Here is a 71,569-nt window from a genome sequence, read left to right as displayed (position 1 = left end):
TGAGCAGGGGGTTGGACTAGATGACCTCCTGAGCATAGGCGGCAGGTTCGTATAATTTTTGGTGGGGCCCAAAATGGTGGTTCCTTCTCCCCCCCCACCCACTCTCACCCTGTAAGCCGATATAAAATGAAGCTACAATGCGTCGGCACCACAAGATTACAAGGGTCAATTAAAAGTGGAAAGTCAGAAGCAGCACTTGCCTGCTTCAATATACAGTATTAAATTTTGTTGCACCTGTTGTGACAAAGTGGGAATGTTCTTAATGTTTTCTCTGAATACTGTGTGGGTGCCTCAGTTTCCCCTGCAAAGTGCCAACTGACGGTGTTGGGGACAAAGAGATCAGGTGGCCTCCTTGTCCGGAAGAGACACAAAGGCCAGATGAGGGAGTGTCAGTTTGGAGCTGGCTGGGGAAATCGGGAGAGGCCCAGAACTTGGTTCTGGGCTCCCCACCCCCCACGATGGACCTGACTGAGGGGTCCTGTTTTCTGTACCTACAAGCTCTGTTTTAGACTGTATCCCTGTCATCTAATAAACCTTCTGTTTTACTGTCTGGCTGAGAGTCACATCTGACTGCGGAGTTGGGGTGCACGGATCTCTGGTTGCCCCAGGACCTGCCTGGGCAGACTCGCTGCGGAAAGTGCATGGTGTGGAAGGGCATGCTGAATGCTCCGAGGTCAGACCCAGGAAGGTGTAAGCTTCTTGCCCTGGAGACAGTCTGCTCAGAGAGGAGGCTCCCCCAGAGTCCTGACTGGCTTTGTATGGAGTTGTTCCAAAGCATCCCAGCATCCCCTTCCACACCATGTGCTTCCCGGAAGTCTGCACAGGCACTGACACTCCCTCCTCTGGCCTTTGTCTCTTTTCCAGGAATTAGGAGGCCACCTGATCTCTTTGTTCTCCAACACCTTCAGTTGGCACCTTGCAGGGGGGTGGCCCAGGCCATCAGTTGCCTGGAGACAGGGTGTCGGCCATTCTCTGTGCAGACGGCATCACACTGGCCCTCTAGGGCTTTACAACAATCACACCCCCTTATCCCACCATCTAGAGCCTTAAGAAATGCATTGGGGAAACTGAGGCACACAGACAGTATTCAGAGAAAACACCTGTATACGACCAGTTACATACTTTGAAGGGTGTAAAATAATCAAATATTGTGCTAAATACAATGATACTCCAAACTGACCACCAAATTTAAGTTGCACGTTTTTTCCCCTCAGGTGAGGGTTCTGGGGTGGGGCTGGGGATGAGGGGTTCACAGTGCAGGAGCGTGCTCGGTGCTGGGGGTGCAGGCTTTGGGGTGAGGCAGGGCTGAGGATGAGGAACTTGGGGTGCAGACAGGCTGCCCCAGGGCTAGGGCCAGAGAGGACTCCCCATCACCACCACTGGCAGCAGCAAGCTCCAGGGGAGGGACCCCTCCTCTCCCCCCCTGCCCCTCAGAGCACACTCACTCTGCACCACAGTCACTGCACATGTTCCTAGGCCCCCTCTCAGGTCCAGAAAGCTCACTCACCTCCTCTATGATGGGTACTAGGGGGTGGGGGTTGCCATCACAGGTGGCCTTCCATGTTACTGCCCCTCACCATAACTTCACTGTGGATGGGGCTGCCCCTTGCCCAGCATGGGGCAGAAGTGGGGTCTGCACGGTGATGGCTATGGGGCAGGGGAGCAGGGTGTCATAAAATTCACCCAAGCCCCAGCTGCTCAGATAGGTCTATGAATCCCCTCCCCCATCTGCCCTGTGGTGGGTGGGTGCTGGAGGGGAGGGGCACTGCCTTCACATTGGGCTTCCTGCCTCCCTGACCCCTGCTGCCAGCTGCAGCCTGCTGCCCCTCACCGTAGCTTCACTGGGGGACGGTGGGAGGGGATGGCATGGGGCTGCCCCTTCCCCAGCATTGGGCAGGAGTGGGGGCTGGGGCTGGGGGCGGGAATCATAGGGTCAAACACTCACGGAAGCCCCAGCAGCTGCTCAGGTGAGTGAGGTCAGTCTCCGAGTCCTGGCCGGAAGTCCCCTTTGCCTCTCCTCCAGGTAGGGGGAGGGGAGGGCTGCCAAACATGGCACAGCCCCCTCCACTCTGCTCCCCTCCCCCGGCCGGTGCTCCAGCAAGCAACAGCAGCTTGCATTGCCTTAGGCAGCAGCCGGCAGCAGCAGAGGCAAGGGAGAGAGACACGCTGTCTGGTCTGTGTTCAGGCAGGGAAGCTCTGGGGCCAGGCGGCAGGGCCGGCTCTAGGTTTTTTTGCCGCCCCAAGCAAAACATTTTTTGGCTGCCCTCCCCCGCCCACCAGTGCCCCCCACTCACACCACCTGTTGCCCCAGCACTGGGCTCCCCCCCAAATGTGGGATCCGCTACCAGCACACTGCAGCCGAACCCTGGCCCAGCTGCGACTCTGTCCCCATGCGGGTGGAGCTGCTGGGCGGCGCGGAGCGGGAGTACTTCCAGGTGGTGGTGCGGCTACGGGGTGGCACAAAGAACACGGCCCCCTCCCTGGGCTTCGCAGCACTGCTGGTGGCCAAGGTGGATCAGTTCGCGCTCACCGCCCTCACCCTCGACATGCTGGCGGCCGAGGACCTGGAGAGCCCCCCGGACCTGCTGCTCTTCAGCCTCACGGTGCCCTGGCACAGCCCCGGCAGGAGGGAAGGCGAGGATCTCCGGCTGCGGGGCTACCTGCTCAGCACCGACGAACCCAGCCGGCCACTCACCTCCTCACACACTCCAGGAGCTCCTCGCCGCCATCGCAGCCCGGGCTCGGCTCCAGGGGACCCCGTTTCCGTCCCTCCCCAGCTCCTCAAACACACTGGGTAGGGCCGCCCAGAGGATTCAGGGGGCCTGGGGCAAAGCAATTTTGGGGGCCCCTTCCATAAAAAAAAGTTGCAATACTATAGTAACATGTATTTGGAAATGTAAAAAATAACTAGTGAAAATTAATTTGTAATAATTTGAAAATACACCAAATACATTATTTTAAAACATTAAATGCTTTACTGGTCTGTCTACATTTGCAATTACATAATGGGCTGTTGCTGGGTGATGGTTGGTGCCAATGGGCTGTCACTGCCTGGAGGTGGTGCTGCTGTTGCCCAGGGCTGGGTGGGGAGCTGGGCTCTGGGGGGTGCCCGGCTCACAGGGGCTGGGCTCAGGACTGTGGGGAGATGGGGTCGGAGGTTGTCTGGCTCAGAGGGGCTCACCTCAGAGCTGGGGGTCTGGGGTGGGGGGGGATGTGGTCGGGGGGTGCCCGGCTCAACGGGGGCTGGGCTCGGAGCTGGAGGTCTGGGGTGAGGGAGATGGTGTCGGGGAGTGCCCACCTCAGAGCAGCTGGGCTCAGAGCTGGGGGTCAGGGCTGTGGGGGATGGTGTCGGGCGTGCCCAGCTCAGAGGGGCTGGGCTCAGAGCTGGGGGTCAGGGCTGTGGGGGAAATGGGGTCAGGGGGGTGTCCAGCTCAGAGGGGCTGGGCTCAGAGCTGGGGGTCAGGGCTGTGGGGGGAATGGGTACAGGGGGGTGTCCGGATCAGAGGGGCTGGGCTCGGAGCTGGGGTCAGGGCTGTGGGGGGAATGGGGTCAGGGGGGTGTCCAGCTCAGAGGGGCTGGGCTCAGAGCTGGGGGTCAGGGCTGTGGGGCGAATGGGTACAGGGGGGTGTCCGGATCAGAGGGGCTGGACTCGGAGCTGGGGTCAGGGCTGGGCCTGGGGGTAATGGGGTCGGGGGGTGCCTGACAACCACCTCCCTGAGACCCCCCAATCCAACCCCCCTTCCCTGGCCCCTGACCGCCCCCTGCACAGAACCTGTGCCCCCTGAGTGTCCCCGGGACTCCCTGCCCCTTAGCCAACCCCCCGGCCCCGGCTGCTCACCCCCGGCTCACTGCGCGCCTCGAGAAGCGGCCCTGCCCAGCGAGGCAGCCGCATGGCTCTGGAGGGGGCTGAGCTCTTCCCCGCTCAGAGCCGCGTGGGGAGGGGGCGGGGCTCCGGCCTGAGCTCAGCTGCCCCCGCTCGGCATGGAGCTCGCAGCCCCGCCCCCTCCCCACACGGCTCTGAGCGGGGCGGAGCTCAGCCCCGCCCCCAGCCAAGCGGCTGCTGCTGCTGCCGGGCTGTTTAGGACCCGGGCGCGAACAAGCGGAGGAGGAGCGGCCCGTCCCCTGCAGCCAGGCGGGCCGCGCTACCGGTAAGGGGCCATCCCTCTCCCCCGAGCGGAGCCGGTAGCGCGGCCCTGCCCCGGCTGCAGGGGACGGGCCGCTCCTCGGCTCGCAGCGGCAGGATGAGCTGGGGCCCCAGCCTTTTGCTGCACCAGGCACCAGCTTGTTTTGCTGGTGCCTAGAGCCGCCCCTGCTGGGCGGGGAGGGGGGAAGCTCCAGCCCTGGTGGCGGCGGCGGCGCGCTCCAAGCAGGGGAGAAAACATTGGTGGAGCAGAGCCCCTGCTTGGGAATATTCCTGGGGCTAAAGCCCCAGGGAGCCCATATAAGTCGGCGCCTATGGTCACTGCAGCTGCCGGGCTCTGCTACTGGACTTATCTGCGCCTTATTATTGGTAAGCGCTGTCCCGCTCAGCACTTTGCTAGGTTCTGTGTCCTCCCCCCGCCCTCCCCCAGCCACGCTGTTTTATTGTAGAGGGAGGCTGCCTTGGAGCTGGGCACCCTGAATTTAGGGGGACGGGAGCCGCTTTTCATACGGTTATCGCTAAAGAGCCGGTCCTGTTCTGAGCATCCCTCCTACTTATTCCCTTGTTTTACAAATAAGGCTCCTTCCCTCCTCTCCAAACTGTCTCCCGGCCCCCCAGTTTATTTGCCCCGTTGACATGAGGCTGTCAAGTGACACTGTCCCCCTCTACTGCAGGGCAGTCGAATCAGTTTAGTTCTTCTTCGAGTGATTGCTCCTATGCATTCCAGTTAGGTGTGCGCGCCGTGCGTGCACGGCTCTTCGGAAGATTTTTACCCTAGCAACTCCGGCGGGCCGGCTGGCACCCCCTGGAGTGGCACCGCTATAGCGCAGGATATATACCCCAGCCGGCCTGTCCGCTCCTCAGTTCCTTCTTTCCGCCCGTGACGGCCGTTGGAACAGTGGAGCGCAGCTTAGCTGACCTCCACTTCCCTAGCTACTCGTAGTTTTCTCTCGTTCTGTTTATAGTTGTAGTTAACTCTGTTTGTTTGTAGTATAGTATAGTGTATTTATTTTACAGGGGTTCGGGGTTTATCCCCTTCCCCTCACCCAGTGCCGGGTCCGATGCCCGGTCCACAGGGTTTTCTAATGCTCGGCCGGCCACAAGCCGCTGCCGACAAGAGATCTTCTCCTAAGTGCCTCGAGGGATCTTACCTCACAGATAAGTGCCGCATTTGTGAGGCCTTTAATCCGTGAACAAAGGGGAGCGGGGCTTTCGTTTTAAACAGCTCCTGAGGGAGGCAGCTCTTGCTCCTCCGCTCTCGGCGCCGAGGGCTAGTTAGTTTTCAAGGCGCGCTCCCTCGGCACCGGATCGCTGGTACCGCCAAGGCCTCCTGGCACGACTGTCGCTGGCTCCGACGTACCCTCGGCATGGATCCCTCTCCTGGAGGATGAAGAGGCACAATATCCTTGCTGCGTCCGAGCCGCCGCCTCTGCAGCTGAGCGCTATGCTCAACCGGATCATCCGGCACTGGTGTCTGCCGCGGCACCGACAATACCCGCACCATTAACTCCGGCCAGGCAAGAGCTGTCGAGTCCGGTGATGGAAAGTTCCCCGGTACGCACCGTGGTCGAGCTCGCCCGGAAGCTGCGTCCGAGCCGCCTGCTCCGCAGCCGAGCGCGATGCTCAATCAGATCGCCCGGCACCGATGTCTGCCACGGCACCGACAGTATCCACACCGTTAACTCCGGCCAGGCAAGAGCCGTCGAATCCGGTGCTGGAAAGCTCCCCGGTACGGACCGGGGTCGAGCTCGCTAGGAAGCTGTGTCCGAGACGCCTGCTCCGCAGCCGAGCATTATGTTCAGTGGGATCGCCCAGCACCGATGTCTGCCGCGGCACCGACAAGAACCGCACCATTAACTCCGGTCAGGCAAGAGCCGTCGAGTCCGGTGCCGGAACACTCCCCGGCAGGGGCGGCTCTAGGCACCAGCAAAACAAGCTGGTGCCTAGGGCGGCAAAATCTAGGGGGCGTCCCCTGCTGCCGGGGGGGGGGCGGCAGGCTGGGCCGGCGGACCTGCCGCAGTCATGCCTGCGGGAGGTCCACCGGAGCCCCGGGACGAGCGGACCTGCCGCAGGCATGACTGCGGAGGGGGCGCTCGTCCCGCGGCTCGGCTGGACCTCCCGCAGGCATGACTGCGGCAGCTCAAGCGGAGCCGCCGGACCCGCGAGCCGTCCGCAGCCGCGGGAGGTCCAGCCGAGCCACGCGGGACCAGCGGTCCCTCTGCAGTCATGCCCGCGGGAGGTCCGCTGCTCCCGCGGCTCCGGGGCGCCTCCCGCGCATGACTGCTTGGGGCGGCCAAAAAGCTAGAGCCACCCCTGCTCCCCGGTACGGACCGTGGTCGAGCTCGCTATGAAGCTGCATCCGTGGTGCGAGCTATGGTCGAGCTCACTATTCCCTCCTCGCCGGAGACAGTGTCCACGGCGAGGGAGCTGATTGCAACGACAGCATCTGCGCTACCTCAACCCCCGGCACCGCCGGTGCGGGTTACATAGTCGATGGGCAAACCTGCCTTGATCATACCACCCTACGTCGGCACCGCAGAGCGGCACCGTTCAGGATCGCGGTCCTGCAGATGTTCTTGGTCCCGTCACCGATCTAGGTCTCGACGCCGCTCACAGTCTCGGCACCGTTCTCCATGTTGGTACCAGTAGTACTCGCGGCACCGGTCAGCATCCCGTTCACCGGTCCGGGACACTCAGCACTGATCCAGCTCCCAACACTGCCCCAGGCACCGGGACGCCCGTAGCCACTCCTGATCATCGAGCCTCGCACCCTCGGTCGACCGCCCGGCACAGCTTCGGTGGCAGGTCCCGTTCTCGGTACCGGTCTGTCTACCGGTACCGATCCCCGGTGCCGCATCGAGCGATGTCAGTTACAGACGGAGACTCTACCAAGAGCTTTTCAGCTCCTCCAGGGCCATCCAGCCACGCATCAGTGTCGTCCCGTGCGGACACTTCATATGCGTAGCACTCTGTTTTCCGATGTGCCCTCCAGAGTCTTCCAGGAGACCTATCAGTGGTCATTCTGGACGCCTTGGGTGTACTACCACACCAGAGGTGTACCGGTGATCCCATCTCGCTCCGTTCCCTCAGAGCTCTGGGTGCCAGAGGTGACAATTAGTCGTCCCCGTACGACCGGTACAGAGCAACCCCTGGTTCGGCACCGGGCTCCCAGATCCCACCGGATCAGGAGGTCGTCCAGGAGCTCGAGCCCACACAGGACCCGCTTGTCCCTGGCCTTTCTTCTTCCTCCTCCCCAGATGAGGCGGGGGCAGGAACATACCCCTCCGGCCCTCCTCTAATCGAAATGTGACCAGCCCCTAAATCCAAAGAGGCTGGGCGTGTGGTCTTACTGGGCCGTAAGATGTACCCGGAGGGGGCCCTGCAACTTCGTGCAGCGAACCAGCAAGCCCTGCTTAACTGCTACTGTGGGTGGCGGTGGGCAAATTTACAGAGTCGGTTCTTCAGAACTCCCGTCAAGAGTTCGATGCCCTCCTGCAGCAAAGGACGGAGCCGGAGAGAGCTTCCCTCCAGGCCTCGTTGGACGCAGCTGACTCCGCTGCCATGACTCTGGCCTCGGGTGTTGCCACGCGGCGCGTTTCATGGCTCCAGTTGTCGAGCCTTCCCTCGCAGCTGCGGCACGCTATACAGGACTTGCCCTTCAATGGCACAGGCCTGTTCTCTGAAAACACTGGCCCTAGGCTGCAGAACCTAAAGGGCAGCAGGGTCACTTTGCTCTCTCTCTCTCGGCATGCACACGCCGGTGATTCAGCACCAACGTTTCCGTCCCCAGCCTCCGCTCTTACCCTGCGCCTTGACAAAGTCAGGACTTGGCCAGCAGCCGTGGCTTACACAGCCGTGGGCGTCAATCCGGACCCCAAAGGAGCCGAAATTAGGGTCCTTCTGACCACCAATGGGGCAAAAGCCTACCCATCCTCGCCCCTCCTAAGGACCCCTCTCACGAGCGATTCCTCTGGCAAGAGGTGCGGAGGCTCCTCTTCATCGGAGCTATACAGGAGGTACCTAAGGGCGAAACCTAATCCCCTAGGCGAAGGGAGGTCTCAGACCTGTCCTAGACCTGCGGGAACTCAACAAGTCACGATGCAGATGAGTTCCGCATGGTACCCAGGGCGACCGTCATCCCATCCTGGGATCCCGGAGACTGGTACGCCGCCCTCGATATGAAGGGCGTGTGTTTGCACATCACCATTTCTCCTCCACACAGAAGGTACCCTCGGTTGGGGCCCGGCCTACCATCGTTATTCCCAGTATACGGCCCTCCCGGTTGGCCTCTATACAGCCCAGGGGTATTCAAAGTGCAGGGCTGTAGTCGCCGCCTTTCTTCGCCACCGTCGGATACACGTTCTCCGTATCTAGACGAGTGGCTCATTCGAAGAACCACCGGGCCCAAGTTACCACTCATGTGGGCATCGACACGGACCTATTCCTGTGTCTAGGCCTGATGATCAATAGTAAAATCCACTCTGATTCCCACACAGGGAAGGGAATTAATTGGGGCTGTCCTGGACTCCAGACTCGCCAGAGCCTGCTTACCTCAGCCTTGGTTTCAGGCAAGGGTAACAATTGTACAAGGTCTACGGACCTTCCCGCCAACTTGGGCTCGCACTTGCCTAGGTTTCCTGAGTCACATGGCTGTCTGCACGTTTGCAACCAAACATGCCAGGCTTCGCCTCCGTTCACTTCAATCGTGGCTCACCTGGGTGTGCCACCCGGGCAGAGATGGCATACTCGTGGTCGTCTTGTTCCCCCCGAGCAGCCTAGGCTCCCTCGACCGGGAGTCAGCGTCCTCCCTGGTGTATCCAGGGATGCTGTTTCATTCACCCCTCGGGGTCCCTCATGACAGACAGCCCATCTCTCGGCTGGGTGCGCACCTGGCGTAGTTTCGCACTCACGGCCTTCAGTCAGCGCAAGAGCTGGCCTTACACATCAATGTCCGAGAGCTGAGAGCAGTCTGCCTTGTGTACCAGGCAATTCAGCTGGCGGATCGTCTCAGCAGATCCTTCCTGTCTCACAAGTGGTAGTTTCCTCCGGTCTTTATCTATTCCGTTTTCCAGAAGTGGGTCTTTCCCCGCATAGCCCTCCTCGCTCTCGCGAGAACGGAAAGAGAGAGAAATTCTCCTCGTTCCAAGGCCTCTCCCCAGGCTCGGTCTTGGAGGATTTTCCTGAGGCCGTGGATCAGCCATCTGCCGTACGCTTTCCACTGTTCCTGCTGGTTCACAGGGTCCTGCTAAAACTCCGCAGGGACAGAGCGCCCCTGATCGTGATCGCTCCAGCGTAACCTGGGCAGCACTGGCACACCATGTTGCTACACCTGTCGGTAGCAACCCTCTTGGCACAGACCCCATGACGCGGGATCACGGCAACCTTCACCACCCGGTCTTGTAATCCCTGCACCTCACAGCAGGACTCCTGCGTGGCTAAACCGATCCGAGTTACGTTGTTCTGCCTCGGTTCTACAGGATTCTCTGGGGTGGTAGAAAATCTTCCATTCGGTTAAAGTATCTGGCCAAGTGGAAGCGTTTCTCCTGCTGCTCCGAAACGTGCAATGTTTCTCCCGCCAAGGTCCCACTCCATTCCATCTGGTTCCTCAGGGCTTGGAGCATTTATACCCCCCAGTGGGGCCCCGCCATAAACCTGGCTCTTCAATCTGGTTCTAACCAGTTTTATGACTGCCCTATTCGAGCCAATGTCAACATGCTCATTGATATACCTGTCCTGCAAGACAGTTTTCCTGTAGCCTTTCCTGCGGCCAGACGAGTCTCCGAGCTTCAGACTCTCACAATAGGCCCAAGGTATACTGTGTTCCTCAAGGACAAGGGCAGTTATTACCACGTCCGACCTGCCTCCCTAAGGAGGTGTCGGCCTTTTATATCTACCAGGATATCTTCCTTCCGGTCTTCTTTCCGAAGCCACTCTCTTTGCAAGGAGAGCAATGGTTGCCCTCCTTCGACATCCGTAGGGCGTCCGCAATCTATATCTAGCGGACAGAGCCCTCTCGTAACGCCCCCAAAACCTTCATCGTACCGGCATACCGGACGAAGGGCATACCTGTCTCCTCCTAGAGGATTTCATCTTCAATGACGTTGTGCATCCGCACCTCCTCTGTTTTGGCCCATGTTCCATAGAGCCACCTTGCTGCACATTCCGCCAGGGCTCACGCTTCTCAGCTGCCTTCCTGGCTCGCATACCCTTTAGGGGGATGTGTTGTGCACCTACCTGGTCCTCGGTCCACACCTTTGCCTCATTGGTCCAGGAGTCCAGAGCTGATGCAGCCTTTGGCTTAGCGGTTGCGTTCTGCAACATCTAACTCCGACCCCACCGCCTATGTAAGGCTTGGGAATCACCTAACTGGAATGCATAGGAGCAATCACTCAAAGAAGAAAAGACGGTTACTCACCGTAGTAACTGTTGTTCTTCGAGATGTGTTGCTCCTATCCATTCCAGACCCGCCCTCCTTCCCCACTGTCGGAGTAGCCGGCAAGAAGGAACTGAGGAGCGGACGGGCCGGCTGGGGTATATATCCTGCGCTATAGCGGCGCCACTCCAGGGGGCACCCAGCCGGCCCGCCGGAGTTGCTAGGGTAAAAATCTTCCGAAGAGCCGTGCACGCGCGGCGCGCACACCTAACTGGAATGGATAGGAGCAACACATCTCGAAGAACAACAGTTACTGCGGTGAGTAACCGTCTTTTTATAGAAGATGAGTGGCCCTACTGCGCTAGTCTAATGGCCCACCTAGTACAGCGGTTCTCAAACTTAATTGCACCATGACCCCCATCTGACAACAAAATTGCTACATGACCCAGGGGGAGCAGAGCCAGATCCCGAACCCCATCACCCTGAGTGAGGGTGGAGCTCGGGCTTCAGCTTCAGTCCTGCCTCCCAGCAAGTCTAATGGGGGCCCTATTGAAATGGGGTTGTGACTCATTTTTGGGTCCCAACCTAAAGTTTGAGAACTCCTGTTCTAGGGCCTGCTCTCAACCTCATCTAGATGATTCTGCTTGCCCTTATCCATGTGTGCAGAATGTCTAGTAAGTGGTCCTGTCCTGCACTTCTAGTGCTATCTCAAGCTCACTGGCTATCCTGCGTAGTAGCTCTTTAAACCGATGATAGTCATCAGGTGAGGTGAGAGGTGGTTGATGGCACAGCCAGGTCTAGGGCCAACAAAGGGAATCTCCCCAGGTCCATTGGCACTGCCTATCCCCGATTCCAAGTGTCTACTCGACGAAGGATTGGGTGGCGAAACAAGAGAGTCCTCCCGTGCCAAAATAGTGAGGCCATAAGCTCCAGTATGGCCATCTTGGTTGATCCCGTTGTGTCAGTGTCCAAGGAACTGGATACCAGTGGCTCCTTGGCTGAGATAAGAGGGAACTGCTACAGTGCCACCGGGACCCACTGGTAGTCATGTCTCCAGAACAGAAGTGGCAGACCATGTCAAACAGCCGAATCCTCAGACTCAGAAAAACTGGAATCTGCATGAACTGTGGTGCCGATGGAGCCGTCAGAAGGGGATGTATTAAAGGGCTATGGCCAACAGATAGTAGATCTAATGTGGGAGAGGGGGCCCTCCCAGCAGCTGGGAGCACCAGAACACACTGAGACCTCACTCTTTCCAGGGCAGTTTTGTGAGGTCCGGGAGCACTGTCGAGTCTTCCCAGAGTTAGTGATACCCAGTCTCTGGCTGGGACCAGAACTGGTAAAGGGATGTGTCTCTGGACCAACAATTCATAGGATGCCAGTGGAGGTGAAGCAGGATGGGTACATGGTTCCAGAACCAGGACTGGTGGACCCAGTGAACAGATAAGCAGCTGCTCTTGTAAGCCTTGGAATACATTGCTCCTCCGTGGCCAGAACTCATGGATGATGCTGCATTCTTCTTGGATTTGGAGGAAGACTTACTGTGGGGTCCATAGCACTGGTACCAACGGAGCTTGACAGAGGCTCCATGGTAGGGGGAGTGCTCTGAGATTGTTCAGGCCGACGTACAGGGTGTGTGTTCCCCTGCCAGGATCTGATTGCGGCACCACGGTAACCTCCATGAGGTGTTTTTTGAGGCGAAGAGCTCGGACTTCCCATGTAGGAGCAGGGAAGAAGAGGCAGATACTGCACCTGGATGCAGTGTGGGCTTCTCCTAAACAGTACAGTGCTGGAGCTTGTTGCTGATGGGAAACATGCAAGGGCAGGAAGCACAGACTTTGAATCCTGACATCTTTGGCATAATCTAGTACCCAGATCCTGGTGCTGGAAGGGGAGTGGGTGGGAGGGAATTGTTTGGCCCCAAAACTGCCAAAGCGGCATCCCAAATCAATCCTATAAAACTTCTAGGAACTAGAAAATTACTGTAAAAACAAAATCTTAACTATGAACGAGAGTAAAAGCAGTTTTTCTATAAAGTTTGGAAAATGCATCACCAAGGGCAAGAGGCCAGCAGAAGCTCTGACGCGGGCCATGTGGTGGTGAGAAGGAACTGGAGACATGGTCTTGTCTGCCCTGCTCTTTATCACCTTGGGCGAAACCACATGGCAGTGCAAGGGTGCATGCGCAGACTGACGAGCAATACTGCTTTGAAAAGCTCTGGCTCCGGGTGCATGTGCATATCCCTCAGTGGAATACTGTAGGGAACCTCACTCAAAAAAGAAAGGTGGATTCATACTGCTTGCCTAATTTCACACATTTGGATCCTTTATATGTGAGGCTTAAATAGCTAAAATTATGAAGAATTCTGCAGTATGTAAGAGTAACTACCGTGATCTGTATTTTGGGAAGGAGACAGATGTTTTTTTCCCAACAAACTGTGTGCTTAAATGCAGTTTAGTTGAGCAGAATAAACAGCAGGACAGACATGAGAGTCTGAAACTTAGCATCCAGTCTCCATCTAACATTTCAGAAATAATATTGCTTATCTAAAAAGGGAGCTATTTAACAGCCATTCTTCCCTTTATCTTCCAGATGGAGATGTATCAACACAAGCATTCCACATTGCACAGTATGAAACAAATGATTGCAGATGGGAGATACAAATGGGGATGGTTAGCTTAACTGCATTGTTTAATAAAGTGTTTTCATCAAATATATCATCAATAGAGAACATCTGATCATTATAGTTACACTGGTTATTACTGCAGAGACAATACTTTCCATCAAACGATTCACCTTGAGCAGAATATAGAAATCAGTGGTCAAACAGAAGCAGTATTTTGATTCGAAATACTGTTCAGTTTCTTTTGATTTGTTGTAAGAATATTTTCACTATTAGATGTTGAGTTTAGGTTCACAAAGCTCTGCAGGCCTAGACGTTATAGGACAAGCACTGCATGGATGTTTGCTTGTTTAGGATACCAATAGTCTTTGATTTTAGACTATGGGTTAGTCTGTGCAGTGAGAGACAGCCCGTGGTGGTGGTGAATCACAGACTCTGGGTCTACAGACTCAGGCTCACACAACAGTGTTAAAAATAGCTCTGTAAACATTCAGGCACAGACTCTGAAGCCAAGCGGTCTGCTTCTAGCTGTGTAGACATACCTTATGTTGTCCTAGAACCAAAGAAATTCAGAATTAAGGCTGAAACTGTCCATACCTCACCATTTCCCCTCCTTATTATATTAAGTGTGGAATATGAGATTGTTCCCCATTTGGTAAAACGTGTAATTTTTAAGCAAAATGGATTCTATAAACGGTATACTTTAAATGCCGGATTTCCTAGGTTGTGTGGGCTAAGTTATGCTCTTAGCTACTTTTCTTCAATTTCCTTTTCTTTTCTTTTTTTGGTACTGTTAATTTTCTTTGAAAGATGCTATGGGGGCTTAGATTTTGTACCCAAAAGTTGACAGCTGAAATTGTGGCAGCGTGTCTGACTGCTTCACACAGATAAGATGTTTGATTAATGACAATGAAATATCTTGAAAAAACTTCAGTTGAAACATAATTCTAAGTTGCAACTGGTAGCCATGCCTTAAGTGAAGAAGTCATTCACTTGGCAGTTTCTAATATAAAAATTTAGCTTGACTTCTGGCAAAAAATTTCATGGAAGTAGGAATTTGTATTCCCAGGAGTGGGAAAAAAAGTCACTAGTAATTTGTTTGACAGGGACATTGGTGCTAGCACTTCATCTCCTGCATGTTAAAAGGGCTCTGTATTCTCTTCTACTTCACTTAATCTAAGTGTAAAGGCACACACAGATTGTCCACCTGTGCGTGATATTCCCTGCTATTGCAGGTAGGGGAAATAATGTTTGTTTATGAACAACATCCAGCCCCCTTAGGAGACAATTACAAGGCAACTAAAAGTGTCGTATCTCTTCTTTTAAAATGAAGGCACGGACTTGCACATTCCAATCGACATTTTAAAAGGTAACCTGTAATTTGTTTTTGCTCCTCTCTTTTATAAAGAAGGGTCCCCCTCCCTCTACTTGTTTTGCCATCTTAGAAATATCAGCATGCCAACTCTGGTTTTGATGGAGGACTTGCTGGGATGGCCTCTATTAAGTCTGTCACATTGAGTCTTTAACAAAGACTTTCTTCAAATGCTAAGTAGGCAAAATCCGAAAATTTTAAAACTATTAAAAATTCTTTCCCCTTAATTGTAAAACAGTCTCTTGGCTCCTAAAATATTTGACTAGTTCACTAATCTTCATAGACCTCTACAACAGATTTTGCCTAAAATTTCTCTCCATTGCAGCTGTAATGGTGAGAGCTCTAGTGTAGGAGAGGTACTGGCAGCCACCGGTATTTATATCAGTGTGTCATACTGCACACAGATATTAATGAAAACAAATCAGCAAAACAACCTTTATGCAATCAATAGACTACTGCACATTCTGTCCAGTCTCCAGTTCTGCATGAGTGTATGTTTTCTCTTTCTCTATTCTCTAGAAAACACTCCTTTGGTCTCTCCAAAATGTAGCAAGGGATAACACACAGATGAGTTTGCTAACATGCAGGTGCCTTACTCAGTTCATGGACACTATACTACATGAGCTAGTCACCCTGTTTACAACTATCTGACAATAATGGAAAGTCAAGGAAAATATCTGTGCCATTGCTGGTTTTCCCCAATATCCTGAAAATGATTAAATGTTCTCATTGAAAAAAATAATGAGGAACTCCATTGGAACAGAAATCATTTTTGCAACATTTACATGTCTGAGATGCCAAGAATAGGACTACTAATGTGCATGTAAATAGCCTAGATGTATATAACATATTTCAGACACGAGTACTAACACAAATTTTGAAATCATGATTACTTTGCTGCAGATGGTGACAAAGTAATTATGTGCAAATTGGAGTCCTAAATGTTTTTTTTATTAATTAGAGCTCAATATCAAGTTTTGAAAATATTTAGCAACTATATTTCTTAATATTGGAAGTGATAATGATTGTAGCTGACATTGAGGAGCATATGTAATTTGCAATCCACAAGATCCAGCATAAAATATATATATTGTCATAGGTCTCACCCCCACTTAGAGCTGTTGGGTTCCAATATGGGGACCTGCATGAATTTATCTAAACTTAGATCCTAGTTTAGATCTGGTAAAAGCTGCCACTACCCAATAAGGTACGTGTATTGGGACACAGTCCTTCTCCAAAATCCTTGGGGAGCCCAAGACCCCCAAATCCATGGAGTTCTTACACCCAGGAGAAATAAACCATTCCCCCGGCTTCCTCCCCCCTCCCTTTTCCTAGGAGAGATACCGGGATCCAACTACAGAGGGATACCCCCCTCCTCTCCTTTCCCTGAGAATCCACCCAAGGAAAGACCAACCAAGTCCTTTACAGAAAAGATTTATTAAAGAATAAAAATAAAGTGACTGTCTCTGTAACCCAGATGGAACAATACACAGGGTCTAAACTTATCAATTTCTGGAGAGAATCCCCCCTCCTTTCTTTCTCAGTAAAAGCTATAACAGTACAGAATTAAAGAATTTCCTTCAGCAAACACACAATTGCAAATGTAGAAATCAAATTATAAGACTAATCCGCCTTTCTAATTAATACTCACTATTGAATAGTAGGAACTACTCCAGGAGAACTTGGAGACATGACTGGCCTCTCTTAGATACAAAAAGAGCACACAGAGCCAACAAAGAACACAGACAAAAGCTTCCCTCCACAGAGATTTGAAATTATCCTGTCTCTTGATTGGTCCTCTGGTCAGGTGTTTCTCAGGTTACTGAGCTTGTTAACCCTTTCCAGGTAAAAGAGACCTTAACTCTGATCTGTTTATGACATATATATATTCCACCTCATATTTTAATTGACAGGACTTATTGAGAACTTAAAGCGGTTCAATATGCCTACCTGTACAGCAGATGCACTACAGATTACTGTCTGGAAAGTCTACCATGTGTTTGAAGTTTTGCAAATTCTGCATAACATGCTGCACAAAAAAGATAGGCCCAGTTTCAGCACCAATGCAATGCCCAAAACTCCCACTGAATCATGTAATCACTTAAACTCACTTGGTGCATGAATTTTTGTAGTAAAAAGATTCCTTATGGTTCTGCCTGTGAAAATGCACACTACTGCCTCCCTCTAGGTGCTGTTACTTTATCTCCCAGCTAAACTCCAGAGTAACTCTCAAACAAGGGAAAGGTGGGTATGTGGCCACTGGAGTTGTGTGCAGGGCCTGATCAAGCAGGCATATTTAGAGGGTGTGTACTGGATCAGGACTCTCAAGTGAGTTCATACAAAGCAGCTGAGGAGGGAACCCCATAACTTTTAGTCCAGTTGCTAGGATACTCGTGGGATGTAGAAGATCCTCAGTTCAAGTCCCCCCTCCACCTGAGGGAGAGAATGGATCTGAATATGGATTAGCACCTCTCAGGTGAGTTCCCTAATCATAGAACTACGGGATATTCTGATCAGGGGGTGGGGGAAAGGAGGTTCCCTCAGTCTCTACTGCTGAAACTGTTGCACTCTGGAGAAATAATTTAGGCCAGAAAGAGAAAGAGAGAGATCACAAGAATGATTCTATAGCCTGGTGAGTAGAACACTCACTCAGCATGTGGGAGACCCAGGATCCTGTTCCAATGACTTTTTCATTATTTATCCACAGTGTAACAACTTCAACTGGAGAGACTGAGGGAGCCTCACATCAGAATATCTCTTTGCTCTGTGGCGCATGCACCTGAGAGGTGGCAAATCCCTGTTCAAAACCTTTTGTCCCTCAGGTGAAGGGAAGACTTGAAATGGGGGTCTCCTGTAGCCTAGCCACTGGGCTAAAAGTTGTGAGGGAAGTCCTTCTCTTTCTCCCCCACTCCCCAAGCTTCTTGCAAAAACAGCATACATACCTAACTCTAGGAGAAGATTCACAGCTAAGAATTGCTAAGAGAGATCAGAGCCTCAATTTGGGCACCTATCTCTATCAGAGGGGTGGGGCTTATGAAAAAGGATGGCTTGAGTCTTTTTGAAAAAAGGAAAGGAGTCAAAAAGTCTCATTCCCATTTTGTATCACTTAAACCTTATGGCTCTACCCTGAAATCTCTTGTATTTTGTTTGAGTGACATCAGGACTTCCGCAGTTACCTATTCAGTAGTTTGTACCAATAAACAACAAAAGCAAGTTCATTGTGAGCATTGTCATTGACTAAAATTAATCATTTATTGTATTTTGTTGTTTTGCAGCAATGTAATTCATTTGCTGAGGGTTAAGCTTTGTCTTTCTTAATGTACCTTCTGCTCTATGGGCCAAATTCTGATTGCTTAACTCTTGTAATAGGATTTTTTTTTTTGCACGAGGTAAGATTTCTGTGCATGTATTCTATTGCAAATTCTGTCTCTAGTTTGCTGCCTGAAGTTGTTGCAAGTGAGGGTCTGAAAAATGACTATCCAAAAATATCTTTCTATACAATCAATCTGCTTCTTTTGTGCATTTAGACACAGATCAGCCATCTTCAGTGTTGCGTCTCAGTGCCTCTCAGGCGGGCATGGACAGAACCCAACAATCAATGTGATTGGTAGCAAAGTCATTTATTTCTCTCCAGCATACTATTATATACAATTATGGCAAGCAATCAAGCAATTGCTAATTGGTTAATAAGATACACACAGGCACAGCTATAACTTCATTGGATAATTGTCATCCTGTACAACCTTCTGATTTATTATCCTGTTTACGGCCTACTGGCAGATGAGAACCAGCCCAAGGCCAGCATCTCACTACACAGCTCACAGCCTAATTAGCCCATCCTTGAAGCCTAAACACCTCAGCTTCTCACACTACCATCTGCCAAGTTAGCAAGATATTCCCACATCTCCCCCCTTTTCTCAAAGTAAAAAAAAAGGGGAAGGCATTAGCAAGATATTCCCAGCTCATAGCATCACATTACTACAATCTATTACAAACCAAAACTAAAAGGCAAATAAAAACACCAACTGCCTAACTAAACCGTAACAATATCTTCCGCAGTGCCCTGCTCTTACCTATACATCCCTCCTCCAGGTAACATAAGTGGCCCAGGGGGCCAGGAGGGTCCCGCCAAGGTGCGTGCCACACAACAGCAACGGCGGCCACACAAATAGCAAAAATACAAAAAGCAAGCAGCAAAAATACACAGCATCCCTAGCATTAAAACAAAACCAGAACCAAATAGTATTTCCTTATTCTATAGGGCTCACCTATAACCATGCAATTCTTAACACATAACACCAACAGCACCAAACAAAACAAACATAAAATAACAAGGGTAAAACAAATAGATGGTGTAAATTCTGCAGGGCTCCCCCATTCTCTATTGCTCACCAAACTGTGACAAATTTCTGTTACCAATTCATCCCTCATGTGTCAGGTGATCAAACTGACACTGAGGGGGGGGGGCGGTCCTAGAGAAAACACACCATGTAACCACATAAAAATCTTCCCTAAAACAACACAACAACAATTCTGGCCAGAAAACAAACACCACAAGACAGAACATAGAACACAAAACATAAATTTTAACTCTATTAGTAAATGCATGGTATATAAATACTGTGCAGCTGGCATTAATTTGCTTTAATTATCTAAAAAACAAAAACAGGTCTACCCCTACTGGGCAATCAATCATTACTTAAAATAGACAAATACCCTTATTGATTTCAGGCGAAACAGGGGAATTACTTCATCAGTTAAATCATTTACAGTAATACAGTTGCATCCTGGCTTGCTTCTAAATTCAAAGCTATTAACAGCTTAAAGTTTCTTACTTTTAACTTCTACTTTTAAACACTAAAGGAAAACATCACCACTTATATGCCCTTAAGCCTAATACAATATCAATTACATAGCACTATATACATTCTTCAGCTAATGCAACAAAATTGTTTATAGCCAAACAATTACAAACTAATTTCTTTGCCTAAATTTATTTACAAACATTTCAGAAACACCAAAAACTTTACTCTTTAGCATCTTTACAAAATTCAACTGCTGTTCCCTCTAGCAACCACAGAATTAACTTTTTACTCTCCTTAAAATTACTAGCTTGTCTTCCAACAGCCACTTACTAATCCAAATCACCATTCCAAATATTCTCCTGAATATTTGAAAGCCCCATGCTTGTGCTTAATTACCTATTCTATCCACTACACCCTCAAAGGTTTCCAACCAGTTTTCCAAGCTTGTTGTCTGTTGCCTGCCCGCCTGGGCCCGATCCTTTTTTCCTCGCAGAAACGTTCCGTCCATGGACACTAGCTTATTCCACAACCAATTTAGCTAGGAGGCTGTGCTTCTTAACTAGCCCCTACCCTTCTGGTATTCTGTGAACAGTCATCTGTACTTTCCCACCGTGGGGGCTACATTCTCATGCATATAACTTTAATTACAACATCTACTTTCAGCCTGTCTATTTTAATATAGGCTACATCTAGTATCAAGCAATCTTACAACTGCCAATAATCAGCACATAACACAAAATTTACAAAAATCTAATAAGGCTAACAAAAGCACTTTACATAAAGATACTTTGGGTCACATAGAACAAACCTTTTGGCTGAGTTTTCTCATACTCTAAAAACAGAAAACAATTAAGCTCTAGAAAACTGGGGTTAGTAATGGGGGGGGGGGTAGTATCATTTACAATCCAATTAATATCACATTTCTCAGCAGGAGTCCCAAATTTCTTCCTGCCAGTGTACAATCCTTTGTTTCTTCACCAGGGTCAGTTCTCAATGTCCTTTTAGTCAGGAATTTCTGGACTTTGGCAATATCAATGATGTGAGTGTCTTTTCTTCTTTTCCAGCACCGTCGTGGTTCAGCTTCTACGGGGGAAATTATCAGGACATTATTCTGTAGTGGTTTTGCTTCTTTCAAAAAAAAAAATCCAATAACACAATGGGGGCTGCAGCGGACAAGGGAGAGGTTAGCTAGCACGTCACTTTGTCCTTTTTTCCTGCTATTTAAAAGCACAATGGAGCTAATATATATATATATATATATAGGCCAATCATCAGTAGAAAAATTCTCTTGATGTGAAGTGGTCTTTTTGCAGTAAGAATCATGGGTCCAGGCAGTCAGTCTCCTGGTTCCAAGGAGTGGGGGGGGGGGCTGCTAGAATCTTTGGGCAGCTCTTCCATACCTGTGAGAAGAGACAGCTAACACATTCCGTTAGTGCCTGGCAGGGTTTTGCAGCTCTCATTAGCTTTTTTGGGCCCAATCAAGCCCCACATTGTCTAGGCTGTCCGCCAAGTCTTAGCTGTGAGCAATGTGTCCTTGACCAGGGCCAAAAAAGAATGAGCTTTCTTCGGCTAACTCATTCTGTTCTTTTTCCTTCCCTGCTTGGCTTCTTTTAATCTGTAAATCCTGTGTCAGAACACCCAGCTGTTGCCGCTCATACCGGAAAAGCATAATGGTTTTCTCGGCATTGTCCCAGGCTCAGACCAGCCAGCGTAGGACGCCTTCTCCAGGCTCCTGCCAAAACAACGTACTCGCTTGTAGGTCCAAACGACCTCCGGGGCCACGGCACGAGCCTCTGCCTGCGCCGTGCACTCCAACGTCTTCCCGTCCAGGGCTCGCTTCCAGCGGAGCACCTCCTCATCCTGTGCCCGAAGGGCGGTCAGGAGGAGCCTCTCCAGCTCCCCCTCTTTCCTTAATAAGTGAGGTAGTGCAGCAGGGGAGATTCTTTCCCCCTGTCGGTTCATAATGTGCAATAAAGGCTTCTGTGTTATCTTTTCTTCAGCTGATACAGCGGTACTCATAACTTAGCCGCTCACCTCTGAGCTCAGGTGCGCCTCTCCTTTCGGACGCCTGGGGGCTTCTCCAGCACTCCCCGCCGCAGCTCCTCCGCCTGGATCAGGCCACCGACACTAGGCCACCGACACTATCATCATTCGATTCGAATCACGTCGGGGTCACCATTTGTTGCGTCTCAGTGCCTCTCAGGCGGGCATGGACAGAACCCAACAATCAATGTGATTGGTAGCAAAGTCATTTATTTCTCTCCAGCATACTCTTATATACAGTTATGGCAAGCAATCAAGCAATTGCTAATTGGTTAATAAGATACACACAGGCACAGCTATAACTTCATTGGATAATTGTCATCCTGTACAACCTTCTGATTTATTATCCTGTTTACGGCCTACTGGCAGATGAGAACCAGCCCAAGGCCAGCATCTCACGACACAGCTCACAGCCTAATTAGCCCGTCCTTGAAGCCTAAACACCTCAGCTTCTCACACTACCATCTGCCAAGTTAGCAAGATATTCCCACACTTCAGAAACAAATATTATTTTTTTTTTTTTTAGTATAGTTGTAGCCATATCAGTCCCAAGGAAATTACGGAGACAAGGTGGGTGAGGTAATATCTTTATTGGACAAACTTATGTTGTTGAGCCAGATGAGCTTTTGAGCCACACAGAGCTCTTCTTTGGGAACGGAACTCCCAGCATCACAGCAAAATGCAAGCTCATTATCAGAAAGCAAGCTCCTCACTGACCAGGACACATCAACTCAAAGTGGCATCAGACCCTGCCAGAACAACAGATGCAAAACCTGCTAACATGTCTCCACTGCTACAAATGATCAACAGCCTCCGCAATACACCTTTCAAAATCGATGCGTCCTATACATGCCATTCACAACATGTGGTGTACCTCATCCAGTGCACTAAATGCCCCAATAAGTATTATGTGGGTGAAACCAGACATTCTCAAATGCACTTAGGGCTGGCTCCAGGCACCAGCACATCAAGCAAGTGCCTGGAGTGGCCAAGGGGAAGGGGCAGCATGTCCTGGTCTTTGGCAGCAATCAGAGGGGAGGACCTGCTGCCGAAGTGCCACCAAAGAAGAAAGTGGTGCGGTGGACCTGCAAAATAGCTTTAATCTAGCTAGCTCAGGTCCCAGAGCAATGAACCCGCAGCAGCATAAGCTTTAGGTGACTTCTACAAACCCACCCAGAATCCTGGGTAAGGACTCATGGGGCTAGCCCACACTGAAGCTTGCACTGCTGCAACTTCCTTTTTTCCAGAACCCATAATAGCTAGGTATGTCAGCTCAACCTGCAATTGCACCCAGTGATTGCCGTCTAGACATACCCACGATGAAATGCTGTAGATTCTACTCAATCTTACACATTATGAAAAGAACTTCTTCATGAATTTGCAGTAGGTTGAGCAAGTGCGGGCACATTGAAGGTTGCATATGTGTCACTGAGGACACAATTTGAAACCAATGAAGTTACCAGATGTGCCAAAAGGTCAACTTTGGCCTGCAGAACCTTTTATTATTAAATGGGGAGGGGGGGAGGAGCATGATTTTTAGAGCCGAGGTTATTTTGCACGGGATGTAGGGGGGGAAAATCCTTCCACTTGTAAACTGAACAAATCTGAGATTAAAATCACTGAGAGACTATGAACATATATGACATTCCACATTTCTGTATATGTTGTGGAAGATAATGGAAGAATTACATGTAAGGCTATGTATGTACTGAAAATGTAAAAAAATAGCAGTTGTTTCCTCATGACTTTTCCACCATATGCAATTTTGGTAGTTTGCAATGAGTTAAGCCCCATATAAGATATTGGCAGGTGCTTTTTTTTTAATGTTTTAGCACCAGAGCACACTATACTTACTTGGGTCACCTACCAAGAGTACTAAGAAAAGATAATAAAATCAATACTTTGGTATTGAGTTTCTAACTTTGAACTTCACATTGTAACAGGAGTTAAATATTTCTAATGGTCCTATATAGGCCCAGGGATTTAGTATGTCCTTCAGTAAAGGACTCTGATTTATGCAATTGGAATTTCTTGTTAAAATGAGTTAGTAGTAAACTATTAAAAGAGCAGTGCTGTTTCAGCATAAAGTTGCCTAAGGAAAACATGAAATGAGAGTTTACCCGCCACTTCTGATCAATAATATTTTCTTATTGAACATATTTAACAACAATGCAGTGAATCAGATTGTTGAGCAAAGCTGTTCAGTGGTCAAATGTATGTTGTTAGAGAGTTCATGAAAAAGTCATTAGCTTGCCTCCCCTTCTCTTTCACTGTCAGGCAGAATCATGTCATAAATATAGTCACTTCTCGAACAGGATATCAATCTATCCAGGTATCACCCACTTCCTGTCTCTGGTCATATGTTTCTGTTATTTATGTCAAGAAAATGACATTTACACAACCACTGCTAGTTGTTTACAGAAGTTTAACTCTTGTGATATAGTCCCATTTGTGTTGCATGCTTTTAGCCCATAGATAATACATGAGCTTCTACCTTTTAAAATATGCTACCACATGCATGACAGAATAAACAGAGAACTGAACTGACAGCACCATCTGCCAAACACAGTTGATGTCAGGGGAATGGTCTCTTCACATATTCTGCTTCTTCATCATGAGATTAGAATATTTTTATTAAGTTAGAACTATACTAAATTTTACTATTTTATAGATTAATCAAATTATTAACAATCATAGAAACTGGCAATAGTAAGAAACATTTTTATATATGGTGATGAAACTCTGGGCAGGAATATTTAAAATCTGATAATTCTCACATATATCACTTTTTGTCCCCACCTCTCTTTACATTCCTGTCTACATATTTACATCAGAAATAACCTGTAAGTAATCTATACAGTACACCTATGTTTTAAAAAATGGAAAATTCCTAACATTAATCTTTAAGTCTCAAGTCTGAAAATTTTGCGGAGCATTTTGTCTTTAGCTGCAGTGTTATTTGTACTGAGACACTAACAAACGTTTTAGAAAAGAAAAACAGACACACAATTCCTATTGAAATAAAGAGACAGGGAGCTAGCCAATAGATCTACACAGTCAACTTTTCCTCTAAGATACAGTCACCCCACACACAGCTATGCTCTGCAGCATGCTAGGGAGTAGGATCTAAGGCTGGCCAGAAAACAACAATTCCTTTTCACAAAAGAAATTGGGGGTTAGACATTTATTTTCATTTCACATCAGAATGAAAACTAGACCTTCTGAAAATTTTCATCAAAAACGTGAGCAAGAGTGAGCCCCTCAGAATAACCCAATGATTAGAGCCCTTGCCTGGGCTGTGGAAGACCCTCATTCAAGTCTCTGTTTCAGTCTCTCCTCTTAGAGCTGTGCCAGTTTTGTATAAATAATTAAATGTCATGTGAGCCAGTGAAAGCAATACTGAGTCTGTAGCTTGATGGTTCAAGTGCTTCCCTGATTTTGGGGGAAGCAGGGACTTGAACTTGCAGCTGTAACACCCCCATGTGAGTGCCCTAACCACTAGGGTGGGCCTCTTATTACAGCCAAAAATTTCATCCTGAGCCTGAGGAAGATTATCAATGAAAGCTTAATTAAAACTGACCTGTTTCCACAAAAAGTTTTCATCTCCATGAATCAACATTTTCTGATGGAAAAAACATTTTGTCAAAAAATTCCCAACCATACCTTGTACGGCTTCCCAAGATCCATCTTTACACTTTTCACCGTGAAATCACATTGGTTTCTGATACTGTTAAGGCCCTTGCTCTTGCTGCAGATGGTGGTTGGAGCAGGATTTATGCCTTACCATTTGATATAATATATAATGGTTTGAATATAATATTTCATTCAACGCTAAGCTTTATTTTCTATTTATTACTACATCAATAATTCTAATAAATCCTTTTGATATTAATGTAGATGATATATGCAACTCCCTAGCAATTCTACTGCAATTCACTATCATATTAAAGTGTTACTAATGAAATTAAAATACCTTCACAATTAAATAGGAAAATATACCCGGTACTATCCTCAGCCTAACACATTTTAAGATTTTCTTAATTTCATGTATAAGCTGATTTATAAAAATAAAGCTACACTGGCATGATTTGATATGAAGAGATATGAAATTGTAAAAACAGAAAAAGGTGAACAGAATAAAAGTACGTTATGTTTTGAAATATATTCCACTTATTAAATGTTGTAATAACTGTATTGAAGGATTTTATATCTTAATCATGCCATGTGTCATTTTTCCTGCAGCATTATCATGAATACTAGCTGCACCACTTTGTAATATGCATTTAAAGGCTATACAGTTGAATATAGATCAGATTCTTGGCTTGCCACTGAGACAAATCAGTCTGATTGCATGGGATAATATGGTGCATGACTTTTTAAATTAAATCGTTTCTTTACCATTCAAATAATGTCACCAAAAGAAGGAATTTTCATTTTTGCAATATTTGATAAACAATTACCTTTTATGATTAATCAATATTATTGTCTTTAGTTATGATACAACATTGGTCTAATAAGATTTCTGGTTTTGGACAACTGCAATGTGTTTACACTGTATAAAATATATTAACAAGCAGGACAAGCAGTATTTCATATCTGGTTTTCATCTTTTTCCTATCAACCTCATAAAACTATTTATTTCCATATTAGGCATATTATCTATATTTATTTCCCTGTAAGAAATACAACAAAATGAAAAAGCCTTGGGCTTGTATCTCTTGTGCATAACTTGGAAAAAAACGCGGCCAGTGACAGACACTTCAGGGGATGGTGCCAGGCTGCCCCCTAGTGGGATATGGTGGAATATCCCGCTCAGAGGGGAAGTGTCTTCCTAAACCCCTGAGTTACCGGGGTTGATCCATAGAAAGTGTAAAAAAATGGCCTCAGTTCACCCCAACGTCATCAACCTGGAGAGAATTCCTACTGGTGTGTCCCTGTGGGTCCCAGGGAACATCCTGTATAGCTGGGGGAGGTGGTGGGTGACATGGGAAACATGGGCGAGGTTGTTTCTAACTTAGTTTGAATGGGCCAGTAGGGTTTGTAAAGGCGTTTGAAGCTCCTACCTCCCCATTCGTTTCAGTGCGAGATTGGCAATTAAATTACGTTACAAATCTAGTCCTAATTGCATTCGATTCTACTTGTTTTGATTCCATATTGCTGACTTTCCTCCTATCAAGATAAGAATCACTTTAACTCTGCTATCCAAAACCATCCTTTTATTTTGATTATACCCTTTCCCCTAATCTTAACCATAACCATAACCTAACCCTACATTTTTTTCTAATCGTACCCCTAATGCTAGCACCGTTCTCTATCTCCAGCTCTACTCCCTGTTCTAAATTTGAATTAGGATCCTGAGCCCTCTCCAGAACCATAAAGATATATTTGTCCGCTAACCCAATCCGTCATTATTCTTTAACCTGACCTGAACTGTACCCTTAATCCCTTTCACTTAACACCTACAATATATTATTTCCCTATCTCTGGGTCTTCTCTCAAGTGCTCACCTAACGGACAACCAGGAGAGGAAAGAGAACCCCCAAGACTGTTCTCGTCCTGAGTGTTTGTTTATTAGGGATAAATGACCCCGGGACCCAGGAATCACCAATTCGGCCCCTGCACAGCTCGCTCTGGGTTGCTGCAATGCCCAGGACGGTGGGATTTTGTGCAGGAGGATAAATATGACGTCCGGTGCCTCCATTTTTGTGAGTGTCTCCCCCAGATTGTTGGTGCTTCGAGCTCTTTGATAATTCCTGTCCCACGTGTCCCTTTGGGACCCTCCCCTTGCATTAGCAGATAGAGCGACTCCACCCACAGCAAGTTGACTGAAGGACTGTCTGTGTCGTGCGTTTGCGGGCTGGACCTCTATTGTTAACGCAGTAGAGCAATCCTTGGTAGCCTGTGGAAATTACTGGCCTTGTTACCCACGTGAAGAATGGAGAGCATTAATTCGGAAATGTGTATTGCAGACATTTGGGTTCTTAAAAAAATCCATTCTTGGTGACAGCCAGTGTTGTAGATTTGAGTTGAAAAACATTTTGAAGTGTTAACCTAGTTGCACAAGAAATTCTGAGTTTTAAGCTTTTCTTTACTTTGAACCATTATGTGAAATGCTCAGTGATAGTTGGATGGTGAAATTTGTCATTGGGGGGGCATAGGGACCGGGGTCCTTGTGTGATGCTTGTTTACTGAACAGTTTCACCTTTTTACCGGACTGGGTTTGTTCCGGCAGGAAAATATCCGACCCGGTCAAGGCCTCCAGGACAGTGCATGTTGTGAGACAGTAGTAAACGCCCTGCATGGAAAGCTGCTCCCCGTTCGTTGTACCGGTCCCTGGCTGTGGGGCTCTCCGGGGCGCCAGTAACACGCGGTGGGTGTCTGCGGCTGTCAGCGAGTGGTCGCTTGCAGGGAGAACTGGTTCTTGGCGGTGTCTGCAGCGACGGTGACTCGGCACCTGGAGAGACGGGGCGCAGTGTGCGCTGCTGCTGCTATACGGATTCACGGGTACCCTCCACTCCAGCCCTTTCGGGGGGGGGGGGGGTGCCGGACCCAGTCCCTAGCTGGTAAGTCCCCATCAGTGATGGATTCCCCACGAAAACCAGCGCAGGTCAGCGTGAGGGTCTCCCCGGAGGGACAAGCTTGCACCTGACACAGGGACACCTGGGAAAAGAAAAATAGTGCAAGGGAGGGAATTGCCCAGCCCAAAGTAGTGTGTTAGTGCTGTGTGGGCTGTTGGTGTGTGTGTGTGAGTCGTTGTGTCCCTAATTTCCCCGCTGCCCCAGAGACGCTCGCTCCTGGGGGAGGAGAGCAGGAAAAGGAAATAAGCAGCCAGAGGATTTCATTCTCCCTTTCATGCAGTGAGGGAACCTCACCTGGGGGCAAGGGGACCGGGCTGTTCTGTATTGTACTGGGGAGGGGAATGAGGCTCCTAGAACCTGGGGTTTGTATCTAACAGGACCCCCCCGGGCAGGGATTTGCATGCGGGTCTCACCCAGCTGGGATAAACTACCCGGGGGAGGGACCGCTACGCAGGGGGGCTGTCCGGTGGATGGGAGAGTTAGACACTGCCCCCCCCCATGTCTGAGGTGAAAGCCCCTTGAAATTAATGCGTGTCTCTCCCTGCTCCAAAACGTGCCGGCCGCCTGCCATCGGCACAGACCATGCGCCGGAGAGGTCCCGAGCCGGGGGGCTCTCCCGGGAGGGTCAGATGAGGAAGGAGCCACTGCTGCAGGGGGAGGGAGGCTGGTTTCCCCGCAGAGACCGACAAACAGCTGTATGGCCGGGGAGGGAAGCAGCTTCCGGGCTGTGTCACAGCAAGGGCGGTGCTGGCGGGACACGGAGCAGCGGCTGCAGCCCAGGCTGGGGAGGAAACCGGCACCTCCTTCTCCGGCGCTTTTCCTACAGAGCAGCCGCGCCCGTGTGTGTGGGGCGGGGGGGCGGTGTCGGACTGCTGCTCCCTACCAGAGAGAATGGGATTTGCTCTCTCTCTCTGTATGGGCGTGTCGGACTGCTGCCCCCTACCGGAGAGAATGGGATTTGCTCGCTCTCTCTGTATGGGTGTGTGGGACTGCTGCCCCCTACCGGAGAGAATGGGATCTGCTCGCTCTCTCTGTATGGATGTGTGGGACTGCTGCCCCCTACCAGAGAGAATGGGATTTGCTCGCTCTCTCTCTCTCTCTCTGTATGGGCGTGTGGGACTGCTGCCCCCTACCGGAGAGAATGGGATTTGCTCTCTCTCTGTATGGGCGTGTGGGACTGCTGCCCCCTACCGGAGAGAATGGGATTTGCTCTCTCTCTCTCTCTCTGTATGGGCGTGTCGGACTGCTGCCCCCAACCGGAGAGACTGGGATTTGCTCGCTCTCTCTGTATGGGTGTGTGGGACTGCTGCCCCCTACTGGAGAGAATCAGACTTCTCCCTCCCTCCCTCTCTCTCTGTGAGTGTGGTGCCACCCGTCACTCTCTGCCGAGGGCAAAGACCGCGACCTTCCCGCTTCACACCTAACACGCACTGCGACACAGACACGCGGCGTGATTATTTTGTAGCTCTTAATTCCAGGATGCTTTCCCTGCCCGCTCCCATGGCCATTCGGAAGGAAGGAAACACCTGAGTTTTATCAGTGGGTTTCCCAGGATTTCTGTGGCAGCTCAAAGGCGAGGCGTGTCCAGAGAAACTGGGTAAATTCTGCAGCGTATAAAAAAAGATCCCAACGAATTGGCTGTATGTCGTGTGTGTCTCTTTCTCTGCAGGGCTCCACTGTCCCTGTAACTCCGGCCTCATTAGGCTATTTAGAAACCGCTTCCCCTTTTTGTGCCAGTCCCGCTTTGCTCTGAGTCACTGTGTCTCTGGCGCAGTAATAGGTGCCGGTGTCTGCAGCTGTCAGCGAGCGGAGCTGCAGGGAGAACTGGTTCTTGGCGGTGTCTGCAGAGATGGTGATTCGGCCCTGGAGAGACGGGGCGTAGCCTGTCTCCCCGCTACTATACGAGTACACATACCCCATCCACTCCAGCCCTTTCCCGGGGGGCTGCCAGATCCAGTTCCAGCTGTAATACCGAGTAGTGATGGAGAACCCGGAGACAGCGCACGTCAGTGCGAGGGTCTCTCCAGGCTTCGCCATTCCCGGTCCTGACTGGATCAGCTGCACCTGGGAGAGGACACTTGGGGAGAGAGAAACAAAGCAAGAAAGGCATTAGCCACAGAGACACGCCACGGACCTGTCCCCAATTCCCCCGCACTGCCCCATAGGCTGACACTCACTGATGGGGGCAGAGAACAGGAAAAGGAAAAGCAGCAGAAATTTCATTCTCGTTTTCATGCAAGGAGGGAAACTCCCCAGCAGGCAGGACTGGGCAGTTCTGTGTCTAGGGAGAGACTGAGGCTGCTGTAATCAGGGGTTTGTATTTAACCAGCAATCCTGTGGGGAGGGATTTGCATGCGGGTTGCACCCAGAGGGTATAAGGCGACAGGGAGCCGTGTAGGTAGGGGGTATTGGCTGGTGGAGTGGACAGAAACAGATCTCCATCAGGTCTGGGCTGGGATGCGGAGGTCACTGGACCTTATGACGCACTTTCCACTCAGTGTAATGTGTCTTAGGAAAGAGGTTAACTGGCTCGGTGAATCACATCCTCTAACAGGGGCTGCTAAGAAATGCAGTGGGCATCTCCGAGAAGCATAAACAGTCCACAGAAGCAGTCAATAGAAATGAGCTGTCAGGGAGGATGAGCAAAGGGGAAGGTGATTCCTCTGTGTAATATGGGTTAGTTAATAACTGACATTGCAGATATATCCAACGGGGAAAGTGGTGCAGGTGTGCAGAGATAAAGGGTTAAAATCCATGTGCAGTTTAGGTAATAACTTGGTATATGGATTGTGCCAGCTCTTTTCCAGGGCCAAAGTCCAGCGTTTGGTCAAGAGACCAGCGGCCTAGCGAATAGTGATTAGCCAAGAGAAAGCAGACTAACCAAAAGATCACCTTGCCTTTGCTAAGATAAGGCTGGTCAGCAAAACTGCCAGATGTTGGAGCAATAACTGAACAATTGTGTCTTATTCAGAGTTGCAAATCGAAGAAAGAAGCCCTGTTTCTGTTGTTTCAGAGCAGCAGCCGTGTTAGTCTGTATCTGCAAAAAGAACAGGAGCACTTGTGGCACCTTAGAGACACCCTGTCTCCTGGCAACTAATGACCTGCGCCCCTCCTCTACAAAGGTGCCAGCTGAAGGTGTTAGAGAACAAAGAGGTCAGGTGACCCCCTGGCCCGGGAAAGGGAGAAAGGGCAGAGGAGGAGGGGCTGGAGAGTTTAATTTTGATGCTGGCTGGGGACGAGGAGTGAAGTGCAGACGTGGGGGTCTGGCTCACTGCCCCCCAGAATGGACCTGGCCGAGGGTCCCGTTCTCTGTACCTACAAGCTCTGTTTTAGACCGTGTTCCTGTCATCTAATAAACCTCTGTGTTACTCACAGAGAGGAGACTTCACCAGGGTCCTGACTGGCTTTGTAGGGAGCAGTTCCAGAGCATCTCCTGGGGACTCTGTGACAACCTGGACACTGGGCTAGATGGACCTTTGGTCTGACCCACTCTGGCTGTTCTTATGTAATAGTGTGTGGGGTGGGGACACTGCTCCTGGCAGGGTGGGATGAGACCCCCGGTGATGTTTGGGGCCCCCGGGGGGGAAGGAAAAGGACAGGGAGTTCCTGGTGGGAGTTGGAGGCAGGCAGGGAAACGTTCAGCAGAGAAGCAGCAGTTTGGGTGATGGGGAGAGATTGAGGCACCAGAATCTGTGGCTTTCCGCTGGGCTTCCTTGTGCTGTGCTGAGAGTGGGAGGGGGTCTGGGCTATGGGGAGACGCTGCAGGGTCTGGGCTTTGTCAGAACAGGGGCTGCGCTGGCTGGGACAGGGGGGAGAGTCTGTACTAAGCCCTGGATAGAAATGCAGCAGCTGATGGTCAGGTACTTTCCATATGGAAAAGGGGTGTGTGTGTGTGTGTGTGTGTTGGGGCTCAGGTTTGTGCTGGGAAAAGACCTTTGTGCACACAAACATGCAGAGACCCTCACAGGCAAACAGCTGGACACCTCCACCGGTCCCTGTCTGCGCCCAACTCTGTACATCCCTGAATCAGTCCCTGCCTGTTCCTAGAGCCACTGAAATACAAACAACTCACTGTATTTTGGCAGGTTTCAGAGTAGCAGCCGTGTTAGTCTGTATCAGCAAAAAGAACAGGAGAACTTGTGGCACCTTAGAGAGGAACAAATTTATGTGAGCATGTGACGAAGTGGGGGGGGGTTCTTATTTTTTCTATGTTTTCCAGTGGGTTGCATGCAGAGGGAGGGAGGGAGACTCAGTGTCTCCGGGTGTTACTGGTTTAACGAGGTGAGGGGAGAGGGAGTTTGTTGTTACAGAGGACCGGAGAGGGAACTCGGGACCCCGGCCAATGGCCTGGAGGATGGAGACCCCAGCGACTGGTGACCTGGTGCCCTGGAGACGCAGCCGGTTCTGGCCAGTGGGAGGACAATGGGCTGCGAAGAGAGGACCCCGGTGACCTGACCAGCCGGTTTCCAGCCAGAGGGGGCTGAGAGGAGAGGAGACCCAGGCCATCCTGTTTAGGACCCTGTTTACCTGCAGAGAAGACAATGGACAGAGGGGCTTGGGGCCGGGGATATGGGATGCCCAGCAGGGACGCAGGGAGGCTCAGGGCTGGAGAGGGGGAGCAGGCAGAGCCCCCCTGGATGCAGGGAGACTGGGATATGCTGTGCTGAGGGAGGTCAGGGCTGAGGCCCTGAGAGTTTCCAGTGCTGTGTTCAACTCTCAATAAACCCTCCTGTTTTATGCTGGCTGAGAGTCACTCCGGGCTAGAGAACAGGGGGCATCAACCCCTTCGTGGGTAAGGAGGCCCGGGGGGCCCAGAGCGCGTGGACTCCCTGAGGGGGCCCACGGTGAGAGACAGACTTGTTAAGGCTCAGAGAGGTGCGGCTCCAGGAGGTGGAAGGCCTGACCCCGAGAGAGAGAGGACCCCCGAGAAGGGCTGTCTCACTGAAAGGGGCACCCCCCACGGACCGCCCGGGGCCAAGAGTGGGCACAATCTGTGAGTCTGTGACAGAGCATAAGCTTTCGTGGGCTACAGCTCACTTCATCAGCTGCATGCAGAAAGCTTTTGCTCAAATAAATTCATGAGTTTTTTTGTATTTTGGCAGTAGCTGGACATGATTCCTGGGGCAGCTGAGCTGACAGGTCAATTGGGCGCTGAGCGACTGGGTAGCTCTGGGGGCAGTTTTGATAATATCTCTGGGGATGTTTGTCCTGTTCTAGCCCCTGTGTGTTTCTGGGCAGGGTGGGGGCTCATATTCCCCCCTGTCACTCTGGCCTCACTTTCCTCTTTATCAGCCGCTTCCCATTTTTGTCCCAGCCCCGCTCTGCTCCGTGTCACTGTGTCTCTCCTGGCGCAGTAATAGGTGGCGGTGCCCGCAGCTGTCCGCGAGCGCAGGTGCATGGAGACCGCGTTTTTAGTCGTGTCTCTGGAGAAGCTCAGGTGGCTCTGGAGAGACGGGGTGTAGCTGTGCTCCTAGCAGAGTTTATATACCCAAGCCACTCCAGGCCTTCACCGGACCCAATGCCAAGTATAAACCGCTGGTAGTGATGGAGACCCCGCAGACAGCGCAGCTCAGGGTGAGGGTCTCCCTGGGCTTCACCGCTCCCGGGCCGGGACTGGACCAGCTGCACCGGGCAAAGGACACCTGGGGAAAGGAAAACAGAGCGTTAAGGCCCCAATTCTGCTTCAAGGCATCGATCCCGTCTCCCAAATCTCCCCTGGACACTCACACGGGGCAGCAGCCAGAGACAGCACGAGGAGGAGTAAAGATTTCATGTTGGTCTCCAAGTGAAATGCAAACCAGTGAAGATGCGGGTCAGGCCGTGAGCAGGCGGGTCTTGGTGAGAACCCAGGAGCTGCTCTTTAAACGGGGAACGGGGGCCTGAGATTGGCATAAAACGCCTCAACCTCCCCTGTATATTCAGTAAGTATTTGAGGAGAACTGCAATGTTAGAGAGAAACATGAACTGCTCAGACAACATTAATGCAGAGAAGCAGCAAAATTAATCAAACATATGACTGGTTCTGACTTATTTACTTGGTCTTAAAAGAGAACAACAAGGACCTGAGTCTCCTCCCTGTCAATAACCCCCTGCTCAGCCAATCAGGGTAGAGACTGAGGACGGGAGGCTGAGGGTTCTCACCACAGAGCCCAAAGGATGGCCCAGGTCACTGGTGGGGATCACTGCCCAAGCACTATTTCAGCCCCACATTTTTGGGTGGACCTCCCACAGTGGGAGCTGCCAAACACTCCCCCGCAACACACACACACACACACCTCGCTCCTGGTGTTGGGAGGGGAACAGGTGAAAGGACAAAAGAAGCAAGAGACGAAGAGAAAGGAGGAAGGGATGGAGGAAAAGGTGAAACACAAAGGACAAATCCTAATGTCTCCAGTAATTCTAGGGGACAAAATCCCAGGTGCGGAATAAAATTCTGCCTCCTTAAGCTCGTGTTTTCCATGCTTAGACTTCGTCACCAGATGGATCAGACTGAACAGGTTTCAAACCTCGAGGAGGCTCTTACTTTCTAAACAGGGACGGCTGGTCTCTAGTAAAATCAGGAAAAGGGAAGGAGAAAACTCAAAAGAGGTTCCCCCTGGCGCTGTCGTACCTGAACCCGAATACTCTCTCAGTCCTCAGAGAGAGACCTGGAGAAGGAGACTTGCTGAAGCAAAGCCACAGGGGTCTCTGAGGTTTCCCTGGCCCCTCGCCCCTCTCCTGCCTGGCTGATGTCAGCATCTCTCTGTGAGGTCACCACCTCCCCACCACCTTGGACCAATAGTCTGAGGTCCTGCAAAAGCCTTTGTGATGTCACTGCCACACCCCTCCCTTGCTGGGCTAATGTCCTGCCCCTGGCCAGGCACTGTGGAGGTTTGAGCTACTCCCTGTGGATCACCCCACTCAAGGAGCGTCGTTCTAGGCAGGAAGCTGGCTAGACAGGGAAACATCAGACGCTGCTCCCAATGCTGCACTCAGTTTTTCAGAAATTAGTCGCCTTTATGGCCAGAAGAGACCATTAGAGCATCTAATCTGACCCCCTACATAGCACAGGTCTCCTGTATGACACAATAGCGGGTGAGGGAGGGGGGCTGAGGAGGTGAGCGGGTGGGCAGTGGCGGGGGGACAGGTGAGCCGGCAGCGGGGTAGGGGGCCTGAGGAGGCGAGCGGGCAGGCAGTGGTGGGGCGGCAGGTGAGCCAACGGCTGGCCCCAGCTCACCTCTGCTCCGCCTCCCCCCTGAACGCCTCACCCTACTTTCCCGCCTCCCCCCTGCTTCCTGCAAATCAGCTGTTCGCGCGGGAAGCCTTGGCGGGAAGAGAAGTGGTGTGGTGGCTTCGCGCTCAGTCCCAGCAAGGTGGAGACAGAGACAAGGTGAGCTGGGGCAGGGGGGCCGCCCGCACTGCAGCAGGTAACCCGGGGGGGGCGCACAGGGGAACTGCTCCCCACACCAGCTCACCCACCTCCCCTCCGCCTCCCTGGGACTGAGCACAAAGCCACCATTTGCTTCTCAGCCCTCCCACACGAACCGTCAGGGGCAGGGGTTCCAGGGGCGGTCAGGGGACAGGGAGAAGGGGTGGTTGGATGCGGCAAGGGTCCCAGGGGAGCCATCAGGAATGAGAGGAGGGGTTGGATGGGGTGACAGGGCACAGTCAGGGGACAGGGAAGGGTGGCTGGGGTAGGGGTCCTGGGAGGGCATCAAGGAACGCGGGGGGTTGGATGGGGCAGGAGTCCCGGGGCGCGGGGGTGGGCCATGACCCCGGTGTGGGGTGAGGAGGGAACCAGTTATTAAGTTTTTGGCAGCTCATCACTGGCCAGGGGCGTGGGAGGCTGAGGAGGAGGGCGGAAGGGCAGTGGCAGGGGGTGAGTATGCGAGCTGGGGAGGGGGGAGCTGAGGTGAGCGGGGGAGCAGGTGAGCCGGGGGAGTGGGGGTCTGAGGACGTGAGCGGGAGGGCATTGGTGGGGGGTCAGGTGAGCTGGCGGTGGTGGCGGAGGAGAGCTGAGGCGGCAGGCAGGCAGGCAGGTGAGCCGTGGGGGGCTGAGGAGGCGAGCAGGCAGGCAGTGGGGGGGGCCGAGGAGGCGAGCAGGCAGGCAGTGGGGGGGGCTGAGGAGGCGAGCAGGCAGGCAGGCAGGTGAGCCGTGGGGGGCTGAGGAGGCGAGCAGGCAGGCAGTGGGGCGGGGGGGGCGGGGGAGCCGGCGGCAGTGGAGGGCGTTCGGGGGGCTGAGAAGGCGAGTGGTGAGTCAGTGGCTGACCTTCTACGCCTTCCTCAGTCCCACCTCATTCATTCAACAGGGCGACTGATTACCAAGTCGGGAGAAGATCTTATTCTACTTCTAGCAAAAAGACATTTTTCTTTTACCTTAATTACACTACCTTAGGGGCCCGCTATAACATATTACTAAGGTTCAATACCACTGTTTTGGCAAGGCAGTGCTGGGGAAGGAGGGTTTGTTTCCATGAGGCGGGTGGCACTTTGGGGGGGGTTGTTTTGAGGGGGCTGGGCGGTGCTGGGGGGGTTGTTTTCACAGGCTGGGTGGTGCTGGGGGGTTGTGTTTTGGGAGGGCTGGGTGGCGTTGGGCGGGTATTTCGGCGGCACCGGGGGGGGGGTTCAGTGGGACCGGGGGGGGGGGGGGGGTTCAACCCTCAGCTCTTTTCTTTGGCGTAATATTGCCCTCGCCGCTTTATGAGTTGTGCAGGCCTGGACTAAACCAGAGACTCTGGGCTCAGCATTCAAGTATCCTGCAGTCTGAACTTCGCATCTGATACATTCCCTCATTGGCTACCATTGTTTGCCCAGCACGGAAGTGTTTCTTGTCCAACAAGGCAACCAGATTAGGGCCCATAGGCACGGAATGGCTCTGAAGGAATCAGCTGTTTCTCTCTGCGCTTTGGATCCAAGTGGTAAAAGACAGTTGTTCCCAATTTAATCATGGCGTCCTTTAGGAGTGTGATTAATGCCACTTAACAAGGGAGCAGGGTTCTAAAAATAGTTTACCTGGGCCACCGGTCACCATAGCTTCCCTCTCTGGGGTGAAAATCAACCACCCCTACCTGAGTTCTTATGAAGTCTTTGACCTTACTTGGAGTAATTTTACACGTCTCCGGTGTAGAATTCTTCACCAACCACACAACAGATCAGTAGCAATAGTGAGGCACAACTCCCCCAAATATGCCCTTTTATTTCTTTATTCTGGTGGCACAGATTTAAATTAGGGACTAAATTCAGGTGCAGTTTAGAATCCCTGTAAAACACCAAATGTCAGGTATCTATGGAAAATAGGTCTCTTTCTGCAGCTATATCACATTCAACACAGATTTCATGTTCTACATATTTGCAGCATCTCCCAGGGGTGAGCTGAACCGAAATGTCACTTCCATTTTCCCATCTCTCCCTGGATAGGAATTGCATTTCCCAAATAAAAGGCAACATGCAGCTGATTAGGAAGGAGATCTCTTCAGGAGCAACCTCCTGCAGGGCCTGGGCCACAACTGCTTTGGAAGCCCAATGCATGGGTAACTTGCTTAGTTAAAAGTCCGGGAATCCTCTTCCCAGACCGTTAGAAAAAATACTGACCTAACGAACTGAACAACAGAGGGATTGGAATGGTGATGGGGAATAACGGAATCCCTCTGACTTACCCTATCTTCTTCTGTTGTTACAGAGGGTGAAATGACATTTTCCCCTAGCCCTGCCCTGTTGCTGCTCTTTGTTATAGTTCAATATATTTTAAGTGAGGAAAACGGTAGGAAAAATATCTGCTCCCCAGCACAACCTGAAGCAACATCAGAGCAACTGGGAATGAAACAATTTGTTCCCAAAGGGGGAACTCGATAGCTAACAATTGCTGTGAAATGGGGGAGCAGCATAACCGTGATGCTCAGGGTTTGTTTAGACTCAGGGCTTGCCTACACTTACAAATTTGCAGCGCTGCAGCAGGGTGTGAAAACACACCCTCTCCAGCGCTGCAAATTGCGGCGCTGCAAAGGGCCAGTGTGGTCCCAGCGCTGTCCGTTATTCCCCACAGGGAGGTGGAGTACGGACAGCGCTGGGAGAGCTCTATCCCAGCGCTGGCGCTTTGACTACACTTAGCGCTTCAAAGCGCTGCCGTGGCAGCGCTTTGAAGCGCTAAGTGTAGCCACAGCCTCGGAAAGCAATGGAGTTTAGGTCAGGTCAAGGGGAAAGCTAATGCCAACCACTGCAGCTGGGCGCATCTGCATAACAACTCTAATTGTCTTTTCACACCAAGATCACTAACTTGAGCAGCCAACGCCACGGGCAGCCCTAGTGGCTGTCAGGCACAGGTAGTTTTTGCCTCAGTGTAGCTTGTTGGGATCAAACCTCTCTCCCCCACCTGGAGCTGATGAACATTCCTGGCTGGAGGGACACACACTCCTATGACTCAGAAGGAAAGGCGTTGATAGAAAAGATCACAGGACTGACCCCAAAGAAGGGTGAGCTGCAAAAGGCAGAAGCAGGCAACTGATCTGATGGAGCTGAGGCGCCATGGTGAAGATGGTGCAAAAATCACTATGTGGGAATTAGCAAATGTGATTAAAAAAAAAAAAATCTTTGGCCAGCCCTAGTCAAGGGATTTATTACAGTTCTCTCTCGTGTGGATGTTGTGATGTCTAATAAGGTTTGAGCGGTCACTGAAGCTTTTCCCACACTCAGAGCATGTGTACGGCATCTCTCCTGTGTGGATTCTACAATGTGTGAGAAGGTGTGAGCGCTGACTGAAGTTTTTCCCACACTCAGAGCATGTGTACGGCTTCTCTCCTCTGTGGATTCTACAATGTCTGAGAAGGTTTGAGCGCCGACTCAAGCTTTTCCCACACTCGGAGCATGTGTACGGCTTCTCTCCTGTGTGGATTCTACAATGTCTGAGAAGGTGTGAGCGCTGACTGAAGTTTTTCCCACACTCAGAGCATGTGTACGGCTTCTCTCCTCTGTGGATTCTACAATGTGTGAGAAGGTGTGAGCGCCGACTGAAGTTTTTCCCACACTCGGAGCATGTGTACGGCTTCTCTCTTGTGTGGATTCTACAATGTGTGAGAAGGTGTGTGCGCTGACTGAAGCTTTTCCCACACTCAGAGCATGTGTACGGCTTCTCTCCTCTGTGGATTCTACAATGTCTGAGAAGGTTTGAGCGCTGACTCAAGCTTTTCCCACACTCGGAGCATGTGTGGGGTGTCTCTCCTGTGTGGACTGTCTGATGTGTGATAAAGGCAGAGCTCCTATTGAACCTTTTCCCGCACTCATGGCATGTGTAGCGTGTCTCTTCCATGCTGATTCTCTCTCGTGTAATAAGGTCTGAGAGGCTACTGAAGTTTTCCTCTATCCTGTCCTGAGTCTCACAGGCTTTTGCTTTTTCTGGGAGTGCACAACTCCCGGAAACATTCCCTTTGGATCCTCCTGATAACGTTCCATGGGGTTCTACTTGCTCAGCATCTTCCTGCTGGGGTTTCTGCTCCTCATTCTCACTCACCTTCTTATCACCTGATGGGAAACAGAGAGAACCCAGACATAGGTCACTCCCTGCACCACAAAGAAAGGAAATCTCAGAGAGAGGAATGGAAAAAGGGGTGTGTATCTATTGGGTTATCCGGGAGAGGGGGCGGGCGGAAGCCCATCCCATGCTAACGGATCCCCCCCCCAGCCTAAGGGGAGGTTCCACAGGGTCACGGAAACCCACTAAGTGCGGGGGACAACTAATAAAAGAACAGGGACAGGAGTGAGGTCAAAGGGTCATAAAGAGGGAGCCTGATGGGGACACCGAGCAGAGAACCCCGGACAGCGCCCACTGCTCCTCGAAGGCGTCAAGGGAGCCAGCGGACGCCGCCCAGAGGAACTCCGCCCGGAGACGTGAGCGGACGAGGGACCGGAAACAAGCCCCACAGTCGCAGGAGTCTCCGTCGGCCAACCTTCTCTCCCTGGTCGCGTGGATGGCCTTTTTAGCCAGGGCGAGGAGGAGGTTGACCAAGAGGTCCCGCGACTTTATGGGGCCACGGATAGGGAGTGCATGGATAAGGAGGTGAGGGGAAAAGTGCAGCCAGAAACGTAACAGAATGTCGGTGAGGAGCCGGTATAGGGGCTGCAACCTGGCGCACTCTAGGTAAACATGCGCCAGGGTCTCCCTCACGCCGCAGAAGGGGCAGGTGTCCGGGACAGGGGTGAACCGCGCCAAGTACACGCCCGTGCTCACGGCCCCGTGAAGGAGCCGCCAGCTGATATCCCCGGCGGGCCTCGGGACCAGGGTGGAGTAGAGGGTGGCCCACCGGGGCTCCTCACCCTCCACAGGTGGCAAGAGGTCCCGCCACTTAGTGTCGGGGCGGGACACGAGGGTGAGGAAGTGAACGGTGTGGAGCACGAGCGCGTAGAGTTGTTTCCTTGGCGCGGTTTGAAAATGGACCGGCTGCAGATCGTGCAGCCGGCTTGCGGAGAAGGGGCGGGGGGGCCGGTCGGGTCTACGGGGCAGGGGCCCGATGAAAAGGTCCGGAGGGCTTGGGGAGGGGGGTGGGCGGGGCGTGCCCTCACGCAGGACCCGGTCGAGGTAGGCCCGAGCAGCGGGCGGCAAAGCGGCCCTCACCTCCTGTAGTATGAGCCGGGGAGTACAAGGTCTGGAGAGCCCCATCCGCCGAGCGAGCGTCAGGGGATCCAGCCAGTCTCCCCGGTCGTAGTCCAGGAGGTCTCCGACCCTGGTAGCTTCCGCCAGGACCAACCTCTGGCGCACCGCGGGGGACTCCGCCACCTGCACACGGAGCTGGGGGTTGTGTAGCAGGGGCTCCGCGAGGAGGTCTGCCCCCTCGGTGGCCGCCACGGACCTGGTCGCAGAGAACAGCTTCCAGGTCCGGAGGAGGTCCTGGTAGAAGACCGGCAGCCCAGAGAGGTCTCGCAGAAGACCCCTCGGATCGAGATAAAGGAGCTGCCGGTCGTATCGGAGCCCTCGGAAGCGGTGCAGGAAGGCGTGCGCCAGGGCTCTCCACGCCGGACTACCCGCACCATAAAGGAGCCTCTGCAGTGCCTGGAGGCGGAAGACGTGGACCTGAGTGTGGAGGCACTTCAGGCCCTGCCCGCCCTCCTCCAGGGGTAGGTGGAGCACCCCTGCAGGGACCCAGTGCAGTCCTGGCCAAAAGAACTCCAGCACCACCCTCCGGAGGTCGGTCAGGAACACCGGGGCCGGGACCAGGGTGTTGAGCCGGTACCAGAGCATGGACAGGACCAGTTGATTGAGCACCAGTGCCCTCCCTCGGAGGGAAAGGCACCGGAGGAGTCCTGTCCATTTCCGGAGCCGCTCCGCCACCCTGCCCTGTAAACCTTGCCAGTTCTCCGGCGGAGAGGGATGCGTGGCAGAAAGGTAAACGCCGAGATAGAGCAGCGGACCCGCGCTCCACCGGATGGCCTGAAGCGCGGGTGGGAGGGAGCTCGCCTGCCATCCATCCCCGAACACCAGGCCAGAGCTCTTGACCCAGTTGACCCGGGCGGAGGAGGCCGCCGAGTACACGGCCTGGCAGGCCTCCACCCGCGCCAAGTCGCCCGGGTCCTGGACCACGAGGAGCACATCGTCGGCGTACGCCGACAGGACCAGCCGCAGCTCCGGCTCCCGAAGCACCAACCCCGTCAGCCTCCTGCGGAGAAGACAGAGGAAGGGCTCGATCGCCAGGGCGTACAGCTGGCCCGAGAGGGGGCACCCCTGCCGCACTCCCCGCCCGAAGCTGACCGGCTCGGTCAGGGTCCAGTTGAGCCTGACCAGACACTCTGCGGAGGCGTACAGCACCTGGAGAAACCCCACAAACTGGGACCCGAAGCCTAACGCCTGCAGAGTGCCCAGGAGATACCCGTGGTCCACCCTGTCGAACGCCTTCTCCTGATCCAGGGACAAGAGGGCGAACGACAGACCATCCCTACACCCTAATTCCAGAAGGTCCCGGACCAGATACAAGTTATCAAAGATCGTGCGGCCCGGGACGGTGTAGGTCTGGTCTGGGTGGACCACGTCCGCCAGCACGGACCCTAGCCGAATCGAAATGGCCTTCGCAACGATTTTATAGTCCGTGCTGAGGAGCGAGATGGGACGCCAATTCCGTAAATCGCGGAGGTCCCCCCTCTTCGGCAATAAAGCGAGCACGGCTCGCCTGCACGAAAGAGGGAGGACCCCGCCCCGCAAGGACTCAGCCCAGACGGTGACTAGGTCTGGGCCTAGGATGTCCCAGAACACGCGGTAGAACTCCACGGTCAGCCCGTCCATGCCTGGGGATTTATTGGTGGGCATGCGACGGAGGGCTTCCGAGAACTCGGCCAGAATGAGAGGCAGCTCCAGCCGGTCCCGGTCGCCCGCGCTGACCGTCGGGAGTCTGTCCCAGAGCACTTTGCAAGCGGCAGGATCGGTTGGATCCGGGGAGAAAAGGCGCGCGTAGAAGGTCCGGGCCCTCTTGCACATCTCCGCCGGATCCGTGAGGGGGGAGCCGTCCTCCGCCAGGAGGCAGGTGACGTGCTTCTTGGCCCCCCTCCGTTTCTCCAGGGCGTAGAAGAAGCGGGAGCCGCGATCCATCTCCCGAAGGAGGCGGATGCGGGATTGAACAAAGGCGCCCCGGGCCCGATGGTCTTCCAGGACCCGGAGCTCCTCCCGCTTCTCCCGGCACGCTCTGCAAAGGGATGGATCCTCGGGGCTGGCGGCCAGACGCCTCTCCAGCTCTAAGACCTCCCGCTCCAACTGCCCTATCGCCGCATCCCTCCGTCGGCTGGCGCCCCGGGTGTAGTCACGGCAGAAGAGCCGGGCGCGCACCTTCCCCACATCCCACCACCGCCGCGCCGAGGGAAAGACGCGCCGCTGCCCTCGCCAGGCCAGCCAGAACTCCCGGAAGGATGCCACGAAGCCCCCATCCTCCAGCAAGCTGTTGTTGAAGTGCCAATAGGCCGGCCCCGGCCTCTCCGCGCAGAGAGAGGCCGTCACGGTGACGAGGTGGTGGTCCGAAAAAGGGGCCGGCCGGATGCTGGAGGACTGGGCCCGTGAAAGATGGAACCGGGACAGATAGATGCGGTCCAACCGGGAGTGGCACGACCGATGGGCTTCCACCCGGACATAGGTGTACGTGGAGGCGTCGTCCGGGTGGTGGTCGCGCCAGACGTCCACCAGGGAGTGATGGGTTGACGATCTCCCTGAGGATGTCCGCGGCGGCCGGGCTCTGCTCGGTCCCCGAGCGGTCCTGCTCCTCGAGGACGGTGTTAAAGTCTCCGCCCAGGACCAGGCACTCGCGAGGATCCAGGGAGCCGAGGAAGGCGGACGCCTGCCGATAGAACCGCAGCCGCTCCGGGGCCGATGTCGGGGCATAGACGTTGACGAGGTTGACCACAAGCCCCGCCATGCGGACCCGGAGGTGCAGCAGGCGGCCCGGCACACCCTTGGCGACCCCCAGCACCTCTGGCCGTAGGTCGGGGGAGAACAGGGTAGCCACTCCAGCCCGACGGGTCGTGAGATGGCTGAAGTAGACCCCGTCCCCCCACTCCAGCCGCCAGTTAGCTTCGGCGGCCGGATCCGTGTGGGTCTCCTGCAGGAAAACCACGGAGTACCCCCCCCCGAAGGAAGGAGAGCACCTGGCTCCTGCGGAAACCCACCCTACAGCTCCGGGCGTTTAGTGTGGCAAAGGTGATGACTGCCATGAGGAGGGCTGGGGGGGATCCACGTCAGCAGGGGCGCTCACGGCCCCCGTTGGGCCACGCAGCAAACCGTGGCCCACCCCGAAGGCGAGCAGGGAGTCACGGAAGCCGCGTGCCCGGTGGTAAGCCGCGACATTCTGCTTCCCGGTCCCCTTGCCCTCCCCTATGAGGGCCCGCGTGGCCAGGAGGATCCGGTGGAAGTCCCCCCAGCGCTGGAGAGCAAGCACGACCTTGTTGCGGGAGCCCCGGACGAACTCCAAGAACTCCCGCAACTCCTCTCGCAGCGTATGGGGGGGCGGAGTCACTGGCCTCCGGGGGTCCACCGGTGGGGCCTCTGGCGCAGCCCCGTGGCCCGCTGGGATGGGTAAACAAGGGGCGGACCCGCGACGTGGTGCCCGATGGACCGGCGCCACCTGTGCCGCCCCAGACCGTGGCTCAGTGGGGAGCGGCGGAGGGAAGAGCGCAGCCCCTAGTGGGTCGGGACTGTGGAAACCAAAGGCCGCTCCCTGGGAGTCATCCTCCGGGAAAGGGAAGGACACAGCCCCAGGGGCGGCAATGACATCATGGGAGGTGGAGGGGGCAGGGACGGGGCCAGGAGTAAGGGCAGGACTGGGGTCAGGAGCAGGGGTGGGGGGAGGGACAGAGATGGGACCTTGGGCCGCAGGAGCTGGACTGTCAGTAGGTGGCTCCTCACGGCCAGGCACGGGGGTTTGAGGGGTAGGGAGGGGGTCCCCAGCGACACCGGGCTCGGGCTCAATGGCATGTAGAGCAGCCTCGGCGCGGGGAGATGCTGAACCCTCAGGGGGGCCCCCACCCGGGAAGGAACCCGAGTGCCCCGCACCACCGAGGGACACCCCCAGTAGCTCGTCACCAGGCCACGAGGCACCGGCCGTCGCTTGAACAGGCTCGGCGGACAGCAGCAGGGCGCCATCCACAGCCGGGCAGGTCGAGGAGTCCAGGGGACCCGCAGAGGCGGGAGCAGACGTAGCAGGAGGGATGGTGGAGCATGGGGAAGGGGGAGCTGGGGTGAGGTCGGCCAAGTCGAGGCCCATTGGCAGAGGGTCGTCCTCCCCCGGGGTGACCGGGGTCAGACCCAGGGCCTCGATCGCCACACAGATGGAGGGGAGCACACCACCCACCACCCCAGTGTCCTCCCCACTTGCGCCCGAGGTGACGCTCACCTCGGGTATTGCGGGGGGCACAGGCAGCAAGGGAACAGGAGGGGCTCCATCGGGGGCCTCCGCAGGGAGGGACTGCGGAGGAGGGATGGTGGTACTCTCCGGTGCTGCCACGTCTTCCCTAGCCGTCATCGGCAGATGGGTTGTCCCCGTGGGCATGGCGGAAGACTCGGTGCCTGCGGCCCCCTTCCTGGTCTTACGGGGGGCTTCCACGGCAGATGGCACGAGTTGAGCCCGAGCCTTCCGCTTACCCCGCTTACCCTCCACCCGGGTCCAGCCCTCCATGGCATCGCCTGCGGGCTGGTCAACAGGGATTGGGTCAGGGGGCAGGGAAGACAGTTTAGGGGCTGGGAGAGGCACCGGTGGAACAACAGGAGGGAGGGAGGAGTCCCCCTGGGGAGAGCCCCCTCCCACGCCCGGCAGTACCCCTGTCGCACCCTCCTCCACAGGCCCCGCCAGAGTGCAGGCAGCGGAGGCGGGGCTCTCCCGCTCATCTGGGCGCTCCGGAGAACGTACCCCTGAGGCCCGAGCGGGAGCAGTGACGGACAGAGGGGGAGGAGGGGCGGCTCTGGGTACCGGGCGGTCGGGGGCACCGGCGATGGCGGGGCCGGCACCCTGCCGGGGTTCGGGGGTCCCGAGAGCTCCTCCGAGCCGGGACAAGGGGCAGTCCCTCCGGACGTGCCCCGTCGCCCGGCAGAGGAAGCACCGGGCCTCCCCCGTGGCGTAATGCACCCGGTACTGGGCCCCCTGATAGGGGACCAGGAAGGACCCCTCGAGCGCCTCTCCGCCACGTGCCGCCGGCGGCAGCTGAAGCTGCACCTGCCGGCGGAATGAGAGGACGTGACGGAGGGCGGGGTCCTTGCAGCCCAAGGGGAGAGGGCTCACCACGGAGATGGGCTTCCCCAAAGTAGAGAGGGCGGGTAACAGGGCAACATTGGGCAGGAAGGGAGGGACGGAGGTCAGGACCACTCGGACACCCAGGTCCTCCAGCGGCTCCAGGGGGACGAACACGCCCCCCACCGCCAGGCCCTTCTCCACCGCCTCCTGGGCGGCGGCCTCCGAGGCAAGGAAGAAGACCACCTTGCCGTACATTTTGGAGGCCGCCACGATGGCCGTGGGCCCCACCACCCTCGCCAACGCCCGCACGTAGGTCTCCACATGGGGCGAGGCAGGCACCAGGAGGCAACGGACGCCGTGCTTCCTGGTCAAGGTGGGGAAGGGGCCCCGGCCGCTGTAGGTGGTAGCGGAGGCGGCGGTCGGGGGAGATGACGTAGCAGCAGGCGGGGGGGCCGCCGCCACCTGGGCGTATGCTCTGGGGGCCGAGGGAGGGGCACCCGCAGAGCTGGTGGAGGGGACAGCGGGGAGGGACGCCGCGGCCGGTGGCGGGGCCGCGGCAGCGGTGGCAGGCTCCGCCATGGAGGGCTGTGTCTTCCTAGCGGGGCCTTTTCCCTCCTTTTTGCCCTGGCCCTTTCCGCCGGCTGGGGGGGCTCTCCCAGAGGTGGAAGGGGCGAGGGACGTGGCAGCAGCAGAGGGCACCCCGTCGGTCGCCGCTGCCGGCGCCTCAGCGGGAGCGGTGGCAGGTGGTCCGGCAGCGGCGGTCGAGGTCGAGACCGGGAGGCGTTTGGGGGGAGCAGGCGAGGGAGGGGGGACAGACGTCGTCCCGGGAGTCCCACCCGCCGCGTCTCCCTCCATGCTGAGTGGGGAGGGAGGGAAAACACCGGAGAAAGGGGACGGGGGGGAAGAACAGGTCACCCACTCCTCCCTGCTAGGCTGTGGGCAGGGAGGAGGGTGCCGAAACAGGGGGAGGAGGGCAGATATGGGGACTATCAAGGACTTGGGCGGGGGGGGGGGTCGGTCACCGACACAGGATCGAAACCCGGCTCCCCTAGCTGCACGAGGGGAGGGGGGGGGAAAACAAGAGCAATGGGGGGGGGTGCAGTGCAAGGGGGGGCAACTTAAACAGGGGAGAGGCACAAGCGCACTGACGGGGCTATGGGCGCACGAGGGGAGGGGCTAATCAGGGTGAGGGGCTGCGGAGGGAGGGGAGCAACCAGGCTGGGAGTGGGGCAGAGGGACCAAGGGGCTGGCTTCAGGGCTGGGGCAGGACAAACAAAGCTGCAAAGGGAGACGGGCGGGGCTGGCAAACAAACTGAAGCAGGGCCAGGGGGAAGGCTACAAGGGGCGAATGGGGCAGGCAACAAGGGGCAAAGCCAGGGGGCCTGTTGCAGAGGGGAAGGGGTCAGTCCTGGGGAAGGGGGGGGTGCGTGCACCCACAAGCACTTGTGCACAGTCAATGGCTGGCTGGCTGCTGCTGGAGGCCCAAACGGTGGCAATAGGGCGTGGCAGGCCAGGCGAGCAGCTGAGTCCCAGAGGCAGGAACTGAGGCAGATGGTAAGGGGCCTGCAGGGGTGGTGGAGGGGGCAGCGGTGGTGGTGGGGGGGGTTGGGGAGGGGGACACAGATGGACCAGGGGGCGGGTTCCACGCCACACCCCCTGTGCCCCCACAAACACAGTCCAAACCCCCACCACTAGAGCACAGTTAGAGAGTTACTCAGTCTGTAAGGCCCCCTCCACAGTGGTCTTCAGAGCCCTGTGTGCTCCCCAGCAGCCGGCGGCCTTCTCAGTCCCTTTCCTCCTCCTACTCCAGGCTCCAGCAGCTCCCCAGGACAAACACAGCTCCAGCAGCAGTAGCAGCAGCAACTCCTCCTCCAGCAGCCCTGGTGGCCAGGCAGGAAGGACCCCCCACAGGTGGTAGCTGTAGTGGTGGTGGTGGTGGGGTCCTGGCTTCTCCCTCCAGAGATGGGGGAGTGGGGGCTGGCCAGCAAGGCCCCCCCCCACCCCTCACTCACTTGCTCAGCAGCAGCAGTCCAGGGAAGGAGCACTCCAGCCAGCAGCAGTAGCAGCCCAGGAAGGGAGAAGGAGCTCCAGCCAGCAAGGCAGCCAGAGAAGGGGGAACGCTCCAGCCAGCAGGGCAGCCCAAGCAGGCAGAGCGCTCCCGGTAGCAAGGTGGACCCCTGCTCCTGAGCGGAAGGGGTTTAAAAGCAGCTTGGCAGGGCTTGAGAGCTGCTGCTCTCAAAGCTGGGCTGATTGGGGAAGTAGCTGCAGCTCGGCCACACCCCAGTCAGGCCACAGCTGGCCCCTATAAAAGGCTATGAGCCAGGAGCCCAGGCAGTCTCTCTCTGCCTTCAGAGAGAGAAGGGCCTGGCTGCAGGGAACTGAGACAAGGTACCTAGGGTGAAGCAGGGCTGGGGAAAGGCTGAGGAGCTGGGGAAGCTCCAGCCTGGAAAGCCCCAGGCTGCGGCCTAGCACAGGGCAAGAGGTACTGGGGGTTGCAAGGGACAACCCAGGGGTAGGCAAAGCAGCAGGTCCAAACCCCCTTTGCCGATGATGAGTACTGGATACTGCAGTCCGCCCCAGTGAACGGGGGCTAGATAGAGACTGGGCAGTAGCCACTACTGAGGTGAAGTGGGGATAGTAGGGTGGGGGTTCCCCTGGGAAGGGGCAACCCGGTTAAAGGTTAAAGGGGCACCGGGGTCCTGGGAGGGACATGGGGCGAGTAGCGAACAGGTGGATCACCGGCCTGCAGAGGGCGCTCCAGGGCTGGAGAGAGCTCATTCCCCAGAGCAACCAGCAGGAGGCGCCGCAGGGGTGAGTCGACCCGTTTACAGGGTGAACAAACCAAAATATGTATGGGAGAGATCAAACGTATCAGGAGCTGATTTTCCACAAATCCTTTCCCAGAGGACCGAGGAAAGGATCAGTTTTGGTCCACATCTCACCAGAACATGCAAGGGAAAGCGAGACCGGGGAAGGACCTTCTGCCAGTTGTCAGTCAGAATAGGAGGGAAGCCATGAGTGACATCTGCCATAATGAGTCTATATCTGCAAGGAACAATCCTGAACTTGGAGAGCTCACAAGGTCTTTGTAGGGCATCCCAAATGTTTCCTGCATTCCCAAACAGTTGTTGAGCTGGTTTAACCAATTCCTCACCTGTGCAGACAGCTCTCGGGAGCACTTTTTTCTCAGAGCCAAGGAGGTCTGGGACCCACGGCTCTTCCCCTCGTTCCAGCTGCGAGATCACATCAGGTTTGGAAATTGGAAACCCTGCTCAAAGCAAAGAAAACAAGGGAGGTCAGTGGAATTTGTGGGAGACTTGTCACACAGAATATTCCATCATTTTAACCCCAGCTCATTTTTAAGCAGTAACATCCCAAGGCCAGCTTCCTTGGCTCAAAGTGGCAGGAGAGCTGTTATTATAGATCATATGCATTACCTTAGTGCCTAAGGACCAACTAACAGTGGGTCTCCGTTGTGCTAGGCACAGTACAAACAGAGAATAGCAGATGGCCCATGCCCTGAAGAATTTACCATCTAAATAGACAAGACAGATGTTAGAATAGAGCTATTCGGGCCTGCCGGTAAAGCCTTTACTTTAAGAACTTAGGTGTATTTTTATCACTTAGCTACTTAAGGGGGTATAAAAACAAAGAATCAAAATCACAGTCCGCCTGGGTATGGGCCTTCTCGCACTAGGATAGTCTGAGGCCTTGTTCTTAGGCTAAGGCCTTTGGCTAAGCAGCAGGGGCAGCCATAAGCTGGGAAGTGTGTGCTCACAGCCTCCCATCCCAAACCAGTCACACTGAAATAAGGTGCTACTGGGCTGTTAGGAAGACGATCCTGTCCGGATCTTAAGATGGTTAAAGAAACCTTAGTCTCATAGCATCCTGTCTGGCCAGAAATCACTTGTCAATGGTTGTGGTTGTATTGCTTTATCTTTATGGCCACCACTTTTACATTGTTAATCAGTCTGGCTCTCTAATAGTTTCTCTCTCCTGTATAATTAATGTTGCTAGGTGTAAGTTAATTAGGGTAGTAGTTTCTAATCGGTTAGAGCAGGAGTAGGCAACCTATGGTGGCACACGAGCTGATTTTCAGTGGCACTCACACTGCCCGGGTCCTGGCCACCGGTCCAGGAGGCTCTGTATTTTAACTTAATTTTAAATGAAGCTTCTTAAACATTTTAAAAACCTTATTGACTTTACATACAATAGTTTAATTATGTATTATAGACTTATAGAAAGATGTTCTAAAAACGTTAAAATGTATTACTGGCATGTGAAACCTTAAATTAGAGTGAATAAATGGACTCGGCACGCCCTGGAATGGGTTCCCTAGGGAGGTGGTGGAATCTTCTTCCTTAGAGGTTTTTAAGGTCAGGCTTGACAAAGCCCTGGCTGGGATGATTTAGCTGGGGATTGGCCCTGCTTTGAGCAGGGGGTGGGACTAGATGACCTCCTGAGGTCCCTTCCAACCCTGAGATTCTATTATTCCAGTTTCCTTTCCCCCTCCTGTCTGACCCCATTTATAGACTAATATTCTCAGCTCTACCTTAACCAATCATTGTGCTGAAATGTAACTAACCACTAATATCCAACATAAACCTAAACCTCCCCCACTGCAACTTGAAACCATCACTCTTTGTTCTGTCATCTGCTACCACTGAGAATGGTCTAGATCCGTCCTCTATGGAACCCCCCTTCACGTAGTTGAAAGTAGCTCTCAAATCCCCCCTCATTCTTCTCTTCTGCAGACTAAACAATCCCAGTTCCCTCAGCCTCTCCTCCTAAGCCATGTGCCCCAGTCCCCTAATCATTTTTGTTGCCCTCCGCTGGATGCTTTCCAATTTTTCCACATCCTTCTTATAGTTTTGGGCCCCAAACTGGACACAGATGAGGCCCCGTGAATGTCGAATGTTTGTTAGGGGGAGAACGAGAACAGGGACACAGGCAAGGCTCTGTGGCATCAGAGCTGGGAAGGGAACACTGGGGAACACACTGTATCGGTGTATAGAGAAAAGCCCGACTGGTCTGAAGGGCTTCGGAATACGTAACCTTATCGATGTAAAAATGGCACAGGCTATACTACCACCCTGTGACATCATCAGCAAAGTGCCCATTTCTGCCTGGGTAGCAGCCCTGCTATAGGAGGGAGGATGCAGCAAGGACTCAGCATCGGTGGCCAGGGTCGCTGTGCGTAGAGATGGGGAGGTTAGATGGGGAGGGGGGTAATGAGTGGGAGAGGGAGGTCAAGAGTTAAAATTATAATATTGGGGGGGGGATGTATAATAAAGTGAAACTGAACAGAAATAAAACTGGAGTGGAGGCTCTAAAGCAACAAGGCTTGGGTAGGGATTTGGGGTTAAAGGTCTGGGATCCCCCCACAGCTCTAGATCCCCAAACCTCTCCTCCCTCCCACTGACCCACCCAGCCCACTTCCCGGGTGCTCGTCCTCCACACTCCCCTCCCCTTCTTCCCATTACTCTCAGCCGGCACCACCTCCCGGGGCCTTGGGAACTTCTTGTGTTCCCTCCTCCTCTCTCACTACCTCCTCCCTCCCTGCTGCTTCTTAGCTCTAACCCTGCACCCCCCCTCCCCATGTCCTGGCACCCCAGAATTATCTACTCCCCCCTTCTCCGCCCCTCCCACGGCAATGTTCTCCCTTCACCCGTGGGGTCCTGCATGGCAACATTACACGCTCTCCTAAAAGAGCTCATCTGATTGTCACACAAATCGTGCATGAGTCATAGACATATTTACTCAATGTAGAATTCTACAGGCAGCCTATTTTCCTCTTAAAATGAGGAAAAAGCATGAAAGATACAGTGATTAATGTAGCCAATAAGGATATATTCAATCCAAAAAGGCACATTTCCAAAAATGATACTAGTGGGTGGGAGATAAGGCAAAAAAAGGGGGGGCAAGGAAACCTGCAAAACTTGTATGACAAATAAAGGTATCAAGTTATTACTACTCAGGTTCTTTAGAGACCCCACAGCTTCTAATAACCCAGGGGACAGGACTCCTTACCCAGCGAGGTCACCGTCTCATAGTTCTCCTGCATGACATCCCTGTAGAGGGCTCTCTGAGTGGGGTCCAGCAGAGCCCCCTCTTCCCTGCTGAAATACACAGCCACCTCCTCGAAGGTCACCGGCCCCTGAAAGAGCAAGAGTCCAACACTCAGTACCTGCTGCCCCACTCAACCCCACTACTCACGGAACGGCAGCACCAGGGAAATGGAAGCTCCGCGAGGCACATGTTAACAGAGTCCCACCCCATCGTGCTTACAGCAGCCAGGAGGCATCAGAGGGTAGAAAGAGAGAACCTTTGTGTCTCTCAGCTGACAGATGGAGGCAGGGTCGTCACATTTATCACATACCTACTAGTCAGAGCTTGATATAGGAGATGGGGCTGTCTCTGGACCCTGCTGGTGGCTCCCTGGGAGGAATCACAACACTCTCCAAATAAAATATATGGAAGAAAGGAGAAGTCAATAGTAAAGAATATAAGTGAGAAGGATGTTTTAAAAAGTATACTAAGTACAAAATTAATCCTAACAATGGTAGTGGTAAATTACTAGACGGAAATGTCAGAATTATCAAAAATAATGCAGAAGAGGTAAAAGTCCTCAATAAATATTTCTCTCCTCGATTTGGAGAAAAAAAGATGCTGTACTCATATCATAAGATGTTGATGACGACACTCTTTCCATTCCAACAAGAACTCATGAGGACGTTAAACAGCAGCTATTAAAAGTTAGACATGTTTAAATCAGCAGGTCCAGATAACTTGTATCCAAGAGTTTTTAAAGGCCTGGTGGAGGAGTGTGGTGGACTGTTAATGTTGATTTTAATTAGGACTTGGAACACTGGGGAAATTCCAGAGGACTGGAATAAAGCTAATGCTGTGCCAATATTTAAAAAGTGTAAAAGAGATGGCCCAGCTAATCAGTCTGAGATCAATACTGGACAAGAAAATGGAGCAGCCGATACTGGATTTTATTAATAAAGAATGAAAGAAAGAAAGGTAATATAATTAGTACCCATGAACAAAAGTTTAGAGAAAATAGATCCTATCAACCTAACTGGATATCCTTATTGGAGGAGATGAAAAGTTTGATTGCAGCTAATAGTATTGATGTAATATACCTAGACTTCTGTAAGGCGTATGACTTGTTTCATCACAATATTTTGACTAAAAAACGAGAATGATACAAAATAAACACGGCATATATTAAATAGATTAAAAACTGTGATTGTAAATGGGGAACCATGGTCGAGTGGATTTATTTCTAGCGGGTTCCATCAAGGATTGGATCTTGGCCCTGTGCTATTTAACATTCTTATCAATGACCTAGAAGAGAATATAAAATGGTCACTGATAAAGTTTGCAGTTGCCACAAAGATTGGGGGGTGGTGGTAACAAATGAAGTATCAACAGATTCAGGTTCCAGCACTGGGAGTCTGGGATGTTTTCCCAGTCCTTGTTGGAGGGCTATTTCCTCTTCCACAAAGAGGAGAAGTTCCATTCCCAACTCCTGTGCCTTGAAATTAGGCCCTATCTGACACTACACCCCATATTCAGCATAGTGGTAAGATTATAATAGGATTAGCTCATAATTATGATGCATTATGTGCAAGATTTGTCATGTGCAGTGTCACTGGAAAAGTTATGATTTGCTGAATAGGATTATCCTATTTGTGTGCATGGATCATGATTACATCTGAAGTTATGGATATTGACTCTGTATCTGTATTTCAAAAGTGCTTACTCTGGGTAACATCCACAACCAGCCTTTCAGGTACAACGATGAAGAAGCCAGAAAGTGCTGATGGCTCATCAACAAAGACAATGGACCATGGAAGAGCTTAGCCTTCCTCTGAATGTTTCAGCCAGTCTGTGTGTCATGGCTACTATGACTCAGAAGGGCATGCTAGGGCATATGACCGGACCACATGACACTGAACTCCATTTTGTTACCTCTATTTTTCAACAAACTGGACTGGGAATTGAGTTTGGAACAAATGGTTCCTGCCATATGGAAAAGCTACATAAGGTGGGGTGTGATATCATCTCTTGGCCTCATTCCCCAGACAAGAGAAGTCCTGGAAACATCTGAGGAACAAAGACTGAACTGGGGGAAGCGCTGGTCCCAGGGTAAAGGGATTTCTAGCTTGTGTATGGAAACTTGGGGGACTGCTTGTACCATCAGTCAGGGTGAGAAATTGCTAATTCTAATTCTATCCATCTAGTACGTTAGGCTGAGTTTGAGGTTTTGGATATTTGCTAAGTAATCTGCTTTGATCTGTTTGCTATGACTTAGAATTGTTGGGATACGTTAGGGTTAAGTAAAAGAGCTGGGAACTGCTAATGTGCAGACATGGGATTAGGGGACAAAGGCATAAGCAGGCAGGAATTCTTTGCTTAATAAATAAGTTGCCATATTTTTCCTTTCCCTGTTGCTTATAAGAATTGATAAGGATGCATCTGCATGAGAAATAGAGTAGAGGGCTGGCCTGGGTCCCCCCCTTCACTCCTTGCAGTGCACCCAGCCATTGGCCGTAGGGAGCGGCCATATTGCTACGCCAGATCCCTGACAAGAGGGATTGGACTCAGAGGGCGGTTGGACATAGTGACTGGGGTGTGGGACTGCTGATCACCGACCCCCGGAAGGGGGCACAGATGGACTAAGGGGCACTGCCGGAGGGCAGTGGCCTCGAAGAGGACGCCACCGAGCATGCAGCAACGCGGGTCCAGAGACAACAACAGAGGACAGAACGACGGACGGGACACCACCAGGAGAAGGCGCTCCACTGGAAAGAGCTAATTCCCAGAGTCACCAGGAGGAGGCGCCAGGTGGTGAGTCCCAACCCGTTTACAGATGCATGGTGCCACCTGCTGTCGTGTTGGGTGATAACAGGGCCTGGAGAGGCCAACAATCTCCAGCAAAGCAGCGTGAGAAGGGCCAGCCCAGCTTGAGGGTTAGCAGGCACAGCAGTTCCCAGAAGCCCCCCAGACTGCACCCTGGGTGTGACAACCCATCACACCCTAGATTACACAAGTCTCAGCAGGTTTGGCACATCCTGTTATTTCCTGCCTCCCACCCCCTGTAGCAGCTACCAGCTTCCTATGCCTTTACTGCTCCTCTCCCTCCAAGCAGAGCCCACCACCAGCTCCATGATAATCTCTTACCTGAGCCAGTTCCATTGCAGCCAGTTTCTTCCCCCTGGGAGGACGGGATGATCTGGAGCGAACGTGGATGTTATTCTGTAGCCTGTCAGGGCGAGAAGGGCAATGTGAGAGAATTCAGACGGGGTTTTCATCCATTCCACAAGCCGATTCCCCCCAGGATTTTCCCCTGCTAATGGACATTCTAGGTTCTGCCACACTGTGAAGCACAGAGTGACCTCATTCCAGTACAGGCCTAGCCCCCTCCCACCAGGGTGTAACCCTCTGAGAAATTGGGAAACCCTCCCAGTAACAGTCTCTGTTACACTTATCAAGTTTGTGGATGATACCAAGCTGGGAGAGGTTGCAAGTGGTTTGGAGGATAGGATTACAATTCAAAATGATCTGGACAAACTGGAGAAACGGTCTGAAGTAAATAGGATGAAATTCAATAAGGACACCTGCAAAGTACACCGCTTACGAAGGAACAATCAGTTGCACACGTACAAAATGGGAAAGGACTGCCTAGGAAGGAGTACAGAGGAAAGGGATCTGGGGGTCATAGTGAATCACAAGCTAAATATGAGTCAACAGTGTAACACTGTTGCAAAAAAAGAAAACATCATTCTGGGATATATTAGCAGGAGTACTGTAAGCGAGACACGAGAAATAATTCTTCTGCTCTATTTCACACTGATTAGGACACAACTGGAGTACTGTGTCCAGTTGTGGGTGCCACATTTGAGGAAAGATGTGGACAACTTGGAGAAAGTCCAGAGAAGAGCAAGAAAAATGATGAAAGCTCTAGAAAACATGACCTATGAGGGAAGATTGAAAACATTGGGTTTGTTTAGTCTGGAGTAGAGAAGACTGAGAGGGGACATGGTAATAGTTTTCAAGTACATAAAAGGTTGTTACAAAGATGCGGGAGAAAACTTGGTCTACTTAACCTCTGAGGACAGGATTAGAAGCAATGGCTTTAAACTGCAGCAAGGGCAGTTTAGGATGGAGAGTAGGGAAAAAACTTCCTAATTGTCAGAGTGGTTAAACACTGGAATAAATTGCCTAAGGAGGTTGTGGAATCTCCATCATTGGGGATTTTTAAGAGCAGGCTGGACAAACACACTTCTCAGGAATGGTCTAGATGATACTTAGTTGTTGCGTCACAGTGCCTTTCAGGCGGGCACAGACAGAGCCCAACAATCAGTGTGATTGGTAGCAAAAGTCATTTATTTCTTTCCAGCATGCTCTTATATACAATTGTGGCAAGCAATCAAGCAGTTGCTAATTGGTTAATAAGATACACACAGGCACAGCTGTAACTTCATAGGGTAATTATCATCCTGTACAACTTTCTGATTTATTATCCTGTTTACTGCCTACTTGGCAGCTGAGAACCAGCCCAAGGCCACTTAGCCTCTAACATACCCAAACATACCCATGTGCCAAATTCCCACAATTCCTCCCTTCTCTTAAAATCAAAAAAAAGGAGAGAAGGCATTAGCAGTACATTCCCAACTTATAAAATCAATACTACAATCTACACAAGCCAAAGCTAAAAGGCAAATAAAAACACCAACTGCCTAACTAAACCGTAACAATATCTTCCGCAATGCCCTACTTTTACCTATTACATCCCTCCTCCAGGTAATGCAAGTGGCCCAAGGGGCCAGGAGGGTTCTGCCAATGTGCGTGCCACACAACAGCAACGGCGGCCACACAAATAGCAAAAATACAAAAGGCAAGCAGCAAAAATACACAGCATCCCTAGCATAAAACCTTGCAATAAATATGCAGCCCAGCCACGTAGCAACGACATCCATGACCACAGCCAGAAATCTCCCTGTTCCTGGCATTTGCCTCGCTCTGGCAATTCCCTACTTTCTCATAACAACTTTATCTCATCCCTCTGTTCTTGTGACCACGCTACTGTAACTTTCCACCAAAGCAGCATAGGGAAAATGCAACCCCACATCCACATCTCCCCCTCTATTCCAAAACACACAAAAAAAAGGGCATGCAAAACAAAGCAAAAAAAAATTAATAACAATAACCAATAAACAAAACAAAACCAAAACCAAATAGTACTTCCTTAATCTATAGGGCTCATCTATAACCATGCAATTCATAACATACAACACCAACAACATCAAACAAAACAAACATAAATTAACAAAATAAAACAAATAAATGGTGTAAATTCTGCAGGGTTCCCCCATACTCTATAGCTCACCAAACTGTGACAAATTTCTATTACCAATTCATCCCTCATATGTCAGGTGATCAAACTGACACTGGGGGGGGGGGGTCCTAGAAAAAACACACCATATAACCACATAAAATCTTCCATAAAACAACACAACAACAATTCTGGCCAGAACAAACACCACAAAACAAAACATAGAACACAAAACATAAATTACATTGTAAAGTAAATGCATGGTACATTAAATGCTGTGCAGCTAGCATCAATTTTCTATAATATCTAAAAAGCAAAAGCAAATCTACCCCTACTGGGCAAGCAATCATTACATACAATATACAAATACCCTTATTACTATCAGGCAAAAAAGGGAAATTACATCATCAATTAAATCATTTACATTAATACAATTGCCTCTGGCTTGCTTCTGGCATCAAAGCTATTCACAGTTTAAGGTTTCTTACTTTTAACTTCTGCTTTTAAACACTAAAGGAAAACATCACCACTTATATGCCCTTAAGCCTAATACAATTTCAATTACATAGCACTATATACATTCTTCAGCTAATACAACAAAATTGTTTATAACCAAACAATTGCAAACTAATTTCTCTGCCTAAATTTATTTACAAACATTTCAAAAACACCACAAAAGTAACCTTTTACTGTGCCTGACATTACTCGCTTGTAGTTAATTGCCTTTTCTATCAACTACACCCTCAAGGTTTCCAACCAGTTTTCCAAGCTTGTTGTCTGTTGCCTAGCCGCCTGGGCCCGATCCTTTTTTCCTATTCAAGGTCTCTGTCTATTGCCTGGCCGCCTGGGCCCGATCCGTATTTCCTCTTGCTAAGCCGTTCCTTTCAAGGACACTAACTTATCCCACTATTAATTTAGCTAGGAAGGTGTACTTCTTAACTAGCCCCTACCCTTCTGGTCTCTTCTGTGAACAATTATCTGTACTTTCCCACCGTGGGGGCTACATTCTCAAGGATATAACTTTAATGACAACATCTACTTTCAATCTATCTATTTCAATATAGGCTACATCTAGTAACAAGCAATCTTACAACTACCAATAATCAGCACATAACACAAAATTTACAAAAATCTAAAAAGGCTAACAAAAGCACTTTACATAAAGGTACTTTGGGTCACATAAATTCAAAGCCATTCTCCCAAGTTACCTAGATTTATGCCTAGTAACCTACAACTCCCCCCTTTGAGAATACTCAACAAACTTTTGGCCGAGTCGTCTCAACTCTGAAAACAAAAAACAATTAAGCTCTAAAAAACAGGGGTTAGTAACGGGGGGGGGGGGTTTAATATCATTTACAATCCAATTAGGGAGGGCAATACATGCTAAAAAAAAATTTTTTTTTTCTCCAGAACACAGGGCGCAGCCTGTAAAATAAAGCCCAAAATCCAATCAATACCACATTTCTCAGCAGGAGTCCCAAATTTCTTCCTGCCAGTGTACAATTCTTCGTTTCTTCACCAGGGTCAGTTCTCAATGTCCTTTTAGTCAGGAATTTCTGGACTTTGGCAATGTCAATAATGTGAGCGTTTTTTCTTCTTTTCCACCACCGTCATGGTTCAGCTTCTTGTCCTTTTCCCCTGCTGTTTAGAAGCACAATGGAGCTAAATAAATACAAAATAGGCCAATCATCAGTAGTAGAATCCTCCTGATGTGAAGGGGTCTTTTTGCAGTAAGAATCATGGGTCCAGGCAGTCAGTCTCCTGATTAACTCATTCTGTTCTTTTCCCTTCCCTACTTGGCTTCTTTTAATCTGTGCAGCCTGTGTCAGAACACCCAGCTGTTGCTGCTCATACCGGAGAAGCATAACGGTTTTCCCGGCATTGTCCCAGGCTCAGACCAGCCAGCGTAGGACGCCTTCTCCAGGCTCCTGCCAAAACAACTTACTTGCTTGTAGGTCCGAACGACCTCCGGGGCCACGGCACGAGCCTCTGCCTGCGCCGTGCACTCCAAAGTCTTCCCGTTCAGGGCTCGCTTCCAGCGGAGCACCTCCTCGTCGTGTGCCCGAAGGGCGGTCCAGAGCCTCTCCAGCTCCCCCTCTTTCCACGATGATCCAGCTGGAAGACCTTGCATTTGATTTAACTTATTATAAATGGCCTGCAGCTGTTGACCCCGGCGCTCCATTTTCTTATAAAAGGCATTAAACTGGGTAAACTGAGTAGGCGTAGTCAAATTGGGATAGACCTGTGATGGCACGTGTCTTACCCGAGCCTCCTTTGTTTCCCCGCATTCGTGACACCCCCAGGTCCCGTGGACACGGCATGGCTTGGGAGGGGGTGCATACGGCAAAGCTGTTTTCATAGGCTCGGGCGTATCGGGGGGTAGCGGGACCGTAGCAGGATTAGTTATATCGGGGCCAACGGCCACATTGGAGGGTAATGGAACCATAACAGGGGCAACATTATCCAGGTCGGAAGCCAAAGGTATCACCGTGTCCTCGCCACCGAAAAACTCCCTGGCTCCAACCGGCAACACAAAAGGCATTTCGGGCGTTGGGCGGAAAAGCTTAGAAAGGGCCGCCTGCACTCCTGCCTCGGTCGCGAGAGTTTTTACTATCTTCTTTGTCTTATTCCATACTGGACTCAGGGAAAAGGCTTCCTCATCGCCCTGAGCCACCGACCTCCAAAGCTTGGAGCCTAGCCGCTCCCACACAGTTTTATTAAAAATTGTACTCGGCTTAACAAAAAGTTCCCTTCTCTGTCCCCACCGCAGCAGGCGGGATAACGTATCAGAGGGGAGCTTCTCTCCCTGCCGCTTCATAATGTGCAATAAAGGCTTCTGTGTTATCTTTTCTTCCGCTGGTGCAGCGGTTCCCATGTTAGCTGCTCTGCCCTTCTCCGCCGCGACTTATAGCCGCCCTTCTCCTCCGCGACTTATAGCCGCCGCTTTTCTCCGCGACTTATAGCCGCCTTTCTCCTCCGCGGCTTATAGCCGCTCTCCTCAGGGCTCAGGTGCGCCTCTCTTTTCGGACGCCCGGGGGCTTCTCCAGCACTCCCCGCCGCAGCTCCTCCGCCTGGAACAGGCCACCGACTCTAGGCCACCGACACTATCATCATTCGATTCGAATCACGTCGGGGTCACCATTTGTTGCGTCACAGTGCCTTTCAGGCGGGCACGGACAGAGCCCAGCAATCAGTGTGATTGGTAGCAAAAGTCATTTATTTCTTTCCAGCATGCTCTTATATACAATTGTGGCAAGCAATCAAGCAGTTGCTAATTGGTTAATAAGATACACACAGGCACAGCTGTAACTTCATAGGGTAATTATCATCCCGTACAACTTTCTAATTTATTATCCTGTTTACTGCCTACTTGGCAGCTGAGAACCAGCCCAAGGCCACTTAGCCTCTAACATACCCAAACATACCCATGTGCCAAATTCCCACACTTAGTCCTGCCTTGAGTGCAGGGGACTGGACTAGCTACCTCTCGAGGTCCCTTCCAGTTCTATGATTCTACGAACCAAAGGCCAGAGAAGAGCAGAATCAAAGGAGTCACTCTGGGGGATTCTCCCTGTCATTGTCCCCAAGGCAGCTGTCTCGGGTTTACAAAGTTGTTGGATGCTCCAGCCTTTATACAGTCTCTCCTGGGAGTGCCCCTTTCATGGGCTGGGCCTACTTTTAGCTTTTGGCAAGTGTGACCCCGGGGGCTCTGAGACTGGGCCGTCTTGCCACAGCACATCTTGTTTCTTTCTGTGCCTCCCAGTGAGTCCAAATGAGTCTGTCCTCAGACAGACTGTGAACATAAGAACGGCCCACTGCATCAGAGCACTGGTCCATCTAGCTCAGTGGCCAATGCCAGGCGCATCAGAGGGAAAGAACAGAACAGGGAATCATCAAGTGATCCATCCCCTGCCACCCATTCCCAGCTTCTGGCAAAGAGGCTAGACACACCATCCCTGCCCAGCCTGCCTGTGACACTGGCAGATGAGGTGTTAGCTCTTGCAAAAGCCCCCATGTCTTAACTGAACATGGACAAACACAGAGCTGGAATCAGTCTGACTCACCTGTGTTAGTATTGTTAAAAGAGCTATTAGAATTGTAAGAATGTGTTTAGACTTTATTGAATGCTTGTGAGTTGGTGTCTGGGTTAGTATCTGACTAGTTGCAGGGGGTTGGCCTAGATACCTCCTGAGGTCCCTTCCAACCCTGAGATTCTATGACTGGCAGTAACCTGAACATGGCTGTGATTCGTGGGGTAAGGCAGTGGTTCTCAACCAGGGGTCCTGGGCCCGCTGGGGGGACACCAGCAGGTTTCAGGGGGGCCGCCAAGCAAGGCCACCATTGGACTCGCTGAGGCCCAGGGCAGAAAGCTGAAGTCCCAGCGCATGGGGCTGAAGTCCAGGGCCCTGAGCCCCACCACCCAGGGCTGAAGCCAAGGCCTAAGCAATGTAGATTTGTGGGGCCCCTGTGGCATGGTACCCCGAGAGGGGAAGAAAGTGCCCTGAGGCCTCAGCCAGAGGGTTGAGCCCTGACACACGACTGGCTCAGAGGGTCTCTGCCAGTCAGGAAGGGGGAGCAGCGAGGGAAGCCTGGCAACTGATGGTTGGAGGGATGAAGAGGTTTGGGGCATGGTGGGGGAAGAAGCATCTGGGACTGGATAACCTGGGGCTGGGCAGTCTCCACAGGGGACACTTGCTCCTCCTGTGCCCTTTCCACGCCCTCTTGCCAGTAGAGAATGACCACCCTGTCCCCACCCCCAGCGGCAGCCGTGTCTCGGGACTCTCCCCAGTTGCACCCACTAACTCTCTTCCCATTTGGGGTATAGCTCAGGGCAACAATTTCCCACCAAGATGAACCCAGCTGGCTGCTGTCTGTTTGGGTGGGTGAAAGGCAGAACTGCAGCACTTCTCAGGCAGAATTTATTTTCTTCATGCAATAAAACAAAAAAAAAGAAATTCTGCGCTGGACGTGAATTCTGTGCGTACGCAGTGGCCCAGAATTCCCACATGAGTAACTCACACCCGGCACAAACATAACCTGCTCATTCCCATCTCTTCTCCCTATGCGTCGAGTCCCAGAGCTGCTGCTGTCATTAATGCACACAGGCTTTCACTCCCGTCAGTGCTGGAACGACCCAATCCAGTGACAGGACTGAACCCTTATTCTCCCATCGCATGGGACAGTCTCAGCTCAGGGGGAGATGAGAGGGGAAGCGGGTACAAATGGAAAAGAGTTGTTGTAGCCATGTTGGTCCCAAGATATCAAAGAGGGATTTTAATTAGTTCTAAAAGAAATGACCTCACCTACCTTGTCTCTCCAAGAGATCTGAAAGTGGCAGAAGGAGACAAACAGGAAGACAGAGCTCAGGACTCTAAATCAAACATTTTCAAGCCCCTGGAAGAAACTACATTTCCCTTCTGCCCCTGGGTATGTTTGTGTCCTATATGAGGGACGACCCCATTCCTCTCACAGCAGCAAGGGGAGACTGCAGCCAGCCTCAGATGGTCTTTCCCGATCCCGACATGTGTGTTGTGAGGAAGTTTGTGTGTGGTGAGTGCACGGGCTGGGTACAGCTAGACCCATCTGCAGACTGGAAAGTCAGGGCAACTCCAGCACAGCTTGGGGGCTGTGGGCAGGGGGAGCAGTTCTGGAGCTGGGCCTCTGCCCCATAGGTCCCATGGCAGATGGCTCCAGCAGCATCAAGTGGGTCTGTCACTGCAGGGGAAGGTGGGGGTACTGTCTGCGATTGGGGGGGGCATTGGAGGGGGGTCCATGCTCAAGAATGGGGAATGGAATTCACCTCCCCGCCCCTCTGCAGAGCCCAGCAACTAGGGCTTTATCCAGTGAAGTGAATTTCACTCTGGGTGACTTTGAGCCGGCCACAGAAAGATCCTTGTGCTTTAGGTTCCACACTGGCCCCAGGAGTTTACTAGTTCTCCCTCCCCAGGCTCCCGGGGGCAGCCAGGGATCATCAGTGGGTTATGGGAATTAGAAGATGAAAATTCACTAAGAACAATGATATTTGTGTGTTTATTATTAAATCCCCAGACACCCACCAATCCCCGTCCTCCTTCCCATGAGCTATAAATATCTAAGGGACTCAGCGACTGCTCCTGCAGTCAGTTCCTGCCCCTCCCCACTTTCTATAGCAGCACTTCTAAGAACAGGCCAGGGAAACGTGAACCAAATTCCAGAAGCTGCTGAGCATGGACAAGTTAAAATGAAACCAAGGTTCCGTCTCTCTAAGGACCTGGCCCCTAGTGCAAAATTACAGACGCTCCCCAGAAATATGAAACGGCCACTTCATAACTGATAGCATGTTATTTATCTATTGACTTCTGGGAATCACCAATAAAAAGAAGGCACTTAGTGAAGGTGATATTCTGAGAAAAGATCTCATGTGTCTTTACAAATTGGTATAATCTAATCTGGAACTTTATACACTGAAATGCCTAATTCATAGCCCTACAGCAATTGTCTGGTGTCACTACAGGGCAGAGTTAAGGTTGGTGCCTTAGCTGTGAATTTCCATCCCCTAGCATATTGCAATTGCTGTTAAGTGGGTTTGACAACATTCATTTTGTCTATTTCTCTCTTTTAATTTCAATTGATATCGATATTTATTTTTAAGCCCTTTTTTTCAATGTTTACAATTTCAATGTTCAGAGCTGTGGGAAGTTATGGGGGTCGTCAGACAACAATTATTTAATAACAGTAACTGTTGAGATTCCAAAAGCCAAATCATAGAACTCTTCAAAGAGAAATTGTCAATGTCACACGCAAAATATACAGTGTAAATATCCTTAAATCAAACTCTACTTCCTCCAGAAGCATTTCTGTATATTACCTATAGAAATATTTTTTCATCTGTGTGTGTAAAGTGAAATCAACATTTACTGCAACTTATTCATAACAAGCCAATCCTTTCCAGTGTCATTTTAAGTAATGAAGTACTTGAATTCCTTCACTTCCTGGAATGTAATGCTTCATTTCAGGATAATTACACCCTCCCTGGGATGTATTTTGCTCTCAGTACTGTAACCCCATCATGATGTAGCTCCTGTCTGGGAGCTCTGCTGAGGGCAGTAGCATGATCAGAAGGTGACACTCTGACACACTCCCTGAAATCTAAATAGCCCCAGTGTGAGACCGTGATTAACGCAGGTGCCTTAGGGGCTGCAGCGCCAACCCCCTGCCTGGACGAGGGGGGTGAAGAATTGCAGTAGAAATGGGTTAGGCTGGGAGAGGGCACAGCTGATGTGGGACTGGGAGCAGAGTTGACCAAGAGGCCAGAACTCAGGGGGGGTTGGGACAAGAAGTGAACAGGACAGGGTAGAGGCACTTCTGGGTATTTTCCCCCCATTTACCATCCTGCCATGTATTTAATTTAGAAACTTTTCATTCACATCTAAACACCCTGGAGCTAAGCTCAGGGCCGCCCAGAGGGGGGGGCAAGTGGGGCAATTTGCCCCGGGCTCCGCAGGGGCCCCCAAGAGAACAGCTGAGGCTCCCGCCTCCGCCCCTCTCCTGGAGCCTTAGCGCATCGAGCGGCGTCCTCAGACAGCGCGGCAGCGTGTCTCCGGGGGGGGGGCCCTGAGCCCCGCCCCCTCAGAGCCGTGTGGTCAGGGGGCGGGGCTGCGAACTCCGGGCTGAGCTCAGCTCCCTCCGCTCGGCGTGGAGCTCCCAGCCCCGCCCCCTGACCACGCGGCTCGGAGCAGAGCGGGGCTCAGGCCCCCCGGAGACACGCTGCAGCTGTTCCGCGAGGTGCTAAGGCTCCGGGTGAGGGGGGGCCGGGGGGGGGTTGGCTAAGGGGCAAGGAGTCCTGGGGACAGTCAGGGCACAGGGAGGGGGCGGAGGTTGGGGGGCCGGTCAGGGGGCAGGGAATGGGGGGGTTGGATTGTGGGTGTTCCGGGGGGTGGGTGGATAGGGGTTGGGGCAGACAGGGAGCAGGGGTGGGGTCCCAGGGTGGTGGTGGTGGGGGTCTCTGGGGGACGGTGAGGGGACAAGGAGCAGGATGGGTCAGGGATTCTGAGGGGGGCAGTCGGGGGCAGGAAGTGGGTGGGGGTCGGATAGGGGGCAGGGCCAGGCTGTTTGGGAGGCACAGCCTTCCCCACCCTGAAGCTCATTCAGCAGTGTGAGGCTTGCAGAAGAGCCAAGCTGTTAACTTTTCCATTAGGGCTCCCGTCCCTTTCCCTTCTCAAATGCCAAACTATAGTCTATATGTAATTTCAGTGCCATAGGGAGATTCATGTCAGGGGAGGGGAGCTTCATTTAAAATTAGCCACTGCGGGGAGGGATCACATGAGAAGAGCAATATCCTTCCCAACCCTACCAAGGGAGGACCCCCCCCCTGCATTCCCTGAGGCTTCAGAGGGGTTAATTCAGTGGTTCTCAAACTTTTGTCCTGGTGACCCTTTCACATAGCAAACCTCTGAGTGTGACCCCCCCCTTATAAATTGAAAACACTTTTTTATATATTTAACACTATTATAAATGCTGGAGGCAAAGCAGGGTTTGAGGTGGAGGCTGACAGCTCGCGACCCCCTGAGGGGTCCTGACCTCCAGTTTGAGAACCCCTGGATTAATTTAATTTTAGCACCCTGTGTCCATTCACATGCATGTGCTATTTTGAGCACTTCAGTTTTGACAACATAGGCTGATCCCAGATTCTGGAACAAGCTCAAATGCTCGGTTGGTGGAGTATGTACATAAGCTATACTAAAGACAAACCCACAGTAACCGTCTCCAGTTTGTGAGGGACCCCATGGAGCCAGTGTCTAGGAAACAGATAATTGCATGGAGGTTAAGTCCATTAATGGCTATTAGCCAGGCTGGGTAAGGAGTGGTGTCCCTAGTCTCTGTCTGTCAGAGGGTGGAGATGGATGGCAGGAGCGAGATCACTTGATCATTACCTGATAGGTTCACTCCCTCTGGGGCACTTGGCATTGGCCATTGTCAGTAGACAGGATACTGGGCAGGATGGCCTTTGGTTTGACCCAGTATGGCTGTTCTTATGTTCTAACCTAAATGAACCCAAAGTTATGGAGACAGATACGAGTCAAGGAAGCCAGTAGAGTATCAGAAACCTGGAAAAATCTCTGCCTGGATGGGCTCAGGTGTTTGGTCACAAGCTGAGGTGGTTAAAAATTTTTGGATTTTTTTTTAAGCAGAATTTTTTGATTGTTTCTTTAAACAATCAAACAGAGCAAGCAGCAAATATTTGGCCACACACTTCTGAAACCTCAAACCATGTTCAGGTTTTGGCAGACTAATTTCAGCTTTTCAATTAAAAAAAACAACAAATTTTGAAGGAAAATATTTGTCCAACCCTTTTAATGAGCTTTAGTGCCTTTTAGCACTAGCTGATGCTGAGAACCAGTGATACCTTGTAAAGAAGTTTTCTCAAAACTGGGTTTGTGCCGAAATGCGGAAGGTTTATTTTTCCCAAGGGCACCCGTGGGGGGGAGCAAGTGGGGCAATTTGCCGTGGGCCCCGCAAGGGCCCTCAGGAGAATATAGTATTGCAATTTTTTTTTATAGAAGAGGCCCCCAAAATTTCTTTGCCCCAGGCCCCCTGAATTCTCTGGGCGGCCCTGGCTAAGCTGGGTTGATGCATTTCCACTTACAGTGGTACAGTTTTAATTAAGTGTTTAATCAGATGCTCATGCAACACAAAGCAGTCAGTAATGGGTGTGCTTTCATTCATTAACTTGACTGTGTGCTGTGCATCGCTTTGAAAAAGAAAAAAAAAAGATGGTGTGAGCGGGTGTCAAAATGTCAGGCATTAAGAAATTGAAATTAGGTGTCAGTTCATTTCTCATGTGTTTATCTCAATTTTAATTTTAGTTTTGAATCAGTATTAATATGTTGTTTTAATAGCATCAGAGTCTATTTGTATAATTGTTTGCAAGATTTCATTGGATAGTGTGAACCAGCCGTCTTGACCTTTTCTTTTGAGATTCCTAAATACAATCCAGCTCACCACTGCTGAAAGACTGCAAGCCCTGGGCGGTGACATGCTCCCTAGACAGCAAACACTCAAGGAGCCCTTCTGCCCTAAAATTGCTTTTGGCTCTCTGACATTGCTTTATGCACCCCACCAGAAAACGCTGGAGGGAATCAGGTAATTACAGCAGACCTTCACTAGGTATCGTTCTCCCAGCTATGTGCCAAAATTCAAATGGTTCTGTCTGTTTTATCTTTCATTCAGCTTTGCAGTTCTTAAATCCCATTTAAAAACTGGAGCTGAAATAACCAAAGCAAGTTAAGAAGAGAGTGACATTGGGCACAGGTGGGGGTAAAATAATAAAGGGAAAGAACTGACTATGGGAACAGGAACATCTCAAACTATCAGAGCCCCAGACCCCCAGTGTGACGGGGCCGTGAAATAGGTTAATGTTGCCCTAGGATGCATCAGGCGAGATATTTCCAGTATACCCAGGGAAGGGTTAGTACTGCTATACAAGGCACTGATGAGAGCTCATCTGAAATACCGTGGGCCATTCTGGTCTCCCATGTTTAACAAGGATGAATTCAAAGTGGAAGAGGTGCAGAGAAGGCTCCTAGGATGATCCGAGGAATGGAAAATCTGCCCTATGAGAGGAGACTCAAAGAGCTTGGCTTGTTTAGCCTAACCAAAAGAAGGCTGAGGGGAGATATGATCGCTCTCTAGAAATACATCAGAAGGATAAATACCAGGGAAGGAGAGGAGTTATTTAGATTAAGCACCAATGGTGGCACTAGAACAAATGGATATTGGCCATTAACAAGTTTTGGCTTGACATTAGGCCAAGGTTTCTAACCATCAGAGTGAAGTTTTGGAACAGCCTCCCAGGGAAGCAATTTGGGGGGGGGCAAAAAACCCTAACTGGCTTCAAAACTGAGCTCGATACCTTCACGGAGGGGTGGTATGATGGGGCTGCCTACAATGGCATGTAGCTGATCTGCAACTGCTAGCAGCAAATATCTCCAATGGCCGGTGAGGGCTCTGAGTTACTACAGAGAATTCTTTCCCAGGTGTCTGGCTGCTGGGGCTTGCCCACATGCTCAGGGACTAATTGACCGCCAGATTTGGAGATGGGAAGGAATTTTGCCCAGACTCAGATTGGCAGAGATCCTGGATTTTTTTGCCTTCCTCTGCAGCATGGGGCATGGCCTGGGTCATTTGTAACTTGAAGTGGACTTCAGTAACTCAGCCAGAGTTAGGGGTCTATTACAGGAGTGGGTGAGTGAGGGTCCCTGGCCTGTGTCGTGCAGGAGCTCAGACTAGACGATCATGATGGTCCCTTCTGGCCTTAAAGTCTGTGAGTCTATAAACTGCCTTGCGTTGCACAGACACTGGTGGAGCTCAGGGCCCCACTGTGCGGCGCATGGCAGAGACCCTGACTGAGAGCAGCACCCCCACTGTGCTGGGCACTGCAGACAGAGAGGGACAGTCCTTGCCCCAAAGAGATCACAGTCCAAGTAGACAGTGGGTAGGAGGAAAACAGAGGGGGCTGGGACTTCCCCAAGGTCACCAAGCAGGTCAGTGACAGACCCTGGAACAGACCCCGGTAACTCCAGAGCCCCATCACCCGCAGCCTGAAAAGATCCCCAGACCCTGTTGTATTAGGCTGCAGGAAGAGGTGATTTGCCCATGGATGCACAGGCTGTCCTGGCAGGGAGCTCAGCTGCAGTCCCTGAACACAGCTGGGTGGGTGGGTGGGTGTCATGGGTCAGGAGAAGTCAGTGTCCAGCCCTGTGCTCCTGGCTCACACCTCCAGCACTCACTGCTGCCCCTCCGTTACCAGCTGCACTGTTCAGCCAGCCCCAGGCCTCAGTGAGGTCACTGTCCCCCCCACACCCCAAACCTTCAAACTCAGACATGGTGCCCCAGTGCCAATCCGAGTGCACTAGTGTAAATTCTGTCTATACTATGGGGTCGGGCTCCCTAGCGAGGCTCCGTTTGACTCTGGTATGATGAATCTAAGTGGGAAGTTCCTTGACCCGAACAGCAGTAGGGCTCACCAGGATAGTCTCGAATGGTCCTAGCCACTGAGGGTGAAGTGGAGTCTTTCAGTAAGCTTTGATCCACACTGGATCACCTGGCGAAACAGAATGAACAGCTTCCCACAATGGTAAAGATGGAGACTGTGCTGAGTACTGTTGTAATGTAGTTAAATGCTGCTGCAAAGCTTTTACATAAGTTTCTGTTGGGCTTAGCTCCCCACTTCTCCCAGATTGTTCTTTCACTATTTGGGGCTTGCTGTTGCCAAGTTAAAAGAGGGGAACCCACATTCAACTGAGTATTTTGTAGGGCAGCTGCCTTAGCAGCTTCATCTGCAAAACAGTTTCCTACTGACACAGGATCAGTCTGTTTAGTATGAGCCCTGCAGTTATTCACTGCAATCTCTTTAGGGGCTTGGATAGCTTGCAACAACTCAGCTATTTCTTTTCCATGAGCAATCTGTGATCCTGAGGAAGTAATGAATCCTCTCTCCTTCCAAATAGCTCCAGTAGCATGACACGCCCCGAAAGCATATTTTAAGTCCGTATAAATGTTAACCCTTTTCCCTTTAGCACGAAGGCAGGCTGCGGTTAGGGATTTTAACTCTGCAGCTTGGGCACTCACCCCAGGAGGAAGAGCTTCCCCTATTAATACAGTCTGCCTATCAGTAACTGCATATCCAGAGTGTGATTCCTTCACGAACCAATGCAGATCCATTCACAAACAACTTTTCTTTTCCAATGTCCTCCTGCACCACAATGACAACCGCTACTTCAACTTCTTCTTTACGTCCTCTGCCTCTCGCTGCTTTCTCTTTTTTCCATTCATTCCATCCACCTCTGTTCCATCCGTGACCTTTTCCCCTTCCCCCAGTCATTGCTGCTGCCAACAGTGACACTTGCTCCTTTATATCCTTCTGCCTTTTCTCATTTTTTTCCCCCTTCTCCTCTCTCTCATTAAACATTCTAGTAGCAATGCTAACTACTTCAGACAAACTTTTCCCTTGCATACCATCTGGATGCTCTCTAGATCTCTTTGCAATATCCTCTGCACATTGTGACATGAAAACCATTTTAACCATCTCCTTTCCAGGATCAGTTTCAGGATTCAAATTACCATGCTTTCTAACTTCGCAAGTCAGTCGAGCACAAAAGTCAGAGGGGTGCTCGTCTGGATGCTGAACACAAGCAGTCACCTTGCTCCAATTTGGAGTAGCCTCCCCTGCATCTCTAATGCCATTCAAAACAGCTTTTAAAAATCCATCCAACTTTGTCTTTTGAGCTGGATTGTTGGGATTCCAATTAGGGTCAGTAAATGGCCAAGGTGCATTCAAATGACCTGCAGATTTTTTTTTTTTACTTTTTGTCTTTCATCTTCTGTCATGAGTGTATCTAATAACTGATTTACATTTGCCCAAGTGGGCACATGAGTGAAAAAGATTGTGCAGAACATTCGTTCCACTGCCTCAGGATTGTCTCCTAAGTGAGGCATAGTGCACTGCCAGTTAAACAAATCTGAAGTTGCAAACAGGGTAAAACCATCTCATGTCCCCCCAGCAACCAGTGGAACTGGATAAGTTCTCAACGGGGCTTGTAATATCAGGGGTGTCTCAGAAACATCCTCCCTCACGGGGTTAAGTAACCTAGTGGGGGTCCACAAGGGCGAGGACGAGGGCTGCTGTAATATTGGGAGTGTTTGAGAAGCAGCCCCTGGCCAAGTTTGCGAAAGTCTGGCTGGAGGCTGCACAGAGGGGGTGAGGCTGCCTGATTCCTCTGAAGATGAGGGAACATCACTCTGAGCTCCCCCTTGATTCTCCTCTGTCCCTGAACTGTCCCTAACCTGCTTTGAATCCTTGCACTCCGCCGGACAGGGGGAAGAACAGGAACAAAATTGTCCTCCTCCCGGTGTGGCTCTGGGGCATATAGTGGGGGATTTTTACAAGAGCTCTCCATACAAACAGCTTCAAAAGCTACCCGTCCCTCCATGGGTTTATAATTATACCACACAAACAAATAATCCATTTGTCACGGCCTAAGATTGACCAAAATCTCTCTTAAGGGAGTTCATCCTATCTGTGGAAAAGGTTCCACACTCCAGCCAATCTTTAGTCGGGGACAAATGAGCAGTGAAAGAAGGCCATTGAATTTGACATAAGTTTCTCATTTTAGATTTAACCAGACTAGCGGCTCCAGAAATCTCCTTCCAATCTCTAAGTATCAGAGACAATGGGCACTTACTGCCAACTTGTCCCATTTGGTAAGGGGACTCTAACCCCTCTTCCCTGCGTCGAGGTAAAGGGACTAACCCCCACCTCCAGCGCTCACTTACCTCTCTCCAGGGGACTCGAACACCTGGACTGGGACTCAAACCCAGGCAACCTTGACCCTACTCAACAGGTAGATGGATGTTGCTGGATTTCTACAAGCTTCAGCTGGTTCACAGGAGTCGCCTTATCGCCCACGCAGAGATCAGATCACCAGGCAAGGCTCCTCTAAACCGGAGGATGCACGCTGCGTTGCCTCAGAGTCCGATCCCCCGCTGGAGAGTCAGACAAGCCCCGGCGGAGTCACCAAAGATGTCAGGGACTCGAACCCAGACGGTGAGGTTCGTTGTCTGACCACAGAGAGACAGGCAAC

General features: G+C 51.8%; 1 gene segment (V, D, J or C); it reads right to left on the bottom strand.

Annotated features, from left to right (window-relative positions):
• Window positions 1–25,313: 25,313 nt before the first annotated feature.
• Window positions 25,314–33,708, bottom strand: LOC123357236 (the record flags this gene model as incomplete). The annotated part of the segment is given in 4 exon segments: window positions 25,314–25,373; window positions 29,694–30,012; window positions 33,424–33,577; window positions 33,663–33,708. Coding segments are annotated over 4 exon segments (579 nt in total), but the record flags the coding sequence as incomplete, so codon positions are not given.
• Window positions 33,709–71,569: the final 37,861 nt, after the last annotated feature.

The sequence above is a fragment of the Mauremys mutica genome, unplaced genomic scaffold, assembly GCF_020497125.1.
Source record: "Mauremys mutica isolate MM-2020 ecotype Southern unplaced genomic scaffold, ASM2049712v1 000424F_np12_subseq_321370:426627_obj, whole genome shotgun sequence".
NCBI classification, from domain to species: Eukaryota; Metazoa; Chordata; order Testudines; family Geoemydidae; genus Mauremys; species Mauremys mutica.
This window is presented reverse-complemented; position numbering and strand designations above follow the sequence as displayed.